The following is a 69,105-nucleotide window of genomic DNA, read 5'->3' as shown; positions in this document are numbered from 1 at the left end:
CACTGTCTGTCTCTCTTAAATAAAAAAGAAACTTAAAAAGAAAAACAAAGAAAAAGTAAGGTTGTTTAAAAAAGACAACAAACGGGTAACCTTGTAGGTCAAGCACAAAATGAAACAAAAAGGTACGTGGTACATCGTCTCTTTGCCCGTTTACCTGAGTGCCTACGTCCCATACGCCTGGCGTGTGTGGCACCAGCCCATTTAATCTTCGCGACCTGTGAAGTTTATACCGTTCAAATCCCCGTTTTACCAGACTGGCAACTGAGACTGTCCGAGGCAGGTTGAGAGACGTGTCCCCCCAATCGCGCCGCCGTGGCGGGCTCAGGGGAGCGGCACGCGGGAGTCAGCCTGTCACGGTAATGCCCTCTACAGGTGGCCAAGCAAGAGGAGTTCTTCAACCTGTCCCACTGCCAGCTGGTGACTCTCATCAGCCGAGACGATCTGAACGTGCGCTGCGAGTCCGAGGTCTTCCACGCCTGCATCAACTGGGTCAAGTACGACTGCGAGCAGCGGCGGTTCTACGTGCAGGCGCTGCTCAGGGCCGTGCGATGCCACTCGCTGACACCCCGCTTCCTGCAGATGCAGCTGCAGAAGTGCGAGATCTTGCAGGCGGACTCCCGCTGCAAGGACTACCTGGTCAAGATCTTCCAGGAGCTGACCTTGCACAAGCCCACGCAGGTGATGCCCTGCCGGGCGCCCAAAGTGGGCCGGCTCATCTACACCGCCGGCGGCTACTTCCGCCAGTCGCTCAGCTACCTGGAGGCCTACAACCCCAGCGATGGCACTTGGCTCCGACTGGCGGACCTGCAGGTGCCTCGCAGTGGCCTGGCGGGCTGCGTCGTGGGCGGGCTGCTGTATGCCGTGGGTGGCCGGAACAACTCGCCCGACGGCAACACCGACTCCAGCGCCCTGGACTGCTATAACCCCATGACCAACCAGTGGTCACCCTGTGCCCCCATGAGCGTGCCACGCAATCGGATTGGGGTTGGGGTCATCGACGGGCACATCTATGCCGTGGGTGGCTCCCATGGCTGCATCCACCACAACAGTGTGGAGAGGTGAGTGGCAGGGCCCGGACGGGGTGGACGCTGAGGGTCCCATTGCTACCAGGTCCCAACCCGTTGGGATGTGGAGACTTCCCCTGTTGTCGAGTGCCTGTCTCTCTGTGCCCTACCTTCAGGGAGTGGACGCCTCCAGGTGAAGCTAAATTCCTGGGAGATGTAGGGTCAGGGACCTTGGATGATGTGTCTGGGCCCGGGAATTGCCTACAGGGCTGTCACAAACCCATACAACTCTTCTTCTGCAGGTCTGGAAAGAGTTCTATGATTTTGAAGTTACTGTAAAATGCTAATTTTATTAAACCATGACACCTCGCTGCCATCTGCCTCAAAATTGCCATAATAAACAGATGTACGAGGTGTTCTGTGTGGAAGGTGCCCCTGGGATATGGTACCCTTGTACAGTGCACAACCTGCACAACTGCATGGTGACCCTGCGTTTAGAAGCTGAGTATTTTGGTCTTTCTGCTTTTGCACAGCCAGTCCTCTGCCCTCTCCTCTTGCAGAAGTGTGATCCAGGATACAGTTCTCCCCTGGAGCACTTGTTAAAACAAACTCCCTAGCCCACTGCTGGAGACCTGGCATCGGAGGTGGGCTCGGAGTGAGGCTGGGCAATGGGAATTTTAAGTAAGCCCCACACTTGGGCAAAAACCATCCTGCGTGGTAGCCTAGTTGCTAGAGTTAGGATTCTGGTGTCTTAGAAGGCTGCGTCAAACCCCAGCGCCACGTCCTTGGCGACCCTGGACATGCCGTATCATCCCTCTGTGCTTCCATCTTGTCACCCGGAGGTGACGGGAGATGGCAACGGGGACCACCTGCCCAACAGGCTGGGTGCGGTTTGGGTGGGATGACACATAACAGCACGGGGCCTGGCCGCGGGGCAGGGCGTGGCCACCGGCATGCAACGCACGTACGCGTAACCTTGAACAGATGAGGGCTGTGAGCCTCAGTTTCCCTCAGAATAGCTAGAAGGATGAGAGAGCTCGAGTGCCTACAGAACTGGCAGAATATCGGGTCACAGTACGTGTTCCCCCGAGGTCAGCTGCGACTGCCATTGTCGCTGTCCTTCCTTTGCAGGTATGAGCCAGAGCGGGACGAGTGGCACCTGGTGGCCCCAATGCTGACTCGAAGGATCGGGGTGGGAGTGGCTGTCCTCAACCGTTTGCTCTATGCCGTTGGGGGCTTTGATGGCACAAACCGCCTCAACTCAGCCGAGTGTTACTACCCAGAGAGAAACGAGTGGCGGATGATCGCACCCATGAACACCATCCGAAGTGGGGCAGGTGGGTGGGGGCTGCGGGAGGGGACGGTGGAGGGACACCCTCCCACTCCTGAGAATGAAACTCGGCCAGGCCTGGGGAAGGCTTCCTGTTTTGATCTTAAACCCTGTGGCACACACAGAAGAGCTCGATTCTGACCGAGTCCAAGCTCTTCTCTCGCGGCTTTGTTTCTAAAGGGTCTCCCGGGAGAGGGGAGAGGGGAGGGCGCCCCCAAGAAGGTGGTGGCTAGGCCCCCAGTGCCAGGCCCCGGAGTCACCCTCTCTGCATGGTACGGTTTAGGAGTCTGTGTCTTGCACAACTGTATCTATGCTGCGGGGGGCTACGATGGTCAGGACCAGCTGAACAGCGTGGAGCGCTATGATGTGGAGACAGAAACGTGGACTTTTGTAGCTCCCATGAAGCATCGGCGAAGCGCCCTGGGGATTACTGTGCACCAGGGAAGAATCTACGTTCTGGGTGAGGCCCTGGGGGCGGAAACCTGGGTGGAGAGAACTGATTAGCCCCGTCTTTTGGGGGTGGGCTCACATCCCAGCAGGAAGGCTTCTTGTGGGTCCTCCCCCCTCTTTCTTTCCCCTGCCCTCAGAGGGGGTGATTGTGTCCTCTGCTGTCCCTGCAGGAGGCTACGACGGTCACACGTTCCTGGACAGTGTAGAGTGTTATGACCCAGACACCGACACCTGGAGCGAGGTGACCCACATGACATCCGGCCGGAGCGGGGTGGGTGTCGCCGTCACCATGGAACCCTGCCGAAAGCAGATCGACCAGCAGAACTGTACCTGTTGAGCCACTTTTGTTTCTTGGGCAAAAAAACGGTCCGATTGAGAGTATTGTTGTTTTTGTACAAAAACAGGGACAAAAGAAAAGGCGCCAGAGCAAATGCTTATCCTCCAAGATGGGAGGCTGAGATGCCTCGGTGTTAAAATGACAAGTAGAGAGAAAAGAAGGCCAGAGTGGGACCCACGAGCCTGTCAGAGTAGTCCCAGGAATGTCCAAGAGAGCCTTTCTGGGCAGGGGAGGCATGAGGGCAGGCTCCCAGGAGAGAGGCCCCTGCACCCACTCCCTGAGAATAGGCCCGCGGCCCATACCAGCAGCTGCCACCTCCCCTTGGGGTGAAAGCAGGTGCCGAGGTCGGGCCGTTTTTGTTCCTTGTGTCTTTGTGATTGGTTCCTGGAGGCCTGGGAAGGAGCTGACTGAGGCCTCGAGGGGTGAGGCCTCTGCAGAGGTGTGGACCCCAGGGATGGTCCTGTACATAGAAACCACTGGATATCTCTGCCCTGGACAGTCAATTTTGTTGATAAGTAACCATATAACTTTCCAATGAAAATAAAGAACAAACTAACTAGTGTCTTCCACCCGGGCTCTCAGCTGGAGGTCTCGAACCTGGGGACAGAAAGAAGTCTTCTGAGATGTATCCAAAGTCTTTGATTTCGACTTTGAATCTGAAAGCAGCCCGTTATCTCTGCCCATCAACTTGACATGTAGGGCATCTTTCTCCCAGTAGACAGGCCACACAGGGCTCACTTTGTCACTTTTGGCTGCTTTGAAGACAATGACCCAGCTCCTTGACACCTCTCTTAGGGCTCCCTGGAGCTCTATTGTAAGGCAAACCATCCCAACATGCCTTCCAGGTCACTGAAAATCTATCCAGTCATTCTTATGTGCTTCAGTCACACAGACTGAGCCTTTTGTTTTGGCGCCTGGGTATTAAAAAGACAAAGGGGTTCTTGGGAATGTTCTTAGGCTCCATATAGCCTGGTCTCTTCTAAACAATTCCTGTGAAGGCATTATATGGCCAGGATCTCTCTCTCTCTCTCTCTCTCTCTCTCTCTCTCTCTCTCAATCTCTTTTATTTATTTATTTTTCAATTTAGAGCATGCAAGCAGGGAAGAGGGAGACAGAATCTTAAGCGGGCTCCACGCTTGGTGCAGAGCCCAACGAAGGGCTTGATCCCACGACTCTGGGGTCACGACCTGAGCCGAAATCAAGAGTTGGACGTTCAACCAACTGAGCCACCCAGGCGTCCCTGGCCTGGATCTCTTAAGCCGATTAACTCTCTTTGTGCTGGGAGAGTGGAGCAAAGAGGGAAGAAGTATGACCTCAACTATGAGGAATTTCATAGGCTCTCCCAAGTAGCTGAGCCAGGAAACATTTGATTCCTTCCCTTCCAGGGAAAGCCTAACTGCCCATCTGTTCAGCTTCATTCACTCAGTTCACCTGAAGGCTGTCTTGGCTGGGCCGCTTCCTGGAAGCAGAAAACAAGTCTACGTTGGCTGCACTGAGTGGATGGGGGAGAACTAGAAGTTGCAAATGTAACATCTGGATAGCCTCTTAGCATTGGCAGAGTGTTTCTACACATGATTTGATGCTCGAGAGTGCTGGGTTCTAGGAAGGGCAAGCCTGAATTCTTTACAGATCGAGGTTCCGAGAAGCGACTTGCCCGAGGTCACGTGGCCACTCAGTGGTAGAGTGGTTCGGGCAGCTCTGCCACTGTGATCGTGAGAAGGGATAGAAGGGGGTCCCGTGGGGGTCAGTGTGTAGATCGGTGGTTCTGGAAACAGTGATCGAATCTAGAGTCCAGGGGAATTTGCATGTAGTTCAGTGGCCAGAAGCCACACGGCCTGTCCCAGAGTGGCGTCTCCTCCCCCCTCTGGAGGTCAGGTTTAGCTGATTCAGTAAAGCAATTCGGGAATCAGCAGTCAGGTGCAGTTTCTTACCCGCAAAAATGGTACTTGGGACACCTACTGGGCAACAGGCCCTGTGTAAGCTTGCTGGCCCAACAAAGGTAAGTATTTACGTTCCCTTTCAAACTCCGCAAAAACAGCCATTTAAAAAAGACCTTGCTGTGCTGGGCACTGGGGCAACGGTAGTGAACAGGCCCCAAACGATTCCCGCCCTCATGGAGATTATAGCCTAGCAGTGGAGCAGGGCCTCCAACTCGTTCCGGTTTGCCCAGGACATTCCCGGTCTGAACACTGAAAGCCTGGCGTCCCAGGACGCCCAGTCCCCAGGAAACCGGGCCAACTCTCCAGGTAAGCCAGAGGCTGCAGAAGCAATGTTAAAACCGTGCTAAGTGGCAGGCAGCTGAGGGTCACGGTGAGGTTTGCATTTGAACGTCGATGGCTCTGGAAGCCGCGTGGACGTGGCTGGGACCTGGAGCGCACCGGGGAAGGCCAAGCAGCTATTGCATTAGCCTGGTGAGAGAGGATGGCAGTTTGGATTAGGTTGTGGGAGTGGAGAGAAGTCGACTCTACTGGTGGAGAGACTGATTAGATAAGAAGGGCAGAGAATTAGGAATGCTCCTGGGTGGCTTCAACCTTAAGCAGCCAGAGGTAGAGAACCTTTGAGGAGGCCGCAGTTCCAGAAGGGAAGTGACAGTGTTTTGGGGTGTGTCAGCTTTGAGGCCTCAAGATAACAACTGTTTTAGGAAAGTACACAGTCCTATTTTTCTAGCCTTTAGGCTTTAATGCTTCCAACCAGTTCTCGAATGGCTACTCTACCAGATGTGAAGTGAGGTGTTCAGACACAGTAAGAAACAAACATGACACTGCCTCTTTCTCCTAGAGTTAGAGTTCATAATCACAAAATACGTATGTAATTAAGCTCAAAGGTAAGCTTTCTGAAAGCCAGGAGCTCGACCTAGGTCAGAGGCCCTGAGAAAGCATTGTTGAGCAGTTGGCTTTCCCACAGAAATCCAAAGGAACTGATAGCATCAACTAGGTGGAGAAAGGAGGGGCAAGATTCTGGACAGAGGAAACATGTGCAAAGGTCCTGAGGCACTGGGAAGCAAGTCTGGATGAAGCTCTGAGAGGGAGTAGGAACATGGTGTCAGATGGGGCCCTGTGGGCCATGTTCATTTCTCTTTGTTAAATACCTAAGTATTAACTTTAAAAAATTAGCATTATAGATTGAGCTGAAATATTACTATCTCTCCATTCTAGCCCCCTCTAAGTTAAACACACACACACACACAATGCAGTAAGTAATGTTCTGTGTTTCCTTACAAAAGTGGCACAATGTTGCCTGTATTATTCTGCAACTTGCTTTTCCTCCTCAGACTTCTAGATCTTTCCATGTGCGATGTCACACATTCCTTTTACCAGCTACCCATGTTGTGTTTTATCTCTTCCACTACTGACAGATGTTTAGGTCTTTTCATTTCTCAGAATTACAGATAAGGACGAAATGCCCACTCTTAACCATGTCTCCTTGGGCACAAATGTGTATATTTCTCCAGGGGGCTAAGAGGTGGAACTTCCTAGATTGTAGGCTAAGCACAGCTTTCCTTAGATGCTGCCAGATCGTCCTCCAAAATGGTGGTAACAAACCCTATCCTTACTGTTTCTAGAAGCTCTTTATAAATTTCACACAATCAAATGTATCACTCTCAGTGTTTCTCCCATTTTGTGTCATATTTAAGAAGGACTTTTGGTTCTCACCATTTTCTGCAGCTTCCTACCCATAAATTGTTTCTGCCTTAGTTAACCAGACTTTGTTTTTGTTGGTTCTGCTAAAATCAAGAATCCTGAATAATAGAGAAATTAAGAAATTTTGGTAATATTTTTCCCTCCGATATTATTGTTTTGTTTTTTACTATTTTTAAATCCAACAGGAATTGTTGGTATGAATGGTATCAAGTAGGAATTTAGTGGGATTTTTTTTTTTTTTGTATGGATAGCTACTGCTGTTCAACCATTTATTTTTCAAACAATTTCTTGACTCATTACTTCTTTAGGCATAGTTTTGAAATGCTATCCCAATCATATAGAACATTCTCATAAGTGCATGGGGACCTCTCTTCTGTTTTATTGACTCTTTGCTGTTTTCCCTAAATATCCATTTTTGCATCAACTTCATTTTAATTACTACAGTTTTATAACGTGTCTTAATATATAGAATAACTCCTTTCTCCCTTTTTCTATTAAAAAAAAAACTGAGCTATTCTGTTATTGCATTATTTATTCCTGTGATGAATGAAATTCAACGAAAAATCAGAATTTTAATTGGGTTGCATTCAAATTATTGAGTTGGGGAGAAAGAACATTTTTACAACATTAGGTCTCTCAATTCATGAACTTGATTTATCTATTTAGGGAATTTTTCTTTCCTGTCCACAGGAAAGTTTTATACTTACTCCACAAAGGGTTTTTTCTTGGGAGTTTTATAGGTCTGGTTGCTGTTGTCAGTGAGATCTTTACTCTTTGATCCTTTAAAATTGGTATTTCTGGCATATGGGAAAGTTGTTGGTATATTGATCTTCTACCTCCCTCTTTCTAGTTTTTTTTTTTTTTTTTAAGCCGGTAACTAAATCACCTGCAAACAATAACAGTGTAATGTCACCTTTCCAATAGTTATACCACTCATTTCTTTTTCTTGCCTTATACCAGTAGCTAAGACCATCTGTGAAATGTTGGTTAGTTGTGGTAATAGTGGGGATAATTGTCTTATTCCTTTTTTAAAAAAAGTTTTATTTAATCTCTACACCCAATGTGGGGCTCAAACTCATGACCCAGAGATCAAGAGTAACACACTCCTCTGTCTGAACCAGCCATGCACCCTGTCTTCTTCCTAATAATAAGAGGGCCGCTTCTAATCCGCCACTAGTAAATCTGATGTTTGCCAAAAGATGTTCTGTAATCTGTACCTTAACTTTTGCTGGAACTTTTATCAAGTTCAGGAAACTCTCTTCTATATCCAGTTTGCTACATTGTTGTTGTTGTTTTTAAATCATAAATGGGTGTTGGATTTTCCAGAAGTCTCTCATTCAATTGCATCCCAAGAAATTGCATTTCTGACAAATGCCCAGTTGATGCTGATGCTGTTGTCCAGGGACCACACTGCAACACATACTGGTGTAGAACAATGGGGGCACCTGAGCAGTTCAATCAGTTAAGCGTCCGACTTCGGCTCAGGTCATGATCTCGTGGCCCATGAGTCTGAGCCCCGCGTCGTGCTCTGTGCTGACAGGTCAGAGCGTGGAGCCTGCTTCGGATTCTGTGTGTCTCTCTCTGTCCCTCCCCCACTCATGCTCTGTCTCTGTCTCTGTCTCTCTCAAAAAAAAAAAAAAAAAAAACCATTATAACAAGAACAACAGGTTAAAGGCACATTCCAAGAAACATTAAAGAGTTAATGGAAGAGAAGCTCCAAGAAACATAACAGCAGCAGGAAGTCATGAGGAAAACCAACAAAAATGCAACATCACATAAGCTAAGTGGAGAAAAAATTGAGCACAAAAAGATTTAAGGAACAACGCTGTGAAATGCAAAGGTGGGGGTGGACCTGCGTGGCTCAGAGCGTCTTACTCTTGATTTCAGCTCAGGTCACGATCCCAGGGTCATGGGATCGAGCGAGGCATCAGGCTCCACGCTGGGTGTGGAGCCTGCTTAAGATTCTCTCTCTCTGTCCCTTCCCTGCTCATGTGCACAAGAGTGCTCTCTGAAAGGAGGAAAAAAAGAAAGAAAGAAAGAAAAGGAAGGAAGGAAAGAAAGAAAAGAAAGGAAAGAAAGAAAAAGGAAGAAAGAGAAAAAGAAAGAAGGAAAGAAAGAAAAAAGGAAGGAAAAAAAAAAGGAAGGAAGGAAAGAAAAGAAAAAGAGGAAGAAAGAAAGAGAAAGAAAAAGAAAAAAGGAAAGAAAGGCAAAGAAGTCGAGAAAGAACCCTTCAAATGCCCCCTGGGTTTGTGGACTGGAAAGTAATCTTGCTGAGAACCACTTTGGTCGATTTGTGAAGGTAAAGCAATAGATTCCTTCAGTAAGTGTTTATGGGACGCCTCCTTGGAACTGGTCCTGTTGCTGAGAAGGCAGCACTGAACTGGCGAAGGAAGCTGGGGAAGAGAACATCTCTTTCGAGACACCTGGGTGAGAAGAGGCAGAAAAAAGACTGGATGAAAGCTAGAGAGAACCAAAGCATTCAGGGACGGTGTGGAGTTTTGTTTTTGAGATTCAGAAGACAGCATGTTTACAAGCTGAGGGGAATTCTCGGTCTAGAAGGCCATATCAAAGATGAAGGCGAAAGAGGAAGGATCCATAGGGACAGTAAGCGGATAACTTCCCACTCGCGGTCAAGTGGACGACGTTAGTTCTGTGAAGGGCACTGTTGTTCTGGATGTTAGAGTCCCTTGTTTGTGCAATACAACGTGCCTTCAACGCAGTGAATATCTTCTCCCTTGGGCGTGCGTTCTGGTTTTAAAATATTAGTGGACATAAATATTGCAGAAGATAGAATGTAAGGGGGGGGGGGAGAGAATACCCTAGAATCCACAGACTAGGCTCGAGACCCATATCCGGCACTTAGTGCAAATCCTTTCTGTGCCTGGCTTCCCTCATCTGTAAAGTGGGGGTACCAACAGTGCGTAGCACCTGGCACCCAGTAAGAGCACAATAAATGTAGTTATCACTGATAGGAATGAGGGAAGCACTGGAAACCTGATTAATTACTCAGCTTAACACCACTCAGAATTATCAAGGTGGTCAAAGTCGGCACGATAATGGTAACGTTTCAGGACCTCGGAGCACTTTACCTGCATACCTTAAAGTTCCTCACTGGCTCTTGTTACCTGTGAAAAATCGGGGCTTCCACCAACCCATCTGCCTTATTTTGTGATGCTTTTGCAGCTCCCCACAACCCTCAGGCCGGATCCGGCTCCTGATCAACCGTATCTGGGCTGATGCGGGAGGTGTGGGCTAAAAGGAATGCAGCGCCCTCTTGTGGGCTTCAGACAAAAAAGGAACTATTTCCAGACTAGGAGAGCTAGAAAAGATTCGTGAAGCTCAGGGTGTAGAATTACCTGATTGAGGCTTGTTCCTGCTTTTTATCTTTATTTTTATTACTCTTATTTTTTAATATTTATTTATATTTGAGGGAGAGAGTGGAGGGGCCGGAGGGGGGACGGCAGAGAGACGGAGACAGAATCCGAAGCAGGCTCCAGGCTCTGAGCTGTCAGCACAGAGCCAGACCCGGGGCTCAAACCCACCGTGAGATCATGACCTGAGCCAGAGTCGGACGCTTAACCGACTGAGCCACCCAGGTGCCCCCTATTTTTTTTTTTTAAATTTTTTTTTCTTTTTTTTCAACGTTTTTTATTTATTTTTGGGACAGAGAGAGACAGAGCATGAACGGGGGAGGGGCAGAGAGAGAGGGAGACACAGAATCGGAAACAGGCTCCAGGCTCCGAGCCATCAGCCCAGAGCCTGACGCGGGGCTCGAACTCACAGACCGCGAGATCGTGACCTGGCTGAAGTCGGACGCTTAACCGACTGCGCCACCCAGGCGCCCCCCCCCCTATTTTTTTTTTTAATTAGCATTCTTCAAAACTCCTGGGCAAATTATATTTATAATAAACGGAACACAATTTGCAAAGGCATCCACAGCTCCCCCTATATAAAGAACTCTCCCTCCTGTGAGCCCCAGCACCCCATCCAGACCTTAAGGTCATGACTTTGCTTTTATCAGGTCACATTTTAAACAGGGCACTCAGGAACATTTTTCAGACTACATATTCCAGGATCCTCCCAGAGATTCAATCAGCTGATTCAGACAACTTTGGTGGGAAATTTTAAATTTTTTACTGTTTCTTTATTTTTGAGAGAGAGAGAGAGAGTATGAGCAGGGGAGGGGCAGAGAGAGGGGGAGACACAGAACCCGAAACAGGCTCCAGGCCATGCGGGGCTCAAACTCCTGAGCCGAAATCCGATGCTTCACCGACTGAGCCACCCAGGCGCCCCGTTTAGTGGGAAATTTTAAACCGAACCGCCCCAGGCTGACTTCTGCGGCCTCTTTGTCTTCACTTGCTGGTAGCTTCACGGTCAGGAAAGACGAAGAAGGTTAGCGGAGGAGCTGGTGTTTGAGTCTCAGCCATGGGGGAGGGGGGAAGGGGGGGGTTTGAGTCTCAGCCCCGCACCTGGCTCTGTGCTGACACCATCTGCACTGCGTGCCTTCCCCTTATCACATTTCACCCTCCCTGGTCATCTCTCAGTCCCTCTAAGGATTCACCAAGTGAGGGGTTAGGGCAGGGACAGCAAGCACTTCCGTGCCCACCATGTTCCAGGCACTGTGTAGAGACAACTAGGAGCAGTTTCTGCCCTCCTGCAGCGTATAGTCACCGAGGCAGCGGGACACAGACAGACTGTTCCTTAATGATCCCTGAGGCAAGAGTCGCTTGCGGAAGTCCCCAAGGCCTCTGTTCAGAATCCTTCCATTCTTCCTCCACCGATGCACTGGCACGTATAGGCGGCGCACACACATTGGAATATCGACTAGACAATTCTTGATCGCCGGTGGACGGACAAGGAATCTTCGCGGGGCTGAATGGGACTGAAAGGCCAGGCCTTCCAGCCTGCGGATTTGGCCAGCTCGGTGCGCTCCGCCTGTTGGGATTTCAGCTCCACCCAGGGAAGCCCTTTTGACCTCCCCCTCTAACCTTACCATCAGATCTCTTGGGACTTCATGGACCCTAAGTAGTCCCTCTTCCAGGTGACAGTCCCACGCATATCCAATGACTCCGTAAGGTCCTGCTGACCACGGCAGCAATACTGATGTTGAAATATTGATAAATATTTCAGGGCACTTTTCGATCCTTCCTGCGGCTCCCATTGTAGGAGAAACAGCCCCAGTTCCTTACACAATTTCTCAGGTGACAGGGTAAGTTCCTGTGTCAGCTGGTGTCCCCCCACCCCCCAACAGGCACACACTTTGAGGAGGCGCTGGGTCTTGCCTTCCCCCTGTCTCCGGCTGGGGGCGGGGCTTCGCGGTCCGCACCATGCGGGACACCCCAGCCTTGGGTCTGCGCAAATTGCAAAGGGGTGGCGATGCTCCTTCCGGCTGCGGGGGGCGGGGGTGGGTGACAGGAAGCCCTCAGCCAAGGGGGCGCAGCGCCAGGCCCCTTCTCGGCAAGGAACACTGGGGACACTTGGGGAGGAGGGAATGACATGAGAGGGGACCCCCTCAGGAAGAAGGGATGAGCCTAGATCCCTCGGGAAAGACGATGCCGGGGCCCCGCCGAAGGGAAGGGGACTGACACCCTTCCCCTAAGGAAGGGCTGACGAAGCGGGGTCCACCTAAGGAAGTGGGAATGGCTCTGGCGCCCCCCTCAGGAAGGAGGAGGGAGGACCCCGGCGTCTTCCTCCGGTAGAGGGCACGTCTTAGGGATCGCGCTCAGGAAAAAGGGTCGGGGCACCTGGGTGGCTCAGTCAGTTAAGCGTCTGACTTAGGCTCAGGTCATGATCTGACGGTTCAGGTCATGATCTCACGATTCGTGGGTTCGAGCCCCGCACCTGGCTCTGTGCTGACAGCTCGGAGCCTGGAGCCTGCTTCGGATTCTGTGTCTCCCTTTCTCTCTGCCCCTCCCCCGCGCATGCTCTGGCTCTGTCTCTCAAAAATAAAGGTTACCAAAAAATTAAAGAAAAAAAAGGAAAAAGGGTCGAAGTCTAGGAGCCCCCTAGGGAAGGGGGAAATGACGCCAGGGTACTCTTAGGAAAGGAGGATGACACTGGGGTCCCCTTAAGTGGAAACGACGCTGGGGTCACTTTCAGGGAGTGACGCCAGGTCCCCTCCTCGGGGTTCGTCGCACCTGCAGCCGCCCGAGAGCCTCCGCTCGCTCAGCCCTCCGGTTCCCCAGGCGAAGCGGCCGCGCCCCTCATTGGCGGCCTTCTCGGCTAATGACAACCACGACAGCCAATAGCACAGGGGGGAATCCCCCGCGTGTCCTCGCCCCGCCTTCCACTCGGTCTGCGCGTGCGTGCCTTTCTGATCCCGCTGTCTCTCCCCAGCTCCACTCCAGGAGGCGCTTGGGGGCGGGGAGCTCCCGGTCCCGCCTCCTTCCCCGCCTGTGACCCATTTATAATAGGGCTGTTGTGAGAATTCAGTGCGACAATTTACGTAAAACAAGCAATGCCTGGCACATAGTAATCCGAGCAGTTATTAACTGCATTTTACAGCGAGGGGGAAACGGAGGCACAGAGCGAGGAAGTTACCTGCTTTCTTGACTAACCAGGTCATTAACTGGAGATGTGGGAACTAGAATCCAGGCAGGCTGAATTCAGAGTCTGCGTGCTTATCTACCGTGCTTTTGTGCCTGCCAGATAACAAATACCGGTATTTCCTTACCCTGATTATAAAATAGGCTTCCCCTTGATTATAAAATTAATACCTGCTCACTGCTAAAAGTCAGAAAATATCGAAGACTACAGAACAGAAAATACAGATCTCTCTTATTTTTTTTTTTTAATTTATTTTTTTTTATTTTTTTTTTATTTTTGGGACAGAGAGAGACAGAGCATGAATGGGGGAGGGGCAGAGAGAGAGGGAGACACAGAATCCGAAACAGGCTCCAGGCTCCGAGCCATCAGCCCAGAGCCTGACGCGGGGCTCGAACTCACGGACCGAGAGATCGTGACCTGGCTGAAGTCGGACGCTTAACCGACTGCGCCACCCAGGCGCCCCCAGATCTCTCTTAATCCTACCACCGGAGACATCATTAATATTTTGATGGATGAACTGCCTTTTCTAGTAGATCCTCTTTTAGTAGGATCATACAATGCAGAACATTTTGAAATCGGCTCTTCTCACTATAAACATGTTGTCATTTCAATAAATTTAAACGCTCCTCATTGGTTTTCCCCACCTCATTGTTTTTAAATTTTTTTTAATGTTTTATTTTTGAGAGAGAGCGCAAGGGGGAGAGGTGCAGAGAGAGAGAGAGAGAGAGAGAGAGAGAATTCAAAGCAGGCTCCAGGCTCTGAGCTGTCAGCACAGAGCCTGACGCCAGGCTCAAACTCAAGGACCGTGAGATCTTGGCCTGAGCCCAAGTCCGATGCTTAACCGACTGAGCCACCCAGGCGCCCCTCCCACCTCGTTGTTTTTAATGGCTGCATATTCTTCTACTGTACAGATGAAGCATAATTTAATGATGCTCTAATGTTGGATTTTTTTTTTTAATTTTTTTTTCAACATTTTTTATTTATTTTTGGGACAGAGAGAGACAGAGCATGAACGGGGGAGGGGCAGAGAGAGAGGGAGACACAGAATCGGAAACAGGCTCCAGGCTCCGAGCCGTCAGCCCAGAGCCTGACGTGGGGCTCGAACCCACGGACCGCGAGATCGTGACCTGGCTGAAGTCGGACGCTTAACCGACTGCGCCACCCAGGCGCCCCTAATGTTGGATATTTTTAATAATAGTTCTTCACTATTCTGACCAATACTAGAATGGGCATTTTATGCCTTCATCTGTAGGTTTTTGTCCAAATGTCTCTTTAGGATAAGTACTTTAAAAATTGCAATGGCTGAGTCAAAATGCATGCAGTTATGTTTTTAATAAATATTGTCAGACCACTCTTGGAAAGCTGTATGTGCCAACTCCCACCAACACTAATGAGCTATAAAAGTGCTTTGTCCACACCAGGGTGGTCCATCTTTTCATTATTTGCCAAGTAGATTAAAAAAACAAATATTTTAGGGGCACCTACCTGTCTCAGTCGGTGGAGCATGTGACTCTTGATCTCCGGGTCATGAGTTTGAGCCCCACATTGGGTGCGGTGCTTACTTAAATAGGTTTAGAGGTGCCTGAGTGGCTCAGTCAGTTGAGCCTCTGACTTCTGATTTGTGCTCAGTTTGTGAGTTTGAGCCCTGCATCAGGTTCCGCGCTGATGGTGCGGAGCCTGCTTGGGATTCTCTCTGTTTCTCTCTGCCCTTCTCCTGCTCTTGCCCGCACGAGCTCTTGCTGTCTCTCAAAATAAACAAACATTTAAAATGTTTAAATAAGTAAATAAATAAGTAAACAGATAAATGAATAAAGTGAATAAATAAATAAGTTTAGGGGCACCTGGGTGACTCAGTCAGTTGAGGGCCTGGTCACGATCTCACGGTTTGTCAGTTTGAGTCTCACATCAGGCTCAGTGCTGTCAGCGCAGAGTCTGCTTTAGATCCACTGTCTCCCTCTATCTCTCTGCCCCTCTCCGCTTACACTCTCTCTCTCACAAAAATGAACATTTAAAAAAAAATACATTTTAAAAATAAAAATAAGCGTTTTAACTTGAGCTTCCTGTTATTCTGTGAAAGAGGGAGAACTATCATCCAGCTCAGGATTTTGTGCAGGTGAACTAAAGTAGCAATAATAGGGGCACCTGGCTGGCTCGGTCTGTAGAGCATACGACTCCTGATCTCCAGGTCATGAGTTCAAGCCCCACACTGGGGATAAAGCTGACTTAAAAAAAAAAAAAAAAAAAAAAGTAGCAATAATAATGAAAGTATCAGGCCGTTATCAGGCAGCTGTCATTGTACAACAGACAACAGGTGAAGTGAGGTCTCTGCCTTATTTCCTCGACAGGGTGAGATCACTTCCAGGCCTCAGTTTCCTTATCTGTAAAAGGGAGCCTGTAATAGTATACCTCCAGGACTGCCGGAGAGCCAATAAGAGAACCCTCCTAATGAGTTTAGCACAGGGCGCAGTCCTCTAAAGGCTGGAAGAGGCAGAGCCATTGTGCCGGACCAAGCAGCTTGCAAGTGGCTGATGTCAGCTTTAACTGACGCCGCCCCTTCCCCAGGTCTCCCTTGTCCTATTCAGATTACAAGGCCTTGCTGCTGTGCCCCACTGCCCTTGGTCACCTTTGCCTGAGGAAAGATGAACTCCCCACCACGAGGATTTTCAAGAGCCCAGCTGATGGTCACATGCCCACCTCTGCCCTTTGACCCACATCCTCAGACTGTGACAGTGTCCCAACGGAGGAGGCCTTTGGGACATCATGCCTGCACTTGGGGAAACTGAGGTCCAGAGCAAAGAAGTCTCATCGGCCTCCCCCTGCCACCTGGGATTAGTGCTATCGCCTCCTGACCCGCCTCCCGACCCTCAGCCCGACACCCTTTCCCCGACTCTGCCTCCCTTTGAAACACCCTTGGGAAAATGTCTGTGTCTCCTTTGCTTCTTGCACAAGGTTCAGATTCCCTGGAAACTTCTACCTAGTTTTCCAGCTTTGCTTTTCCTCTCTGAGCCCAGGCTGCCCCCCACTCTTCTGGGCCGGGATATCTACATACTGCAAATCTTTAAACCGCAGTGAAGCAGGCAAACCTTTCTACACGCTAAATCCTATATATTCACCCTCCCACTTAAGTTCCAGAACTGCAGTGTCTCATATGATAGACACTGGCCACTTGTGGCTACTTAAGGTAAAGGAAAATGAAAACCCCACCTCGTCAGTTGCACTAGCCACATTTCAAGGGCTGGATAGCCACACGTGGCTAGTGGCTACTGTGTTGGACAGCAGACAGAACATTCCCATCATCGTAGAAAGCTTCACAGCCCTGCTCTAGACTGACGGGGATTTTTGTGATCATTTTATAGATGAGACAACGGAAGGTCAAAGAGATCATGCCCAACGTCACCCAGCCACAGCTGGGATCCAAACGACTCCGATAACTAGAGCTGAATGACAAAGTAAGCAGGTCAACCTTTCCTTAGATCCAGGGAAGCTGTGCATATATACATCTACTGATCCCCCTGTGGTTTAAGCACTTAAGCACTGAGTGTGTATGTGTATCTTAATTTATTACACCCCAGAGGCAGCCAGTATTCTAAACCAAAAGCTTGAATCACAAACACTTCTGCTCTCCATATCTTTAACCACTTGGGGAGTTTTTTGCTCATCAGCATAATGAATGTCAGAAACATTGGTGAAATCAAGGGTTTGTTAATTAGCCTGATAAAGGTTGGAAAATGGGATCCCTTGAGTGGAATTAACAGTATTCAAATATGTGGATTGGTTAAACTATCTGAGTCACTCACACCCCAACCTTGAATGAACACTTTAGCAAAGCAGCTTAAAGCCCAAGCCAGTCCTGCGTGAATTTGGGGGATTCGGCTTGCCTGATACTGACCATAAGGCTTACAGGCTCCAAGCAACACAGAGCCCTGACTTGAAGATATTCAGGTTTGGGGGCACCTGCTTGGCTTAGTCAGTAGAACCTGTGGCTCTTGATCTCAGGGTTGTGAGTTCAAGCCCCACACTGTGTGTAGAGGTTACTTTAAAATCTTTAGGGGCATTTAGGTGGTTGAGTTGGTCTTAGAGATGTGACTCTTGATCCCAGGGTGGTGAGTTCGAGCCCTACTATGGGGGTAGAGATTACATAGAAATATAAAATCTGTATATAAATAAAATCTTAAAAAAAAAAAAGATATTCAGGTTTGTTTTGGATTTTGTTTTAATGCAAGGTGAAGGTTGCAATCCCAAAATGGCCAGGATGCTGGGAATTCATAGAACTTACAGGGTAAGTAAAGTCTCTTGTGGCTGTTTATCAGGTTTAACATCTGCACGGCAGAATTTGACCAGAGACCTTTTATCATGGCCTGGCAGCCCGATGATGGACGCCCTACCAGTCAGCCCCCCCGCCCCCACCCAAGGTTTCCAGGAATGACTGTGAGATTCCAGAAGTGCCCAGAGTTGTGTCAGATATGCTGTGTACAAGAAGTGGGGTTTACCTGGGTCGCCTAGCCTCCAAAGACTGGTCTGAACCTCCACTTTACAACCTGAAGTCCTTGAGCCAGCCAGCACCTGGCCCAGGCCAGGGGGCTGCCTCCCGCCACACTTGCTGGACCCCCATCCAGGTCCTCAGCGCTTGGGGAGGGTCAGGGATGGAGCCTCTCTCTCCCCTTATCCGCGTCCCAGGCAGCCGGTGAGGAGAGGCACGCCTCCCAAAACCAGGGTGGGAAAGGAAGTCACATCAGCCAGGAAGATCAGTGAAATCCTCGGTTTAATTGGAGACAAGATCGAAGGATTGATTATCGATCAACGGACCGACTGATTGATCGTCAGAGGGGACAACACAAGAGCGGCTGAGGGGGCCCTGCGCCCCCCGCTGGGGAGAGGAGCCCTGATTGGGGGTGGGGTTCCATCTCACCAGTCACACCTGGGGACAGGGCAAGGGGCAGGCTCTGCTCAGCCCTCACCCCCCAAGATGACACGACTTCCCATCATACGGCAGCACTGAACCCACCATTGCGGGGTCTATGGTACAGTTTGTATAATACAGTGGGAATGGGGACTCTCTCTCTGGGAGACCCCCACCCCTCCTCCTTCCCCTGGCTGGGTCAGCTGGGGAAGGGCAAGTGTATTTTCCCTTTTTGCCTCTGTAGAATAATTTACAAACCAACCTTACAGTATGTACAAAAAAAAAAAAAAAAAAAAAAAAAAAGAGAGAGAGAGAGAAGAAAAAAAAAAGAAAGAAAACCCAAAGAAGTCCCACTCCAGTCACTGGCTGGGACAGAAACTACTTTCGCTACAAAAATGAACCCTGTACAGCATCACGGGGGTGGGAGCAGGTGGTACTCCCCACAGGGATGGACAGACAGATGGAAGGCTGGGGCAGCCGGGGGGGCTACAGTACCGTGTGCTCAGAGTGGGGGGTGGGGGGAGGAGAGAGAGGCCCTGCCTTGCCCAGCTGCAGAACTGGGCCAAAGGGCAGAAAGGAGCGGGGGAGAGGGGGTCTTTCCTTCCAAACAGTCCCCCATGGCTTGGAGAAAAATGGCCTTGCATCTGTCTGTCGTATTGCTGCAGGAATAGCTCAGGGGTGTGGCGGGGGGGGGGGGGGGCGTGGCCAGATGGGGACAGAGTAGAAAGGACTTTGGTGCCAGGGTGGGAGAGGGTTGCCCAGAAAGGGGATGTGGGTGTACATTGTTATTGCTTCCTCCTAGGGCAAAGGGTCGTGAAGGAGGTCAGGAGGATGCTGGGGGGGTGCCCAGGATGGGGGCCACTGCGAACCCCTCTCCTATGGCCATGGGAATCATTAAGGCAGAAACAAGAGGAGAAGCAGCTGGAAGGAGGGGTGTGGTTCGGAGCCATCCCCCCCCCACCCCAATGGAGAAAATTCAAACGGAACCCAAAGTGGAAGGGGAAGAGGGTGGCAGGTGGAGGGGCGGGTGGGGGGGGGGATCAGGCCCTCCTCAAACCTCAGACCCCAGGTTGGTGGTGTGAATGTCCCTCCAATACCCGCCTCTGCTACATCTTAAAGCACGCGGCTCCCCTCTCCAGGTCCCTATCCCTCGGGTTAGTATTGCCAGGTTTGTGCAAAATGAGGCGGGAGACTTCTGGGGGGGTGGGGGGCAGTGCGCCAGAGAGGGGCTGGAGCTGGGGCCTCCCACGGTGGCAGCCCCCCCTGAGTCCCCCGCCCGGAATGGCTATTCCTGGTTGGGTTCCGGAGACCCTCCAAAATTCAGAAGAAAAGCCCCGAAGGGAGGCGTTATGCCTGCTTGGGCCCAGGCCAAGAGCCCTAGGAGGCCGGAAGACTGAGCCTGGGGCCTGGGGCAGGGGGAGGTGGCAGGAGATGGGACACAAGGGGTAGTCGGGAACAGGAGATCTACAGTTGCTGTGTTTCATCCTGTTTTTTTTTTTTTTTCTTTTTCTAAAAATGTAACAATTAAAATTCCAAAAATAAAATCCCTTCCGGGACCTCCGCCCCTTGTTCCCCAGCCCCCACCTCCAAAAAGAGGCCCCGTGGGTGGGGGTGGGGGAAAAGAGGAAAAAAAGAAAAGAGAAAAAACCCCACTTTTCTGTTTTCTTTTTTCTCTGGAGGCCCAAGAGTCTTTGAGGCAGTGGAGGAGGCGGTCGTGGGGTAATGGTGGTGAAGGGAGCTGGGGAGAGCAGGAGGGTGTCGGGGCCGAGGTTCAGGTAGGGCCTCCAGCTGACCCCCACCCCCCAGGAGCTGGGAGTGGGGGGGGGTCCTCGCCGGACGTTCCTGTGCAGGCACTGCACGCCCTCTTGGCAGCCTGATGCTCTTTTTGGGCCCCCGCCTCGGCCGCCGTGGAGGGGAGGCCCGGGAGGCCCGGGGTGTCCTCTGGAGGGGGTGGGGTCCTCAAGGCGGGCGGAAGGGGGCTCTCGGCAGACAAGGCCAGGGGGCTGCTGCGGCCTACGGCATCCACAGATGCGTCTGGGGACGTGGCCTTGTCCTTGCCCGCAGCCACACTACCGGCCGAGTCTGCTTGCTGCGTGCAGCAAGGTTCCTGTACCTTCACCTCCGTGGGCATATCCTGGCCATCGACCTCCAAGAGTTCCTCAGCTGGGGACGCATCCTGAGCCACGGACAATCCCTGCACCGTAAATGCACCCGGGGCGGTAGACACCTCCTCCTCATCTTCCTCTTCCAGCGTCAGCTCGAACTGGAACTTATCAGGTGGGGGTGGGTGGCCTGGCCCCCTGGGCTCCTCCTCAGGCGGCGGTGATGGGCTCTGCCGAATGGCGCTGTAGTACCAGTCTCTGTTGTCCTCTAACGTGTCCAGGATCTCCTGGGCGTCCGGGTGGACCAGGTCAGCCCACGTCTCCCACAGCGGGTGCACGATATAGTCGATGAAACCCACCTGGGAGAGAAGGGACACCGGTGTCAACAGGTGGCCGGCTGTGGCGGATGGTAGGGCCATGCTGTGGGATCTAGTAAAGTCTAAAAGGCGCTGACAGCATTTAACCTAGTAATCGTGCTCCTCCAGATCCGACCCGGAAAAACTCTTGCACAGGGAAGAAAAAAAGAATCACATATGACATGGAAGCAAATACTGGAAACTTCCACACATCTGTCAGTTAGGAATTAGTTGTAAAAAGCCGTGGGGGTGCCTGGTGGCTCAGTTGCTTAAGCGACCAACTCTTGGTTTTGGCTCAGGCCATGACCGTAAGGTTTGTGAGTTCAAGCCCTGCGTCAGGCTCTGTGCTGACAGTGCAGAGCCTGCTTGGGATTCTCTTTCTCTCTTCCTCTCTCTCTGCCTGTCCCCTGCTCATGCTCTCTCTCTTTCTCTCTCCCCCTCTCTCAAAATAAATAAATAAACTTAAAACATTGAAATAAAATGTTTTAAAACATTGTGGTACACCACAGATACTACTAGTGATATTTTCTGCAACAAAGAAAAACTAGCAATAATTCCATGGCAGAGTATTGGCTAATGCTGATACTATCTTCCCTCTTTCTTATGAACAAAATCTTGAGGGCGCCTGGGTGGTTCAGTCGGTTGAGCGTCCAACTTCAGCTCAGGTCACGATCTCACACTCCGTGAATTTGAGCCCAGCATCAGGCTCTGTGCTGACAGCTCGGAGCCTGGAGCCTGCTTCGGATTCTGTGTCTCCCTCTCTCTCTGCCCCTCCCCTGCTCATGCTCTGTCTCTCTCTCTCTCAAAAATAAAAACATTAAAAAAAAAAAAAAAAAGAAGAAGAAGAAAATCTTAATTTTTCTTGGTGGAGGCAATGCTTCCCCAATATAGGTGAAAACTACATTTCCCAGCCTCCTTTGCAAAGAGAGGGTGGCAATGTGACCACATGTAGATAGAAGATCTGGGTTGGGATGGGCATAGGGGGTAGGAGTGCTGCTTCAGCTGGCAGAGACCGTTCCTCCTTACGATGTGGCCAGAATGGCTAGAGTTTCAACAGCATCCGTGACCATGAGAGGCATCTCTAGGGACAAAGGTCCCATGCTTCGGATGATAGAAGAGAAACACTGAAATCTCCTTAGGTGCCTGACTATTTCATGGAGCCAAAGGGAGCTAAATTCTTTCTCTCGACTTTTTTTTTTTAATTAAAAAATTTTCTTAAATGTTTATTTTTGAGAGGGGTGGGAGAGGGGCAGAGAGCAAGGGGGACAGAGGATGTGAAGCAGGCTCTTGGCTGGCAGCAGAGAGCCCGACGTGGGGCTCGAACCCGTGAACTATGAGGTCATGACCTGAGCCAAAGATGGACGCTTAACCGACTGAACCACCCAGGTGCCTCTGGACTTTTCTTACACGCGAGAGAATAAAAATGGGGTGTCTGGGTGGCTCAGTCATTAAGCATTTGAATTCAGCTCAGGTCATGACTTCACAGTTAGTGAGTTTGAGTCCCACGTTGGGCAAGCAGGAACCCCGCTTTGGGCAAAAACAGGAGCCCAGGTGAGCCCTGCTTCTCTCTCTCTCTCTCCTTCCTTCTCTCTCTCTCTCTGCCCCTCATGGGATTCTCTCTCTCTTCTCTGCCCCTCACTCACTTGTACCCTCTCTCTAAAAAAAAAGAGAGAGAGAACAAAAATGAAGCCTTATCTCGTTTGAGTCACTGTGAATTTGTAACTCCTCAACACCTAAATGGCCATCCACAGGAGAAAAACTATAGACCCCATCTGCTGTCTAGATCTGTGAGAATACTACAGAGTCGTCAAAAGGGATGAGCTAAATCTATACGTAGTAACACAGACACATCTCCAAGTCATTGTTTGGAAGAAAAGGCAAGCTGTATAAAAATGGGTACGTATCGATAAAATTCATATTTTTTTAACAAAGCAAAACCCCTGAACTATTGCTATGAAGTTGCCCGTAAATGTAACTACGTAATAAAACCTATGGAACTGGTTTCCCCGGGCGTTGGAGGATGGGGTGATCTGCATGCTCAAAGGGACATTTGGAAGTATCTAGAGACATTTTTGGTTGTTGTAATTGGAAGGGAAGGGGTGGAGGCCAAGGATGCTGCTCAAAATCCTACAAGGCACGGCCCCCGCAACGGAGAATGACCCGGGCCCAAATGTCAACAGCACCAAGGCTGGGTAACTCGGGTCTGGAAAGGCATGCATAGTGAGCCGGGAAGAACAGGTCTTGCCAGGGAGGAGACTGGGAGAGGGGAGGGTGAGAAACTTTCACATCCACACTTTACAAACAAGACTGGGTTTCCGTACCTCTTGTCAAGTTAAACAAGCACATGATGACGCGTCATCGCATCTCATTGCAAAATCCCACCAAAAATCAAGGACAAAATCAGCAGCCAGGTTACAGGGATACCGAGAGGCTGGAGCGACATAAGGTCTGTAACCAAGAGCTGGGCAAGTATTATTATGGATGCTAAATGAGAGAGAACTGTTCCACTCACATCTACAAGTTTTGAATCCAGAGGCCTGGTTTTGGTTATTCTGTAGAAGGGAAAATGTTGCAAATTTCCCATCAAGGCAGAAAAGGAAAGAAACACACACACACACACACACACACACACACACACACAGAAAAACTTGACTTTGTGGAGGGGCAGGTCGTGAACTTCTGGGTCTCGGAGCTCCAGGCCAGCATGGGGTGGGGAGGCCCGCTTAACACCGTACCTGAGACTTCTCCACCGAGGCTGTGTGCTTGTCGCACATGGGGCTGATCTCCATGCCCCGCTCACGTTCACGGTCCCCCTGCTGGAAGAACTCGGCCATAATGCGGTCGGTCCACTGGCGGTACAACTCGAGTGGCTTGGTGGGGTTGCTGAGGTCTGCACAGTGCACCATGTTCCGAAGGACCTGCATGAGGTGGGGGACCTTCAGAGGCCATGCCCCCGTCCCAGTCTGGGACCTCACGCTTCCTTACCTCCCCCTTTATTGGGAGAGTGAAGTAGGGGGATGTGGAGAGAGATAGGGGAAATGGGGAGAGGGGAGAGGATGGCAGGGGGAGAGCAAAGAAAGAGATCGTGGGGAGAGGAGAGGAGGTGTTGGCAAAGGCAGAGGAGACAGGACGGGGTGATGGAGGAAGGGAAGAAGTAAGGAGGGATGGTAGATGGGAATTGGGATGGAGAGATGGGAGGGGAGACAGAAAAGAGACAGGAAGAGGGGCAACATGGGAGCTGCAGGCTGAGGGAGGGGGGCAAACAGGACCCAAAGGGGAGAGAGAAAAGGAGAGAGGGTCCGGTCTCCTTGTATGGTGTGCGGGGGGGGGGGGCACCTGGATGCGGTCGGAGTAGTTGTCCAGCAGGAGGACCCCCGAGCTGGTCACCTTCTTGGTCTCCACCATGGTCTTCAGGTCTGCCAGGAGGGTCATGTGTTTGGACATGTCCGTGGCCAGCACCTGTGGGTGAGGGGCCACTGAAGCCCTGCCACGGGCCGTACTGACCCGAACTACGCCTCTAAAGTTTTCCCTCAGCACAACCTGTTCCCAGTCCCCACAAAGGACGCCTCTCGCGGGGCTTCCTGGCCTGGACTCAGACCCTGCCTCAACCCCAGTGTCAAAGGCGCCCTTTTCCGTTCTGGCCCCGCCCCCGCCCCGCCCACCATGTCGATGACCATCTTGCGCAGGCTCTGCCGCTGGCGCTTGCTGAGGTTCTGGAAGATATCGCAGTTGTCTTCCTGCAGCAGCTTGAAGCCCACGGCCAGGTGGTGGTTCTCCAGCACCGACTCATCGTTGTACATGAGCGCCAGCTCCGAATCTGCGGCCCAGGCCCAGGCAGGCGGTCAGGGGAGGGTGGGGCCGGCAGGGCCGCCTCGAGGGGTGGGGCAGCGCAGGCCCCGCCTCCAACCCGGCAGGCCCCGCCCCCGTGGGGGCCACTCACTAGTGTTGATGAGGAACTGGTTGGAGACACCAGGGTGGTCTACGTCATGAATAGCGGCCGCGAAGAGGGCGGCAAGAATCTCCAGGTCCGTGAACACAGCCTAGGGGCAGAGACGGGGGTGGGAGCGAGGCGGGTTAGAAAGATGGGGGATCTGAGAGGGTGAGAGAGTGATGCGGGTGCCAAAGAAGACGGTCAGGAAGGATCGATGAGGATCGGGAAGGCCAGCGTCAGAGAGACACGGAGGTCAGGAGATGGGCGACGGGCAGTCAGGGAGGGAGACGGGGCTGGGGAGACTCAGGGGCCAGGCAGTGCTCACATCTAGCGCGGGTGTGGCCAGCAGCACGTGGGTGGACTGCAGCACATCGGCCGCGTGCAGGCTGTTGTGGTAGGCCACGTCGGGGTGGTAGTGGTCCTCCAGGGTCAGCATATATGTCACCATGGTGTCCACTGGGATGCGGAATTTCTTCAGCAGGTCACGCTCCTGAGGGTAGGTATGGGGAACGGTGACTCCCGAGAGCTCTCTGCTCTCCGCCCGGCCCCCTTCCGCTCACCCTGCCCCACTCAGCCCGCCCTACCTGAAATATCGTGTACATGATGCAGCTGAGGGAACGGCCTCCGGCGTATTCGGATACGCAGAAGATGTTCAGGCCCCACTTGTTCAGGTTCTCCAGTTCCTGGGTGGAGTAGGAGGCCAGAGGTCAGCAGCCCACAAGACCCAGGGCCCTGCCCCTACCCACGTGGGTCAGAAGTTCCTCTTGGTTGATCGTCACCCCTCTCGACTCTTTCCTAGCAATTCAGAGCTCTGGTCTGAAAGTAGCACTGTCATTGCCCACCGGGTGGGTGCTGTGCTCAACAGCACAGAGTTGACTGTCCACGTCCGACCAGGCCAGAAAATAAAGCAACCACAGCGCCTGTGTACTGAGTGACTTTAAAAAAAAAAATTTTTTTTTAATGTTTTATTTATTTTTGAGAGCGAGAGACAGAGTGTGCGTGGGGGAGGGGCAGAGAGAGAGGGAGACACAGAATCTGAAGCTGGCTCCAGGCTCCAAGCTGTCAGCACAGAGCCCGGTGCGGGGCTCTAACCACGGACTGTAAGATCATGGCCTGAGCCGAAGTCTGACGCTTAACCGAGGAGCCACCCAGGCGCCCCCTGAGTGACTATTGTCTCCCAGGCATTATGCTAAATGCTTGATCTCATTCGGTTGGTTGGAGAACCAAAGCTCAGAAGTGATGCGACCTACCCAAGCCCTTGCATCTCGCAAGTGGCAACGCTGTGGTGTGAACTCCGTTTGGCTGACCCCAAAAGCACAGTTTGGCTTCGGAGCCAAACAGCTCACCAGCACCAGGGGGAAAGGAACTCGGGCTAATTTTCCATAGCTCCCCAGAATCCGGAACAGTGCCAGCACACCGTAGGTGCTCAGTAAACACCGGGTGACGGACTGGGCACCGGCTAGTGCTGGAGTTCAGGTTACAACAAATGTCAGCTGACTGAGCCAACAAGAGTGCACCGAGTCCGCTGTACAAACCCATGCGGGAGCCCCTTGGCATTAGGTGTCACGGAGCTGAACCCAGGTCTGGCCTGTAGTGGATGCTGTTGGCGTTCGACCCAGATCCCCTTCACTGACCAGTGCACCTGTCCTCCTGGGTGGGTGCTGGGACTGTTGCTTACAAAGACTCACAGCTGCTCTGTTCTCCAGAAAACTGCTCTTGCCCCTGTGGGAGCTACACGGAGGCGGTAATGCTGTCCACTCTGGGGACCGCCCACAGTGGGGTACAAAAGTCCCGCACTCTTGCCTCAAGGTGGGCTCAACTCTGTGGCACTGTTGACACTCCAGAGCTCCCTGTGGAGTCAGGCGGAGGCCAGATTCTGAGGCCACCTCCTTGCTTAGGTTCTTCCTCTCCTGCTTCCCTCACTCTTGCTCTCCTGAGAGTCTCATAAGCCAAGTATGCCTGGATTGTCATTTCAGACTGACCCAACGCCCGGTCCTTCTCTGGGCCCCAGGAGACTCCCGCCCCTCTCTAATCCAGTGTCTGCTGAGACCCTACTCACTTGGGCCAGGAGCTCTTCTTGGTTGGTCTTCACCCCAAAGCGGGGGATGCTGGAGTCACTCAGGCTGCTGCTATGCATCAGCTTCTTCACCCCCGTGATCTGAGACATGGGCTGGAATTGCGGCCCGGGGGGCGGGGGCTGCTGGGAAGGTCTCTGGCGGGGAGCTGGCTGTTTTTCTCGATCCTTCATCGTGGGTGATGGAATCTCCACTTCATTCTGCTTGTCTGGAGCAGATGGAGGAGAGACAAGCATGAGACTCCCACAGAGACCCCCTCATCTGGCCCTCACTTCCCCTGGGCTCCCCACTGTGCCCTGGGAAGGCTCACGCAGGAGGGCAGACCCCTTCAGGATGTCATGCTGTTGGTTCCTTATAGGCTGGAAACCAGAGGGAAGGGAGGAATTCTTCTGGGAGGTGGTGGGCTGGAGCAGGGACCCTGGGACTAGCCCGGAGCATTGGGGTGGCCCCAGTCTGATAGCCAGGTTTGACAAAGGGGTGGCACGGGAAGTCAGGAAGCAGGTTGAGGATGCTGGAGAGAGGAGCTGCCTGTCCTGTATAGGCAGGGGAACTTCTAGGGCAGGGGAGACACTTCCATGGTGACTAAGAGTGCTGATCGGGGTGGACAGCATGGGGAAGAGGGAGGGAAGGGTAGTCTCTGGCTCCATGAGCCCCACCCCCACCCCACCCCTTTAACACCAGCCTGCCTGGGGGGCCAGCCCCAGGATCCCTTTTCCTGAGCTTTCAAGGGCTTCCAGAGCTGAACCTGGGCCACCCATTGTGACCTGGGGCCCTGCCAGTCAATAACGGGGCCTAATAGGGGTTATTTGCATGCCATGCTCCCATTGGCTGGATCTCAGAACTCTGCACGGCCACACCCCCATTGGCGGGAGTATTTGAAACTCTGAACCCTTCTCTTGGGCTTGGCGCAGGGCGGTTCTCCAGAATTTGGAAACCTTTGGTGATAAATTGAGAGGGTAAAATTATGCTGAATTTGGGGGGGCATATCTTCAGCTTGGGCTCTTGGATAAAGAGATTAGGATGAGTTGGAGGTCCCCATGAGCTTGAGGGTTCTAATGAATTTGAGGTACTCTGTATAACTGTATTAGGTATCAAAAGTCTGTGTGTGTGTGGGGGGGGTCCTACTGAATCTGAGGGTCATATCAAGTTGGGTGATTCTCCCAAATTTGGGAGACCTTTCAACTTGGAGGGTTTTGAAACTTTGAGGGGGTCTTTTATGAGTTCTTAAGGACAGCCGTTCCCTTAAGTTTGAGAACCCTACTGAGTTTGAGCATAGCTCTTGAGTTTGAGGGATCTCCTGAATTTGTGGGGGGAAATCCAACTTTGGATAGTCTACTGAATTTGGGGAGGCCTTTCAGCCTGGAGGCATTTAAAGTTTAGGAATTCTATTTGAGTTTGTGGGGTTTTTGGGGTCTTGAGTTTGAGAGTTCCGTTGTGGTCCCACTGAGTTTGGGGGGGGCATTTCTGCTTGGAGAGATTTTTTTACTGTGGAAGTTCTATAAAAGTTGACATCCCTCTGGGTTTAGGGGCATCGTGAGCATGGGAACGCTTGAGCGTGGTAACCCTGATCTTTAGGGAATTAAGAGTCAGGGTCCCTCGGGCAAATGTGGGCAATGGGACCTGCGGTCTGGGGCAGCCCCCTCCAATTCAGGCGTGCAGCCTCTCCCCGCACATACAAGCGGTGCCTTTCACTCACCCAGGAATGTGGTGGAGATGTACTCAGAGACCTGGTTTCCTGACCTGCTCATCTCTGACAGGTGTGTGAGTTCACGGTTTAACATCCTCTTGAACTAAGGTGAAGGAGGCAAGAAGGAAGGAATGATAGGGAGACAGGGCAGCAGAGGGTGGAGGATGTCAGCCCCTCCCGAGAAACTTCTGAAGACCCCATGAGTCCTTCCAACTTCTCTGCTCAGCCAACAGAGCCCTCAGCAAGCTGCTAGAGGGGAGGGGTCAGCCCTTCCTCTCCTCCCAGGTCTGGAGGGGGGCCCCAGGCTTGGAAGTCAGGACTCAGCATACCCCTCCCTTCCTGAGGAAGGGGGGCACCCCTCCCCAGACTTCCTCTTCCTCCAGCCCAAAGGAGGAGCCAGAGGGGCACCTGTGGAAGGGAGGGGCTCCCGCTTAACAGTGAGCCAATAGGGTGTCAGGAGAATCCCGTCGCCATGGCGATGGGAGTCTCCTTAGCAACTCCCCTTCCAACCAGCTGCTGAGCTGGGGGAAAGTAGGGGGGGGGGGCAGGCCGCAGGCCCCTTAACCCTTGCCTTCCCAGAGCTACCCTGGCCCACGTCTTCCCAGATATGGACCCCACTCCCAGGGCGTCCAGGCCCCCAGCTCCCAGCCCAGTTTGGAAGGAGACAATACAGTCTCTCCTTTGCAGGAGAGAATGCAAGTTCTGGGAGAAGAGAAGGTTTGGCAGGGGCAGGGGAGAACAGTGAGCTGAGGAAACCTTGTTCGGTCATCCAGGGGAGGGGGGTTCCCATCAGAGCCCCCTCTCCCCCAGTCCCAGGAGGGTGGACAGATGCACAGATGAGCAGAGGATACCCCGAACCAGGCTTGGAGGTCCCTCCTGGTCCCCCCAAGCCACCTCACACAAGTGTCTGCTGTGACATTGTGCATGGAGGAGAAAGGGCATTGGTTCCCCGCCCCCAAGCTCCACTGAAGCACCCCCAGAGCAGGAGCAGACTCCGTCCAGAGAGGCAGGAGGGACACTGGATGGGAAGGGTGAGCCCACGTAGCCCACACCAGGATGGGGCACTTACTCCTCCTAGTGCTGCGAGAGACGTGTACACAAGAAGGACCCACAAAGTCACACAACCACACACAGAGTCACAGACGACCATCTTACACGGCTCTGCACAGCCACAGACACACAAACCAAGGGACACACACGATAAGGCAGTCACAGACACTTAGGGTCACATGCCCCGGAGAAAACACACAGCTCCGGGTTCACAAACACGTCCCAACATACACCACCACAACCAGAGCCATGTGATCTCAGAAAGGGCCACACTGTGACCCAGGCAAATAAGCATATGGTCAGACAGCCCCACACCGCTGTAGACACATACACACGTGAGTACCGACACACCCAGCAAGAGACCCACATCCCCAGCCCCCCGCTATCCCCACCCAGCCCTGGGCCACACACAGACACAGACAGTCACAAGGCTTCATGTCCAGGCCACACACGTGCACAGCCGCACACACCAGCCCAGACCAGGGGCTTGAGGATCCAAGGTGGGAGGGCTAGGGCCGAGTCTCCCGCCCATCCTCCACCCCGACTTCCCCTACCTGGTCCCACCAGCCCACCAGCCACGGCTTGGAGCAGGTCTCACAGAAGAAATCCACCAAGGGCATCTTGGAATCTTAGCCCCGCTCGGGGCTGCCGCACACAGAGGCTGGGCTTGGGGAGTCCCGGGGTTAACAGCCACTGTGGGTTTGGGGGGGGGGGTTCAGGGCAGGTGGGCAGTGCAAGGGGGAGCCGCGGAGGGGCCTGGGCCGGCCCAGCGGGGCTGGGGGCTCCCCTCCCCTCCGCGCTCCCGATAGCAGCCCTGGTTACATGGTCTGCCAGCCCCTGGCCCTGATGGGCCCCCCCGCGGCAGTAGCTGGAGGTGGCCTGGGACCCCTGCCCATGGGGGGGGCAGGGCGAGGGTCCCGGGAGGTGGCTTCGGAGGCTCTGGGCTCCGTGTGCGCGCCTGTGTGTGTGCGCGTGTGCGTGCTCACTGCAGCACTGGCAGGCTGCATGCGACGTCAGGTGGTGCCGGGGGTGGGGGGGGCGTTAAAGGGGCATCGGAACCCACGGGCCTGAGCCAGGACCCAGGTGGGGCTGCCGGGGAAAGGCAGGGAGGCACGCACATCCCCGACAGGACGCGTCCCTTCCAGGGACACACCCAGAGACAAAGACACACGCCCAGACAGTCCACACACTCACACACACCGAGATGCACCTTCTATACCAACACACGCACTAACACACACCACACAATCACAACTCCGAAGTCCAGCCCTTTCGCAGGTATACAGCTGAGTACACGGAGATAGGAACGCCTTCAGGCACAGCCCTCCCAAGAACACAGACTCACACCCAGACACGGAGACACACACCTGGGGACAGACACCCAGATATGCTGCACACACTCCACACACCCACGGGCACACTTTCAGACAAACACAAATACCACGTGGCCTTGGACACAAACATACCCTGAGAAACCCATAAGCAAATGCTCACATCATACCCACAACCACACACACACATCATTGCAGGAACACAACGGCAAACCTACATTTAGAGACAGTCACATTCTCAGAGGCTCGGCACACTCTCAGAGACACAATCACCCTCAGACGGGAATGTTCCCAGACAAACCTCCACCCACAGGTATGTGCACCACCCCCAACGCAGACACCTCCACCTGTATACTCATTTCCTGATAGGCATCCTCCCACGCGGGCTACCACTGTGCCGCACAACTCCAGGAAACATCATTCATGCCGCCCGTTTTCCTGGATGGTGTCCTCTGGAGTTGTGCAGTACACAGACCGCACAACTGTACATGGAAGCCTTGCACCCTCTCCTGCAGCCCTGCAAGTGCATGCATGTGTCTGTGCACACACGTGGAGTCACAGACACATGGAGATACACACTCAGATTCATACCTAGACCAACTCACACTTGTAAACATACATACCCCTCTGGCACAGCCCCACACACTTACAATCTGGAATAACTGCTTGTGTGCACCCATACATCCTCCATACAGACACATCTGCACACTACTCGTGACGTACCCTCTTGGAACATCCCCTCACACCCCGTCTTGTGCTGCAAACGTGTAGCCAACAAATTGACAGCCACACAGACCCACAGTCACACACACACACACACACACACACACACCTGTAGACTATACAAACATTGGACAACCCCCTCAAGAGAGATGGCAGCCTGCATCAGATGTACAACCAGGCACATATACCCCCACGCACTAGGCTTCCCCCACCCCTGGGGGAAGTCAGAATCTGCTAGAACACGCAGCCCTCGGGTTGGCCCTGCTTAGGAATGGGCCCCCACCCCAAAGGCCCCGTTCACACATTGGCCCCGCCCCAAACGTGTCCTCCCCCTCAGGTCCCGCCAGCAGTCAGCCCCACCCCACAGGCCCAGGAAAGGGTCCCCTCTCATTGGCCCCATCCAGATACGGGCCCCGCCCCATGGGTGGACCCGCCCGCAGATCCCACCCAGCGGTTGGCCCCCATCCTCAGGCCCCGCCCAGGGGCTAGTTCCGCCCTGCCGGCCGGGGGCCTCCTCACCTTGTGAGATGCCATCTCGCTCACGGAGCGGTAGGTCTGCATGGTCTCCAGCTGCTCCAGGCACCAGTCCAGCTCCTCCAGTGTCTCCCGGGCCAATTGTTGACATGTCTCTTCTGGAGAAGGGGCAGCATGGGTGGTGACCCAGAGGCCCCAACCCGAGATGAGGGGGGTCCACCAAATGAGTGGGGAAAGGAGGTAAGACAGCCACCACCCCCCCCCCCCGGGTGAGGGGTCCCCCACTGGAGCAGCAAGAGGGGCCCTTTCCCACCCCCTGGGCTTTGTTACCTGACAGCGTGGCCTTGCAGACGGGGGTTGGGCCGCCCAGCGGGGACCGTCTGCAAAGAAACGGGGCTCCAACATCAGCCTGTGTGCCCCCAGATTCCTGCCTCCGCTCTCTATAATGCCACCTTTCCTTTTTCTGAGCGCTCCCTGTGTCCCACGCATGCCACCATGTGCTCAGCCTGCAGCCTCTCACAGAGCCCCCAGGAGAACCCATTTTACAGATGAGAAAACGGGCTCAAGGAAGCGAACAAGCTTGCTCAAGACCACACGGCTGATCAGCGGCAGGGTCAGGTCCTATGTCTCCAAAGTTCCTGCAACTCCCAGAGGGACTAGCAGCTCTCAGCCAAGCGCCTGCCCCCAAATAATCACTTCTATTTAGTGAGCACTTACTACGTGCTGGGCAAATGTTCTCACACTTTCTATGTATTATCTTGCAGACTCCTCACAGCAGCATCTATTGGAGGCGCTATTAAATTCCCATTTTATGGAGGGGGAACAAAGGCACCACAAGACGCTATTTGCCTGGAAAGTTGGCTTTGGGGCCAGGAGTGGCCCCAAGGCTGCGGCGCCTGGCTACCCTTGGCCTCACCACCACGTGTCTGGACCCCTTGGTCTTTATTTTTAAAAGTTTCTGCCTTAGCCATTCAAATTGCAATGGTTTGCTGGCTCAGAGGGAGCTGCTGCCTGAACAGAGGCTCAGAGAGGTCAAGTTCCTGCCTGAGGGCACACAGCAGAGCTAAGAGTTGAACCCAGGTGTGCCTGGCCTCATGATCATGAATGTTGGGGCCCAGCCTTGACTTACTTGTTGCTGGGAATGGGCACATTGGTCAGGAGTGAGAAGTTGCTGCGAACACTCCGGAGACTGGCCAGCACCTGGGACGGAGGGAGAGCCAGCAGTGAGGAGAGGGAGCCACCCGGAGGGGCTGGGGCTAGGTCCCTGTCCCCAAGTGTGGGGGAAGGTTGGAGCCCCTTCCTTTCTTAGGGGAGGGGTCTTACCTGGGCGAAAGGTGTCACAATGAGGTCCTCAGCGTGCCTGCAACCAAGGACAGGGGCAGGTCAGGCGTCCTCACTGTGGGACACCCCCCCGGGCCTGGGTGAAAAGGGGCTGGGGTGCCAGAGAAGCAACTCTCTATGGGGGTTGGGCTGAGGGTGGGCTGGGACGGGGGGGGGGGGCTCCAACAGGTGAGGGGAGAGGGCGCTTACGCCTCCCAAGGGTACACACCCTACAGGGGCTGGTCTTGGAGGGAACGGTGGCCGGACAGAGGAGCTCAGGTGGGTGGGCAGGGAGGGGGTGTGCAGAGACAAAGGGGGCTGCCATAAATCCACTGCAGGGGGGGGGGGCTGGTGAGAGCAGTGGGTAGGAGGGGATGGGGAGCAAGAGGAGTTAGGGGAGCTGAGGTGGGTACCTGGATGGGTAGGGCCAGGGCTGGAGGATCCAGTGAGAGGGGAGGGGCTGAGCAGGTCTGGGGGTGCTCACGCCTTAACAGGTGGTCGTGATAAGGGGGGCTGGTTTAGGGAAGCCTGGAGCGGGGGGGGAAGGCAGAGGGGGCTCAGCCGAGGTGGATGCTCTGTGGGAAGAAGTGGCAGCGGGGACAGGCTGAGGGGGGCCAGGCCCCAGCTGCCGATGGGTAGGAGTGGGCTTGGGCAGGTTGCGTGGGCAGGGACCGCAAGGATGTGGGTGCGGGCTGGGCTGGAGGGAGAGGCTCACCGTAGCTGAGTGGGGGGCAGAGATGGGGCGCACCCTCAGACCTCGCTGGGTGGGCATGCTGTAAAGGGACCGAGCCCTCGATGTGGGCAAGGGGGCTGTTTACTTTTCACTGGGAAGGAGAGGTGGCAGGGGGCTTAGGCGGTGTCCCCATTCCCTGCTGGCAAGGGCAGCTTGTGTTGGGAGCAGGCCTGGAGGGTGAGAGTGGGGTGCTCACGCCTCGCTGGTGACCGACGAGTTCCGGGACATGGTTTTGGGTGACATGTCATAGTCACTGTCCGAGCGGTACAGGAAGGACTCCCGGCGCTGGCTGATAGCCCCCCCGGCGTGCAGCACGAGGCCCGGGCTCGCCTGCGAGTCCAGGGGGCTGCGGCCAGGAGATGGCGTGGGCCCATTCTCCGCCTCGAAGCTGCAAGGGGGTGGGCGAGAAGAGCGGCGAGGGGGGCTCCTGTAGCGCTGGGGGGGGGGGGTGGCAGAGGAATAAGGGTACCGAGGACACTCCTGGTAGAGACGGGGGACAGGAGGTTGCAGAGATCACAGAGCCATCGAGTGCCTTTGTGAGCCAGGCTCTGTTGAGGTGCTGGGACACAGCAGTGACTGAGACGGACGAGCATCTGTCCCTTACGGGAAATGGCATGGGAGGGCCAGACTGTAAACAGGTTAGCCTAGTGGCCGTGCACACCGCCAAAAGTGTGGGGATCTTTTTGGCTCTACTCTTTCCTCACTGCCCACGTCTATTCAGAATGCGTCCACTTCTCACCCCCTCCTCGGCTGGCCCCGCTCATTGGTGGCCTGGACCAGCACCTTTGTCTCTGCCCTGCTCCCTGGTTCCTGTCCTTGCCCCTCAGTCTGTTCCCCTCCACAGCCACCAGAGAGCCACATCCCTCTTCTGCTCAGCCCCTTCTATGGCTCCCAGCTCACCCAGAGCAAAAGCCAAAGTCCTCACTGAGGCCCAGGTGGCCCCGCCCCAAGCCCTCCGGGTCTCCCCCTCACTCACTCTACTCCAGCCTCCACGGCCTCCTGGCTGCTTCCTAAACATTCCAGATGTATTCCTGCCTCAGGGCCTCTGCACAGGCTGTTTCCCCTGCCCAGACCTCCAATGGCTCCTCCGGCTGGCCGCCTTCAGGCCTCCGCTCAAATGCTGTGTCCCCGGGAGGCCTCACCTGACCAACACATCTAAGATCTGAATCTCTGCCTTACTATTTCGTATTTACCTTTCCTTTCAAAAAATAACCGCTACTTACCTGACATATTCTATATCTTACTTCTTTGCTGTTTGCCTTCCTTCCTAGAACTAAGCTTTGCAGAGCAAGGATTTTGGTCTTCTTTGTTCTAGCCCGTGGGCCAAGAACACGGCCTGGCACACAGTGCACACCCAATAAAATGTTTACTGGATGAATCATAAAACGTGTGAATGAGTGAATATGCGAACGGGGTTGTGCCACGCGGAGACTGGAAAGGGGAGGCAGGCCTCTCTGAGGAGGTGACCTGCAAGCAGGGCCTGAAAGATGACAAAGAGCAGGCCATTGGTCAGGAGGGAGGAGAAGACACTCCAGGGGGTGGGAAGAGCAAGTGCAAAGGCCCTGTGGCAGGATTCGGGTTTTGTTTGAGGACCAGCAAGGAAGCTGGTGTGTCAGGAGCGGAGAGAGACAGACTGTGACAGAGACCCGGCGACACCGAGGGCAAGAGAGCGAGGCCCCAGCCTGGGGTCACCGGCAAGACGCTCGGGATGAGTCAGGGAGATGCTGGCTCGCCTAATTCCCAGAGGCGTGACTGGGGTGAAATGACTGAAATCCAGTTCCCTAATCCACAAAATGGGGACAACTGCCACCTTCCTCAGGTCATCCAGGCGACCAGTATTGACACAGGTAAAACGCTCAGGAAGCATCAGCCCCACACGCGCCACACGGGCAGGGGACTCAGCAGTCGATATGCAGAATTGGTGGGGAACTGCGTGCCTGCAACATACTGTGTGGCCTCGGGAAGGCCACTGCCCTCTCTGGTCTGTTACCCCGTCGTCAAAGTGAGGGGGTTAGAAGGGTCAGCAGACTTCAGGCTATGCTCTGGTGGGTGCAAGGGAGTAGGGGAAGGAAATGGAGCCCTCCCCTTTCCAGTCCTACCTAATGAGAGTCAGCGTAAGATTTTATTTGAATGGTCCCTCTGCTAAGAAATAAGTCTGAGGGGCACCTGGGTGACTCAGTCGGTTGAGCGTCCGACTTCGGCTCAGGTCATGATCTCGCAGTTCGTGAGTTTGAGCCCCATGTTGGGCTCTGTGGTGTCAGCGCAGAGCCTGCTTCACATCTTCTGTCCCCCTCTCTCTCTGCCCCTCCCCCACTGCGTTCGCTCAAAAATCAATTAAGAAAGAAAGAAAGAAAGAAACAAAGAAACAAAGAAAGAAAGAGAAAGAAAGGGAGAAAAAGAAGGTCTGAAATCCCCTAGAGCAGCATCTATGGATCTATTAACCCTTTTCTCTGGGCCCGTCCTGGGGTAGGAGTACGGGGAGGGACTTCGTTGACTCCATTTTACAGATGAAGAAACTAAGGTCAGAGAGGAGAATGATTAGCTCTGGGTCACGCAGCAAGAGCGTGGTGGGGCCAGAATTCAGTCCCAAGTCTCGTGACTCCTCAGACGGAAACGTGAGCTGCCGCCCTCTGCCCACTCAGCCCCCATTCGAGCACATTCCTACCATCACAGCAAATGTTCGCAGGGGCCAGGCAGCTGACACCCAGAGCAGAGTGGTGCTGGGGGACCCCCAACAACCAGGTATTCCGATTTTAGGAGAGAAATCAGACATTTTCAACAGTCACAAATTCAAACTTCTTTTAAAAACAAACTTCGGGGCACCTGCGCAGCCTAGTCGGTTGGGCATCCAGCCTCAGCTCAGGTCATGGTCTCATGGTTCGTGGGTTAGAGTCCCACGTCGGGATTCTCGCTCTCTCTCCCTCCTTCTCTCTCTCCCCCTCCTCCCCTATTCGTACGCTCTCTCTCTCTCTCTGTCAAAATAAATAAAACTTAAAAAGAGTAAAATCGTGAAAAAACAAAGGTAAAGTAACCAGTGTTGGTGAGGATGTGGGGGAACGTGAAATGGTGCGGTTACTATAGAAAACGGTCCTTAAAAACTTAAGTATAGAATTACCGTGTGATCCAGCAATACTACTTCTGGGTACACACGCAGAATTGAAATACTAAACACTAAGAATCGAAAGCAGGACTCAAGCAGATATTTGTACACCAACGTTCAGAGCAGCGTGATTCAAAAGAGCCAAGAGCTGGAAACAACTCAAGCGTCCTTTCCTTACCTTACTAGGTATAGAGCGGCGGTTTGGGAAGGTGGTGACGTTCTGGAGATGGATGGTGGTGACAGTTGCACGACAATGTCAGTATACTTAACGACACTGAAATGTACACTCAAGAAACGGTCAAGTGGACAAGTATGTTATGTAGATTTTACTACAATAAAGACACTCATACAATGTAGACAAAAGGAGTGAATTTGGGGCGCCCGGGTGGCTCGGTCGGTTGAGCAACCGACTTCGGCCCAGGTCACGATCTCATGGTTCATGGGTCCGGGCCCGGCATCGGGCTCTGCACTGACAGCTTAGAGCCTGGAGCCTGCTTCAGATTCTCTCTCTCTCTCTCTCTCTCTCTCTCTCTCTCTCTGCCCCTCCCCCACTTGTGCTCTCTCCCTCTCTCAAAAATATTTTTTTAAAAAGGTGAATTTTACTATATGTTCATTTTTAAAAAGTAAATTAAAAAAAAAAAAACCCTTAAGATGGAAAATTCTTAGACCATGAACTGGGGCCTTTGATGATAACGCTCACTTACTGAGCACCTGCTGTGTACCAGGTAACAGGTTAGATCCTTTTAGGTATATAGCAATATTAACAAGATGCTTCCTGCATATTGGCCGTGTGCCTGGCATTGTCAGAGTGCTTTATACACCCGAACCCAGTTGTGTCCCCCACCAGCTCTGTGAGTTGTGTTCACATCCCAGCGCAACAGGGGAGAGTGGGGCACAGAGGGATGGTAAGGGGTTGGTGGCCTCGCTGCCTGAGAACCACGTCCTGTCTCCCCGGGCACAGCCTGGATTTTTTGGCTCTACTGAGTCCCACGGGGGAGGAGACAGGAACATACTTACGTACTGAGGACCCTACCCTGGCCCCAGACACTGAAGACAGTTTAGGGAAGGTGAGACCCAAGTCCCAGAGTGGGCCCGACCGGCATCAGATACTGTAGCCCCAGGGGCTCCGCTCACGTAAGCAGGAGCCCAGAGGCCACGATGGGAAGAGGCTCCCTGGGGCCCTGCTGTTTGTGCTTCCAGGAGCTGATGTCCCCCGGGCTTCGGAAGGGCAGAGGGGAGGGCATCGGGCCTGTTGAACTGCAGGCTGAGTGTGGGTGTATGTGGGCGTGGGGTCTCACCTACCCTCCAGGATGGCACGCCGGTGCTATGTGGAGTCACCCTTCCCTTGTCTGCCACTGCTCAGGGTGGCCCAAAGTCAGGCTGGAGGCTGCTCCAATCATGTCCCGGCAGGACCCTAGGCCATTAAGCGGAGTCGAGGGTAGCCAACAGGCCTTGACATCACAGCCACATGCCCAGACACTCCATCATAAGGGAAATAACCTGCCTTTTAGACAGGTGACCACTTGGTGGCCTTCTCCGGTTGAATTTGCCACTTGCCTCCACCCCTCCGGGGCCCCTAGGCCTGCATCACATTGGGCCTCCGGAGGACTGTGCAGCCCAGGGGCAGACCAAGGCTTCAGAGACTTTCCGCTGCGGGGGCCAATGGGCAACAACAAGCTGGGAGGGGGACGGCAGGGAACGGAGACCGGTCCCAGTTGGTAAAAATCATAACAACAACGAAAGCAGCCAACTGCCATTAAGTGCCATGTGCTAGGCGCTGTGCTCTGCCTGGACGTGTACCAATGCTCCATTTCCAAGAGAAGTAAACTGAGGTGCAGACGGGAAAGAACCACTTGACTAGTACTAGAAGGACTTAAACCTGAGCCGCCAGGCTACAAACCTGGACGCTCAATCAGCCCGTGTCCGTCGATCTCCCCGGGCAGGCCTGGCGCCTCCCCGGGCTCCCTGCCCCACTGCACCTGACTCCCTCGTAGGAGGTGCCAGGCAGCCTTTATGGAAAGGCCCGGCATTTGCTTTGTGAAGGTCATACAGAGGTTGAAGGCGGGCGTGTGGTGCCAGGTGACATGGCCGTTTGTAGGGCCGGGTGTGCACAGAGGGTCTGTGCATGTGTGAGTCAGGGTGTATGTGTGCTCAGGGCACCTGTGTGTGTATAGATCTCTGCGTGGATTTGTACGTCCGGGTGTGTCCGTGGGGTCCGAGTATCCACGGTGCCTGCACAGATCTGTGTGTGTGTCTAGGAGTTTGTGTGACCTTGTAAGAGTGTACCTGTGTGCCACACATGTGCCGTGACTGTCCCTGCCTCCTGAGTGTGTGCTCCCATGTGTGGCTCTGTGCAGGTGGGAACCAGGCCTGCGTGTGGGCTGCGGGGAGAGTGCGTTCCTGTAACGTGAGACTGACTGTGCGAAGCCAGGGTTTCTGTGGCCCCCATGGGTCAACTGTGAGATTCTCTTTGTGTCCCCACCGCCTCAGAGACCCACGCCTTGCACAGTAAACACAGACCCCCGATTACCCTGTGTGTGGGTGGGTGCGTCTGTGTTTGTGTCTGTGTGTGTCTGGCTTGGCTGAAGGGATTAGTAGAGGGGAGCGAGAACGAGGCGGCCGTACCCTGAGAATTTTCTCTGCTCCAGCACTGTCCAGTTGATTCTAAATAACCCCCAGGAGTTCCAGCAGGAGCTGCCCCCCTCCCCCCCCCAGCTTGGTTTTCAGCCTGGCAGCCCCAGCAAGGAGGGGGTGGGTAAGACTGGAGGCACTGAGCAGAGCAGGGCCAGAGGGACCTGGCTCCAGGCCGGTGGCCTGGGAGTGGAGCCCAGGTGACGCTGGACACCCATATTTGGTACCAACATGAGTGCCAGAGACCCAGGTTTAGGGGCACAAAGAGGGTGAAGGGATCCCATCTCAAATAGGAAGGGGGCAGGACCTAGCACTCCTTTTGAGGGCTATCACCTGCAGGAAGCCAACAGCAGCACTAAGAATTTGGGGGCTGGAGAAGGGGATGGGGCTGCAGGCAGACCCTGGAAGCCACTTTGGGGACTCCCCAAGGCCCACTGGGCACCCTCTACCCCCCCCCACACACACCCCCCACACACACCCCAGCCAGAGCCCTCAGTGGCAAAGGAGGGAATTGGCCCCAGGCCACCCACCTGACAGGTCTGCCTGGAGGGTGCCAACAGGTGTCCTCGTCGCTGAAGGAGAAGTGGACCAGGGACTCAGGGCCCGCGGGGGGCAGTGTCAGGTCAGGGGGCCGGGGCCTTGCCCGAGGCGCTGAACCCGAGCGCATGGGTGCCAAAGGCTGTCGGGGCGAGCATGAGGACAGCGGCACGGTGGTGTGGCGTTCACTGTTCACAGGCCCGAGGTGTCTGTGGCCACCAGCGGCACCGCCTCCACACCCGCCCTCCCGGTGACCCCCCCAGGGACGGGCCCCGGGCGATTGGGTGTCTCCGGGTCCCCAGCGCCTGAGAGGGCTCCGCTCCTGCCTTCTCCTGTGGAACTCTGTGCACACTTCCCACTTGCCCCCCTCCCCCCGGGCCTGCGGTGGAGGGGGGGCAGGCTCCCGATTCCTGGGCTCGGGCCCCGGCCCCCCCCCCCAACCCCCGCCACGCCTTGTCCCTGGCCCCGCCTCCCTCCCGAATGACGTCGAGCTGGGCCCGCTGGAGCCCTCTGAACGCAGCACGCCCCAGGGGGAAAGAGACTCGCCCGCGCCGGCGGCGGAGTGCGGGGTCCGGTGACAAAAACCCAGGGGAGGGACGACGGATGCGGGGAAGGGGGAGAAACAGGAAAGACAGAAGTGGAGACAGAGACACAGAGAGAAACCCGGGGAGAGGCACTGATTTCTCCCCCCAACACACACACCCTCCCCGGCTCCACGCTGCGCTCCCGACCCCTCCTCCTCTCCTCTCCCCTCGCCAATCTCTTCCCTGGGTCCAGACGCTGAGCCTGTCCGGGCGGTGTCCTCTCCCACTATGTCTCGGACCTCAGGTTCCAAACAAGTGCATGCGGAGAGTAGGGAGGCAAGGGGGTAACCAGAGGACCCTCTCCTGGCTCTGGAAAAGCCCCCAGAGCCAGCCCGTGCCCACCTCTGGGCTGTCAACCTCGGTTTCCGAGTTAAACGGACACTGGGAAGCCAGACCGGATGTGTCTCCGGGCTCCTCGCCCGCAAGCTTCTAGCCCCCCGCATCCCACCCCGAGTCTGGCCAGGAAGAGAAAGTGCATTTGCCCTCTGTGCCCGGTGCACCCGGTAACATCACTGAGCCTCCTGGCAAGGCAACCCCCAGACAGCAGCGCTGGCCCCATTTCACAGGCCTTTACACTGAGGCTTAGCAGAATCGAACACGTGTCCCCAGATCGCGGTTGGATGGCAGGTTGGCCTCACTCGTCCAAAGCCTGACTGCAGACTGAGGTCTGCCAAGGTAGCGGGAGGAACTTCACGTTTATTGAGTGCCTACTGCATGCCCTATCAGATGTCTCCACGGCAACCCTGGAGGGCAGGGATGATTTTTATCGCTGTCCTGGGACGGACGAGGGGGAAGTTAGGCTGCGGAGGGCCCGCTAGGAACCCCAGACCTGGCCTGCCGGGTGGCCAAGGGAGATTCGAACCCACCGCCGCTGGCGCGCACTTACCCAGCCCACGCCTGGCGGCCAAAGTCCTGATGGCTGCGGAGAAGCCGAAGACGCCGGCGGAAAGTTGGGGACGGGATGGCAAAGAAGACGGGCGAGGAGGGCGGCGAACGCGGGCGGCGGGGTGCGCGCGGGGCCGGGGGCTCAGGCAGGAACGCCTCGTCCTCGGCCGCCGCCACCGCCGGGAAGGCCGCCAGCTGCAGCTCGGGGATGCGGCCCAGGCCTTGCGGCCGCGCCATAACCACAGGGGGCGCGGGGCAGCCCCGCCTCAGCGGGCGCTGGGGAGCAGCGCCGCCCGCCTGCCCCGGGCAGCCCACGCAGGCCGGCCGCCCAGCCCTGGGGCCCACGGGCCCCACCCCGCCGGGCCGCCTCGGCCCTTCCGGCTTCGCTCTGGGGCCGCCCCTGGGGCGGGGCGGGCCTGGGGCGCCCACGCGGCTGCCGAGGGACACCCCTCAGACCGCAGGGCCCTCCCCGCAGTCCCCTTAAGGTGCTTACAGTCGCCGGAAGCGCCTCTACAAACATCGGGGGTGCCCCCCCCACAAATCCCTGGAGTGTTCTCACAAACCGCTGTGGCCCTCACTAACCTCAGGGGCATCCCCAAGGTCTTTCAGATGTCCCCAAAATTCCAGAGAATGTCCCAACCATCCCTGAGTTGTCCTCACACAATCCAGAGGTACCCCCAAATCCCTGAGTTCCCCCCAAAAGCCAGAGATGCGCTGAGAGGCCCCATACACCCTGGGACAATCCCATAGCTTCCCAAATGTCCCTTACTGATGTCCTCATTGTTACTGATATATCCCCACAAACTCCAGGGGCACCCTAAGAATCTCAGAACACACCCACAAATGAAACGCCTTCAGATCCCAGGACCATCACCAGGTTTCCTCAGAAGTCTCCAAAATCTCTTAGAGCACCCCCACCATCCCGGAGTCATGCAGAGGCCCCCAGAGTACCCCTAGAATTTCCCACAGCCACCGAGCATTCCCACAGTCTGCATGAGGCCCCCCCCAAATTCTGGGATCCCTCACAGACCCTAAGATGGCTTCCACAATCTCTCGGATGTCCCCCTCAATCCCTGAGTGGCTCGGCAGCATCCCGGAGATGCCCCCACAAGTTCAGAGATACAAAATAACCTCAGGGGTGTCTTCAGACTCAAAGAGTGCTCCCATGTAACCATGTAGCTGCCATCAAAATCCATAGACCCCAGGGCCACAACTAGATTCCTCCATAGTTCCTAAGACAGTCCTATATCCCTAGGCTACCTCCCCAAACCAAGATAAACCCACAATCCTTGGGGACACCTCCAGAATGCCCCCCACAGCTTCTGAGACACAGAAGCTGAGTGAGTTCACAAGCCCCTAGAGGCTCCTAAGACCTGCCCCCGCCCCGTCCTCCCACCCCTTAGGATCTCTGAGGCCTCTTAGAACTGGGGCCCTCCACAGCTCACGAGGTGCCCCAAGAAGCCGACCTCCCCTCGGCAGAGCAGTACAAACAGATAGGAACTTTCTGGAGTCCCTTCAGTGGCTCTGCCTACTCTGTTGGGCACATGTTCACCCCTTTCACAAATGAGGAAATGGAGACTGAAGTGAAGATTCTTGAACAAAGTTAGCCAGCTGGTTATAATTCCAGAGACTACCCCAACCTGTCTGCGGCCCTTTGGGGTTAGGGAAGTGGGAAAGAAAAACAGAACGAATCCCTATTTTAGGGCCATGCCCCTATGAATACCTTTCTCTCTCTACCTTTTGGCTCTGTTGTCATGGGCCCCAGAACTGGCTGACCTAGGCTTGAGTCTGGCCTCTGGCACTTAGTCATTTGACTTTGGGCCAGCCACTTCATTTCACTGAGCCTCAGTTTTCCCAACTGTAAAATGGGCATAATAATACTATGCATCTCACGGATGGACAATTAAAAAAAAAACAAAGCCTCAGAAAAGTGTTTGGACATAGTAAACACTCACTGAATGTCAGCTATGATTATCTGACAAAACATTTACAGAGAGCTTATAATGCACAAGCCACCGTACTAGCAAGATGATACAAGGGTGCCTGGGTGGCTCAGTTGGTTGGGCGTCCGACTTTGGGTCAGGTCACGATCTCTTGATTTGTGGGTTCGAGCCCCGTGTTGGGCTCTGTGCTGACAGCTCAGAGCCTGGAGCCTGCTTCAGATTCTGTGTCTCCCTCTCTCTCCGCCCCTCCCCTGTTCACGCTCTGTCTCTCACATTCGCAAAATAATAAGCCTTTAAAAAAAATAAATTCTTATTTTAAAAAAGAGGATACAGGGGCGCCTGGGTGGCTCAGTCGGTTGAGCATCCGGCTTTGCCTCAGGTCATGATCTCTCAGTTCGTGAGTTCGAGCCCCGCCTCGGGTTGTGCTGACAGCTCGGAGCCTGGATCCAGCTTCCGAGTCTGTGTCTCCTTCTCTCTCTGCCCCTCCCCTGCTCACATTCTGTCTCTCTCCAAAATAAATAAACATTAAAAATTAAAAAAAAAAAGAGGATACAGATGATGATGATGATGATGATGATAGCAGCTAATCTTCAGAATGCCTCCTGGGCATTAGTACCTCTAGCTATGATCTTATTTAATCCTCATTAAATACCTGCAAAGTGATATATTGTCCCTAACTGAGTCTTGGCGAGAAACAACCTGCTCGAGGTCACACAACCAATGAGCGTCTGAGCCAGGCTCGAGACCAGTGTTTGCCACCTTTATTTCATTATTGCCCCCTCCCCCCAAGGAATAGCCTGCTTAGACAGTCCCAACTCCCAAACTGCCTTCTCTATGAAATATTAAAGCCACCGATACACAGGCATAACTCAGAGATATTGTGGGTTCGGTTCCAGACCATTGCAATAAAGCGAACGTCACAATAAAGCAAGCCAAATGAATTTTGTGGTTTCCCAGTGCGTGTAAAAGTTATGTTTATACTACACTGTAGTCTACTAAGTGTGTGTTACGTCTAAAAAAAAAATGTACGTACCTTAATTTAAAAATACTTTGTTGCTAAAAAAACGCTAACCATTATCCAAGCTTTCAGCGAGTCCATCCTTTGGCTGGTGCAGGGTCTTGCCTTGATGTTGATGGCTGCTGACAGGTCAGGATGGTTGTGGTAATTTCTTAAAATAAGGAAACAATGAAGCTTGCCACATTGATCGACTCTTCTTTTTAGGAGTCAGTTCTCCGGATCATGTGATGCTGTTCAGTACCACTTTACCCACCGTAGAATGACTGTCTTTTTTTTTAAGTTTATTTATTTATTTTGAGAGAGAGAGAGAGAGAGAGAGAGAGAGAATCCCAAACAGGCTCTGCAGTGTCAGCATGGAGCCCGATGCAGGGCTCAAACTCACGAAACGTAAGATCATGACCTGAGCCAAAATCAAGACCTGGTCACTTAACTGACTGAGCCACCCAGGAGCCCCTAGAACTTTTTTCAAAATGGAAGTCAATCCTCTCAAACCCTGCTGCTGTTTTATCAACAAACTTTACGTAATATTCTAAAACCTGGTCATTGCAACAATCTTCACAGCATCTTCCCTAGGAGTAGATGCCATCTCAAGAAACCACATTCTTTGCTCATCCAATAAGAAGCGACTCCTCTTCCGTTCAAGTTTGATCATGAGATTGCAGTGAGGCAATCCTATCCTCAGGCTCCATTTCTGATTCCCACCACACCTGCAGTGACTTCCTCCACTGAAGTCTTTTCTTCTTAAAAGACATTTTTTTTTAATGTTTATTTATTCTTGAGAGACAGAGACAAAGCACGAGCAGGGGAAGGGCAGAGAAAGACACAGAATCTGAAGCAGGCTCCAGGCTCCGAGCCATCAGCACAGAGCCTGACGCGGGGCTCGAACCCACGGACCGCGAGATCATGACCTGAGCCGAAGGCGGACGCTTAACCGACTGACCACCCAGGTGCTCCCCCCACTGAAGTCTGGAACCCCCACAGTCATCCACAAGGGTTGGAATCAGCTTCTTTCAGGCTCCTGCACCTGTTGGTATTCTGACCTCTTCCCATGAACCAGAATGTTCATAATGGCATTTAGAATGGCAAAGCCTTTCCAGAAGGCTTTCAATTTATTTTGCCCAGATCTATCAGAGGAGTCACTTTCTGTGGCATCCAGAGCTCTACAAAATGGATTTCTTAAATAGGAAGACTTGAAAGTCAAAATTACTCCTCAATCCGTGGGCTGCAGAATGGATGTTGCCTGAGCCGGCATGAAAACAACATTGATCTCATTGTACGTCTCCATCAGAGCTCATGGCTGGCCAGGTGCATGGTCAATGAGCAGTAATATTTTGAAAGGAAACTTTTTTTTTTTTTTTTTTTTTGAGCAGTAGGTCTCAACAGTGGGTTTAAATTATTCAGTAAAACCACGTTGTAAATAGATGTGCTGTCATCTGGGCTCTGTTGTTCCATTTACAGAGCACAGACAGAGAATCATTGGAATCATTCTTAAGGGCCCTAGGATTTTCAGAATGGTAAATGAGCACCGGTTTTCACTTAAAGTCACCAGCTCCATTTGCCTTTAACAAGAGAGCCCTTTGAAACTTTGAAGCCAGGCACTGACTTCTCCTCTCTAGCTATGAAAGTCCTACATGGTATCTTCCGATAGAAGGCTGCTTTGTCTACACTGAAAATGTGTTGTGGGGGCACCTGGGTGGCTCAGTCGGTTAAGCATTTGACTTCGGCTCAGGTCATGATCTTCCCGATCAGAGTTCGAGCCCCGCGTCAGGCTCTGTGCTGACAGCTCAGAGCCTGGAGCCTGTCTTTCTCTCTCTCTCTCTCTTTCTCTGCCCCTCCCTGGTGTGCGCTGTCTGTCTCTCTCTCAAAAACCAATAAATATTTTTAAAAATATATTGAAAAAAAAAGAGAAAATGTGTTCTTTGGCGTAGCCACCATTGATCAGCTTAGCTAGATCTTTCTGGATGCCTTTCTGCAGCTTCTACATCGGTACTTGCGGCCTCACCTCCGTCTTTGATGTTATGGAGACAGCTTATGTCCTTAAACTTCATGAACCAACCTCTGCTAGCTTCAAACGCGCCTTCTGCTGCTTTCTCACCTCTTTCAGCCTCCACAGAACGGAAGAGAGTGAGGGCCTTGCTCTGGATGAGGCTTTGGCTTAAGGGGAATGTTGTGGCTAGTTTGATCTTCTGTCTTGACCCCTAAAACTTGCTCCCAAGTCAGCAATAATGTTGTTTTTCTTTCTTATCATTCCTGTGCTCGCTGGAGTGGCACCTTTAACTTCCTCCAAGAACTTGTCGTTTGCATTCACAATGAGGCTCGCTGTCTGGTACAAGGGGCCTAGCTTTCAGCCTACGTCAGCTTGCAACACTCCTTCCTCATGAAGCTTCATCAGTTCTGGCTTTTGATTTGAAGTGAGAGATACGTGTGACTGTTTCACTTGAACACTGAAAGGCCATCAGGGTGACTAATTTTGGCCTAATTTCAAAATTGCTATGTCTTAGGGAATAGGGAGGCCCAAGGAAAGGGAGACACTGGGCAACAGCTGGTCAGGGGAGTGGTCAGATCCCACACTGACTTTCATCGAGGAAGTCTGCGGTCTCTTATAGGTGCGGTTCGTGGCGCCCCCAAGTGGTTACTCTAGTAACAGCAGATGGATCACCGAGGACCAGAATAAATTTAATAATGATGAAAAAGTTTGGAAACATTGCAAGAACTACCGAAATGGGACACACAGAAACGAGATACTGCATGTAAAAAATGCAGTACCTCTGGGGAGCTTGGGTGGCTCAGTCGGTTACGTGTTTGACTCTTGATTTCAGCTCAGGTCATGATCTCACAGTTCCTGAGTTCGAGTCCCACATCAGGCTCTGCACTGTCAGTGCAGAGCCTGCTTGGGATTCTCTCTCCCTCTCTCTCTGCCCCCTCCTCCAACCTCTCTCTCTCTCTCTCTCTCTCTCTCTCTCAAAATGAATAACCTGGGGTACCTGGGTGGATCAGTCAGGTAAGCATCTGACTTTGGCTCAAGTCAGTTCATGAGTTCGAGTTCGAGTTCATGAGTTCAGGTCAGTTCATGAGCTCGAGCCCTGCATGGGATTGTCACTCTCACTCCCTCTCTCTCTCCACCCCTCTCCCACTTGCATGCATGTTCTCTCTCTCTCTCTCAAAATAAATAAACTTTAATAAATAAACTTTAAAAAGTGCAGTAATAGGGGAGACTAAGTGGCTCAGTCGGTTAAGCATCCGACTTCGGCTCGGGTCATGATCTCACAGTCCGTGGGTTCGAGCCCCGCATCGGGCTCTGTGCTGACAGCTCAGAGCCTGGAGCCTACTTTGGATTCTGTGTCTCCCTCTCTCTGCCCCTTCCCTGCTCATGCTCTGTCTCTCTCTGTCTCAAAGTAAATAAAAAACATTTAAAAAATAACAAAAAGTGTGGTAACAAAGCAAGGTATGCCTGTACTGTGTATCTGTTTATGTCCTATGTGTATATTTGGGCTTTATACATAAATGTAAGATTTTTTTCCCACATACCCACCCAAGAACCAACTTTCACCCCCTTGGAGGTAATATCACCTCATTAGGAATGCAGGGTGTCCCAGTCTTGGCACTATTGACATTGGGCACCAGATAATGCCCTGTAGCACCTCTCTCCAGTCATTAAACTAAAATGTCTCCAGCCATTTTCCACATGTCCGCTGGAGGCCAGAATTGCCCTCAGGTGAAAACTCCTGCTCTAAACCCACTAAGACCCTTGTTCTGGCCACTGGGACCTCTTGGTCCAGGCACAAACAGAAAGGAAGAGCATTCTTAGGCACCTGCCCTCAGGTTTCCCTGCACTGTTTTGCTGATTCCTCAGGCCAGACTTTGGAAATAGCGTTCTGAACAGGCCCATTTCAGAGATGGGGAGCCTGAAGCACGGGAAGGGGAAGTGACTCGGCCAGGGTCACCTGTTGTCTGACTCCAGAGACTGGGATTTTAGTCACTAGGCTACACAGGCCCTTCACGGTTCAGTCTGTTTCCAGCTCAGTGAGCTTTGTCCCTTCCTAGCAAGTCAGAGATAAACTGAACCCTAAAGCCAACCTTGACCATAGCCTGCGAAGCCCTATGTGAGCTGCCCTGGCACCTCCTTGCCTCATTTCCTTCCACTCACCCTTTGCTCACTCTGCCCAGCCACACCTGCCTCTCTACTTTTCCTAGAACATAACAGACATGCTCCTACCCCAGGACCTTTGAACTGCCTGTTCCCTCTGCTTGTCACCTTCTTCCCTCAGGCTCACCGAGCCTCCTCTGCCACTCCATTTAGGTCTCTGCTCAAATGTGACCTCTTCAGCCAGGCCTTCCCTGACCCCAGGATCCCTCTTCTCTTCATGTCCCACGTGGCATCATCTGGAACTATTATAGGCCTTTATTTGTTATTTCTTCCTCACCCACTAGCCTGAGAACTCCAGGACAGCAGGGACAGGGTCTATTTCATTCTCTGCTACTGCCTGAAGATGTGCAGTCAGTGTCTGTGGAATGGATGGCCACATGAGGAAAATGAGGCTCAGACAGGTGAAATCCTGTCCTCGGGTCACACAGCAAGTCAAGGGCAAAGACTGGATTTGAGCTCTTACTCAGGAGTGAAGACAGTGGGCTCAGTGCCCCCCAAAACTCTGTCCTCACCTGGTCAGTTCGCAGTTCCCCCAGGCCCAAAGCCCTACCTGCTACTCAGAGCCCGCAGTCATTCTGTGGCTGGTGAAAGAGGGGGTGCCCTTGCAGCCAGGGCCCAGGATTGTAGTTAGAGGATGCCCCCCTTTTTCCCTGCAGATGTTGGGAGCCGGTTCTCAAAAGCCCCAGCTCCTGGCTGCCCAGCCCCAACGGCGGCCATCTCGGCCTTACCACAGCCCTGGGGACCAGCAGATCTTATCCACAAAGGCTTAGTAAGGAAAAAACTGAGGCGCAGGGAGGCATGATCATGGGCCCCCGTCCCACAGCGAGTCCGTGGGCAGGGCTACAATCTGATTCTTACCCACCAAGCTGGAGTCCAGGAGTCCTGGGTCTTTTAACCCCAAGTCTGCCCTTCCTCACTGTGTGACCTTGGCCAAGTCACTTCTCTCAGTTTCCTCGGCAGGAATAGAGCGCCAAAGACACCGGGAGTTAACACGCAGGTTGGAGGCCCCGGCCTGGGCCAGCCCGTTGGTGAGCCCGGAGGAGGAGACTCCGCAGCCTCAACTTCTCCGCCAAATTCCTCTGCATCCGCCAGGCGGCCGTCTCCACCGCGCTCGGCGGGATGGGGATTGCCGCCTGGTCCCGCCCGGGGAGGGCGAGGACCTCACCCGAAGCCTGCGGTCGGTCGACCGGCCTGGCGCCCACTCTCTGGGGCGCTCGATAAGCATGATATAATAACCTGGGGCACCCGGTAGTGGCGGCGGCGGCGACTTTGTTCTGCGCGGGGACTGGAGTCCCACAGGCAGGTCCGGACTCGGAACGCACACTCAGCCTGTGCCTTTCTCATCATCCAGCAGAGGGCGCGCGGAGGGAGGGGCGCGAGGAGGGACCCGCTCCCAGGCCACCGCCAGGGATAAGGGAGAGCCAGAGATGAGGGCAGGCGAGGACCCAAGTGGAGACAGAGGCCACGGGCTAGAGGGTGACCCCAGTCCAGCTGCTTCAACCTCTCCCAGGGGCGCTGCAGCGCCCTCCCTCGGCGGGGAGAGTTTGGGGGTACAGAAGGGCACGGGGTTGGGGCTAGGGGGTCGGTTTGTTGGCCCCGCCCCCAATTCAGGCAAGTTCCCCCCCCCCTCCGCCCCCACCATCAACAGAGTCTTTCTCTTCCTCCAGCTCCATCTGCCTCTTGACAGATCGTGGTGGTGCCGTGACTCAGCCCCGCAGGGCGCCAGGAGCACAGGCTCATGCATCCCCAGGTCTGGAGGGGGGTTGTGGATGCCATCTCCGATGGGGGGCAGTGCCCTCTCTCTGAGGGTTCCTGTGACTCAAGTCCGGAGGGCTGTCTGGATCCCGTTTTTGGTGGCTGCATGAACTGCAACGTGGGTAGCACTGGAACGCCCTGTGTGCACTCAGGGAACCCCCTTTCTGGAGACACAGGCCGGCAGAAAGCCAATTCTAAGGAGCCAGGTTCCCACTGGCGGCCTCTTAGTTTCCCCTTCCTCCTTCCGCCCAGGGGTGGGGGGAGGACACTGGCACCAAGGCCACAACCACTGCAGGCTACACAGGCCCACAGAGAAACAGAAACCTGTACTCGAGGTTCCTGTTTTTCCTTCCCACCCTGAAGGGGCAAGGTCTACCCAAGCCCCACCTCCTCCCCTGAGTGCAGGTCCCTGAGCGACTATCTACGGAGCACTCACTGTGTGCAGTCCTTTACACACATCCCCATTCGCACAGAACTCTCAAACACCCCCCTCCCACAGAGCAGTGCCAAAGCCCTACTTAACAGACAGGGAAACTGAGGCTCAGAGAGGGCAAGACACTTGTGCCAGGACCCCAGGCATCAGACAGATGGGTGTTGGGATCTCGGCTTTGCCATTTCCTGGTTGTGTGAGCCTGGGCAAGAAGGAGAAGGGACTTTGCCCCTCCGGGCCTCCGTGTGTCCAGCAGGAATACCTGATGAGGCACTGGAGAAGAAGAGACGTGTAGGAAAGTCCCCAGCATGGAGCCCAAGAGTGAGCCATTACAAGATAGATGCCACTAAGATAATGATGATTATTACCACTCAGCTACTGTCCCCAGAGAGTCAGCAGCCCAGAGACTAGGGTAGGGGGAGTCTCTGGGGTCTTAAAAAGGAGTAGGGCCCCCTGCACTCTGCTCCTTCATTCGTCTCTCAGGACAGTGACCTGAGCCAGTTTGGCACACAGCCCTTGGTCTTGGCATTTCCTGTTGATTCCAGTTTTGTTTTCTTTCAGCTTCTCTCTGGTTCCCTTTGGGAAATAGCAGGCTGTGTGTGCTGGGCCCATGACACTCGCTTCCTGCTGGGGGCGGGGGTGCTGGGTCTGGGTATGTCTCCAATGGGGATGGGGGGTGGTTTGGGGGGGCTGTAGGGCCTGCTGGAAGTCCCCGGAGAGAGCGAGAATTGCAGGGTCACAGCCCAGAGGGGCCTCCCTCGGGAACTCCGGCAATAAGAGGCCGGGATTTGGCCGTCTTAATGACGTCCCAAGCAGAGGGGCACCCATGGGGGTCAGACAAAGCATACAGTCGAAGCCTTCGGTCATACATGTCACCAAAGCACACAGTCAGACCCCGAGCACCACTAGAGCAGGCACAGTAACTGAGAACACCAGGTGGTAGAGGGAGCACACTCCGGAAGTCAGAGGACTCCTGGACACAGGGGACAGAGGCAGCTGAGAGCATGTCACTGTCTCAGTCAATGTCTCTGGGAGCACAGACAGTCCTGTTGACACAGTCACAATGTCCCGGAATGTACACATCACAGTGCCACCATCGCTGCATCCCCAGAGCGCATACACAATCACTGCCTCAAGAGCACACACGGTCATTGTCACAATCGCTGTCCCAGAAGCACACAGTCACACGATCCTGGTCCTGGGAGCTCACGCAGTCATACTGTCACAGTTACCGTGACTCTTAAGTACACAAGTCACACTGTCACAATTACTGTCCTGGAAGCACACCGTCACTGTGTCACCATCACTGTCTCAGAAGCACACACAGTTCCACTGCCATAATCACTGTCCCCAGAGCCCACATAATCCTATGTCACAGTCACAGGGCCCCAGAAGCCCGGGCAGAGCATGGAGCGAAGGCAGACCCAGCTAGTCATACCCCACCAGCTGGAGCCACCCCAGGTCAGTGAGGATACCACTGGAGTCAGCCCAACACCTCCCTCACTAACACTGTCCCCTCTGGGAGGCAGAGACTCCCTTACCCTGTGCCGGGATTGTGCACCCCCGGGCAGCTACTGAACCTAACACTCCTGTCCTGAGAGGAAGCTCCAACCCGGCACACAGGCCCCCAACACAGTGCTCCCCCCAAAACCCCCTCTGGATTTCTGACCCCAGCTGCTTCAGGGCGAGTCCCCCGAATGTCCCCCGCACAGTCCTCCACTCCCCAGGATGGCCAGCGCCCCTCAGCCTGGAGGAAACACTGGGATCCTAGGAAGCGGCCCCTTACGGTACCCTCGAGATCATCCACAAGCGTAGTGAATCTAGCTGCCAGTTCAGTGCCCCCAGGAAAGTCCCTTCAAGTACCCAGCTTAGCCATGTTCTGCACCGTCACCAACTAAGGGTGCAGACTCCAAAGCTGCAGCCCTGAACCGAGGCGTCGTTACTACCACATGCAGCATGGCGCCCCCCAAGTCGACCCCAGGATCAGCTTCAGTAGGAAGGGTATTCGGGTACAGGACACCACCAGGGTCGGGTCCCGGACGCCCCCACAGTGGAACTCCCCCCCACACACACACACCCCCGCTAGTCACTCAGACTCCACCCGCAGCACAGCGCCCCCTGCGGTCGGCGGGGCGAGTGGCGTCTTCTCTGCGCGCCTATCCGCTCCACGCGCGTCCGCCGCCCGGAGTCTTACCGCTTGCAGCTGCCTCCGCTCGCGCCGCCGCTGCCGGTGCCGGTACCGTGGAAGGACGAGGGCCAGGACATGCGAGAAGTGCGCAGGCCGGGCCGGTCGCCGGTGTCCACGGCGTCGGCGCGCTCTATGGGCCGGTGTGGCGGCCGCTCGGGCTCTGCGCGCTCCGCGCTGTCAGAGTAGCCGCGCTGCTGGATACGGATAGGGGTCCGCGGCTGCCGCCACAGGTGCTGTGGGGGCGGCTTCAGGGTGGCCTGGCCCTCCCGGGGCCCGGGCAGAGACAGAGACAGGCTCCTCTCCGAAGGGGCGGCCGGGGGCTCCATGGCGCCGGCCCCTTCCTGTGCCCCGGGGGGCCCCGGCCTCTCCGAGCTTTACCCTGCTCAGCGGCGCGCTAGCCGACGCGCCCGGGGCCCCGCGGGTGCGCCCGGCCTCGCTGGGGCCATGGCGCCCCGGGGACAGACCCGGGGGCGCTACGGGCCGATCGCCCCCGGGCCGGGCGCCGCGGCTTTCGGTCGGCGGCCGGCGCTCTGCTCCGCGCCCGGCAGCGCTCTCCGCGCTCGGTACCCCGCTCCGCGCCAGCCCCGGCTCCCCCGCCCCGTCCCGCCCCTCCCCGCCCCCAGCCCGCCGCTCTGTCAGCGCCGCCCCCCTCCTCCTCCACCGTCCGGGCCTGTGGGGGGCAGCCACCCGAGGAGGGGGGCCCTCCCCGCCCACGCAGAGCCCCGCTCCCGGAGGGGAGGGGGCGCCGGAACTCGGCTCTCTCCTAAACGCCCGGCCTAGCCGCGGCGTGCACGGGAAAGAAGGAGTTAAACGGTTAATCCGATCAGGAAGGAGACACCCGACTGGTTGCCGGTGTGTCAGTCAGTCCGTCCATCATGGCGGGGGCGGAGCCCTATGCTGGCGTGTCCTCGCCGCTACCCCTGGTCCGGGGGGAGCGTGTGGGGAGTGGTCCCGGTGCCACCGACGCGGTCCCTGCGGCTGGCAACGGCGACGTTCCGGGATTCTCCTGTTGGTGGGTCGGAAGATGGTAATGGTGTGTGCCCGGTGCGGGATGTGCGTGCACGTGGCCCCTTCCGAGGGTTGTCTGTGTTTTCGGTGTCGGCTGGAAGTGTGTGCGCGCACGTGGTTGGCTGCTGCGGTCTGCCTGTTTCTCTGGATTTCGCTGTGTGTGTATCTGTGTGTCTGTGGGTGCAGGAGGTGTGCGCACGTGTGCCGCTTGTTTGGCGGGTGTGCGCCTCTATGGGGTCTGTTCTGGTGGCCTGGGGCTGTGCATGTGTACCCACGCGTTTGGGTGTGTATTGTTGGTCTGTGCTTGCGGAGTTGTGCAGGCAATTCAGCCTCCGTGGTTTGACTGTGGTATGAAGTAGTCTATACGTGTTGGTGTGTGTGTGTGTGTGTGTGTGTGTGTGTGTGTGTGTGGTCGGCCTGAGGGCAGCTTTGGGGTGTTTCTGGGGTGTGTCCCTTTGGTTCCCGTGTGGCTCCAGGAGGACACCGCAGCTGCCCGCCCACCGCTCTGTGTATCGCCGCCTCTTGTAAAGCGCTTCTGCAGGAGGTAAACTGAGGCAGGTCTCCGGCAGCCGCGGGATGCATCCCCATGCCCTTTTCAGGCGAGTAAACAGCCGCGCCTCCTCTGCGCGGCCCCCGCCGGCAGAGCCCCCCTTCCGGCACCTAAATCGGGAGTCGCCGTGACTCACGCTCCCGCCTCCCCCAGCGCCGCGCCGAGCGAGCAAGCAGAGAGCGAGCGGGATCTGAGCGCCACCCTCCCCCCATCTCTGCCGCCCTGGCCGCGACGGATCCCTGGTGGTGGCCGGGCTTTGGGAGCGCATTCGCCCGCGTGCCCCCACCTCCTGTGGCCGACACTCTCTCGGATGCTAAACGGTTCTGGTGCGCGTCCCCGGAACCAGGTCCCCACCCCCGCGATCCCCCCCCCCTGGACTCCCCCGGGCAGGCCGTGCCGTCTGCCACCCCCCTCCTCCCCCCCCCCCCCCCCCCCCACTGTTTTTAAAGGAAAAAAAAAAAAAAAGAGCCCGTCTCCAACCCCCACAGCCGCTTTTCTCCCCTCCCGAGGGGGCTCCAGGCGTGGGCGAACGCAGAACAAGAACCCGCCCCGCATTAGCAGCCGCGGGGTATCCCAGAAGCTAGAACTGTGTCTCCCACTTCTCTCAGGGACCCTCCCCCCGCAGTATACACTCAGAATGGCTTCTAGGTGATTGGCAAGGGCTGTCAGTCCTCCCCAGATCATTTAAGGGTCCTGGGCTGGGCCAAATGCTTTGAGCAGGGGAGTGGAGACTGTAGCGTTGGCCCAGGCTCTGGGTGGGTATCAGGGATGGGGGTTGGGGGAGGGCTTGGGCCCCAGTCCGGGGTTGGGAGGGCGGTTTGCAGAAAAGGAGCACGAGGCAGTGGGCCAAGGCTGGTGTTTGGAGCTCTGGTCTGAGTCTGGGATGGATCAGATTGGACCTGAACCTGGTAGAGAGTAGAAGGTTTATTTGGGGGGAGGGGGAGGAGGATATATTAGACGGAAGGAGGGGGGAATGACAGTCATTTCCCTCCCCCAACTGGAAATGAAGCATTTTTACCATGACCCAACCAGAGTAGACCTCCAATTGAGTAGATAAGGGGACAGGAAGAGGCTGGAGAGAATGGTGGCCTGAGGAGGGCAGTAGGGGCAGGGGCCTGGCCACTTTCAAACTCATCCTCAGCCAAGATGTGGGCTACAGTGCCCTCGGAGGACCCCAGATGAAAAAGAGCAAGAAACTATGTGAAGCTGGGGCTCACATATACCTCTCACATCCACCCAAGAGAAAGAAAAATGCCAGTCCAGCCCTCCTCCAGGGTCTCACCAGCCACTTTAAGACCTGGAAGAAAGTGCATCCTCCCAGGATAGGAAATAGGGGTGCACAGCTGACTGGTGGGAGACCCACCCCCTAGCCTCTCCCAGCTCTCTCATTGCGGGGGCATCTTTGGGGACTCGAGGGCTGAAACCCTTTCCACAGTCCTGCCTCTATGCTGACTCAGCCAGCTGCAAAACAGAAGAGATTCCTAGAGGCCGCAAGGGGAGCCTTTGGGGAAGGGATGTCACAGCCTGATGTACTGGGATCCAGGAGAAGATCCAGCTGGTTTTGTGAAAAGCCAGGGGCCTGAAGCATGGAAAGGGCTGGCGGCTGGACCTAGCCCAGCTTGCCCTAAATCTCCACCCCTCCTCCCAGCCTGGTCCCCTCCTGCCTACCTGTCGGCTTTGGTGATGGAAATCCTTGGAGGGACCAGCAATGGCAGCGTGGTGGGCCTTGGTGGCAGAGGGATCCCAACATCCAAGGGCTCAGTCTCAGCCCAGCCCAGGCCAGGACCTGTGGAAAGGCGACGGCGAGGGCGTCGAAGGTCGGCCCCCAGCATGTTGGCACAGGTGGGCTCGGGAGTCTCCCACAGCCTCTGAGGAAGGACAAGGGCAGAATAAGGGCGCAGCCAGGCTGCTCTGAGCCCCTCCCTCCAGTAACACCCTTCTCTAGACACCTGAGAGAGTGGCTGATGGGGATATAGGCTCCTCGTGTCCCCCTCACGACTTAGCCACTCGCTGATCCCTCCCTTATATCTAAGGGGTGCCCCTTCTCAGCCATAATTCTTGTAGAGCTCCCTTTCGATGTTCCGGTCCTGGGTCTCTGGGTCCTTATGCCTGTACACGCTGTGCTTCACTGTGAAAACTCTCTAGCACATCCCCACACTCCACGTCTACGAAAGCCCCTCCTGGCCTCACAATCTGTGGCCCCTCCTCCCTTCGCATCACAGACATTTAAGACCTTACCCCCAGCACCCCTCCTCCACCGTACAGCCCTCTCCCCACTTGAGAAGCCCCTTGGAAGCTCCTGCTTTCTGTCCCTGGGCTGAGAGCCTCTTGATCCAGGCAGCAGGAAAATAACGGGATCAAGGGTGTAAACTGAGGCACAAGGCGATGACGCTCCTCAGACTTGAGGGTATGGAAAAACACTTAGTGAACAACCCATTGGTCACAAGAGGGCGCCCGTCCCCCGCCGCGGCCCAAGTCCCGCCCCTCAGCCCGGGCCCCGCCCCTCGCACCTCGTCCCGGGTCCCAGCCACGGACAGGACACTGCGACTCCTCTTCATCCCGCCAACCTAGCGCGCCGTTGGGGCTGCGGGGGTCATGTTGGGGCGGGCCAGCACCTCCTGAAGGACCAAGCCGAAGACATCCGCCATTAGTGCCCTGGGGCTCCCCCTGCCGACCGAGCCTGAATCCTACCCCCCTTGCTAGTTTTCTCTCCCGAGGCGTGACGTCATCGGGTAGCTGACGCACTGGCCGTCGGTGACGTCGCTCGCCCGTTGCCAGAGCGACAGCTGACGCACGGCTGGGGTGTGGACGGCGTCAATGCCCGGGTTGGCCACTGGGGGGCCGGGAGCCTCGAGACCGGGTCGCCCCAGCCCCCACCCGTCCTCCCGCGGGGGCTTTCCCCGGCCTGGGGATCCCGCAGAGAAGACCGGGAGCTCCCAGAGGCGGCCGCGTGTGGCGCGTGGTCCGAGCCGGGGGCCGGCGGAAGCGTCTCCTCCGAGCTGTTGGGATTTTATGCCTAAACCCGAAATAGCTCCGATGTGCGGGGGCCGGGCACAGCGAGACGGCGGCTTGGGCACAGATGGGGGACGCGCAAGCAGAGGCGCGCAGAGACAGACAGGGACGCGTGGAAATAGAAACAGACAGACAGGGACACAGACGCCGCTCCCGATGATGAATGCGCTCTCCTGCCGGCGATCCTGGTCTAAAAGCCTGGATGGAGGGGGAGGCTGGTTCACTCCACCTTCGCACCCAGGTGCCGTGAATTCCTGCTCTGTGGCCATGGGTCAATGACTTAAACTCCCTGAGCCTCAGTTTCTCCTCTGTGAAATGGAATGATAAGCCCTACAAGGTCCGTGTGAGAATGAAATGAAATCAGACCGTGTTGAATTCCCACAGGACAGTGTCTGGCGCTCAGTAAGTACTTAGTACTGCCAACATCTGAGCCTGCGAGAGCCTGTTAGAACCCATGTCAGATCATGTCCCTCCTCTGGTCGGAGCCCTCCGTGGCTTTCACCTCACTCAGAGGAAAAGTCCTCAAGAGGAAGCCCACACAGTTCTGCAGGATGTGCCCAAGCACCTCCCTGTCCTCGCCTCTTACCATTCCCTCTCAGCTCCTGCTCTAGCCACGCTGGTTTCTTGGCTGTTTCTGGACCCACCAGGCACGCTCCAGTCTCAGGGCCTTTGCACCTGCTGCTCCTTCTGCTTCCTCTCTTCCCTTAAATATCCACTGGACCCTCACATTCTTCAAGTCTTTGTTCATATCTCACCTTTTCAGGTGTTTCTCCCGGAGTTTCTCTCCATCCCACCACGTTTAAAGTTGCTAGCTCCTCAGGACTCCTAATCTCCCTTATCCTGCTCTATTTTTCCCCGGGACTTATCACCTCATAACACACCATGTAATTTATCTATTACACTCATGGTCTCTTCCCACACTAGAATATCAGCTGCAGGAGGGCAAGAATATTTTATGTTTTATTCATTACCATATCCCCAGTGCCTAGAACCGAATCTGGAACATAGTAAGTCCTTATAACTATTTGTTCAATGTCCGGTTATTATTTTGAGGGCATAACAGCAGAATTATAAAGTTCCTAGCTGGGCCCACTATGGACTCGCTACTCTGCCCCCTACTTTGGCTGTTATCTCTTTTTCTTGCCTTATTGCACTAAGCAGCACCTCAGTTCAGTGTCAACCAGTAGCAATGAACGTACATATTATCTCCTCAACCTAGGCGAGCCTGTGACAGACAGTCGTTGAACAAATGGATGAATGTGTAAAGATAGCTTGAAGGTCACCTCCACTTCTCAGCCAAACTGAGCCAGTCGGTGTTCTGAGGCCCTACCGCTGCTTATCCTGCCCCCGAGAAAGCATTCATCATTCTGAGTTGTCATTATCTGTACGAATGGTGCCCATTCAACACGGCCCCCCACACGTAGTCTCAATGAATGCGGAATGAACACGACGGACACAGGGAGAAAGAACAACTCCCTCTCTGTGAATGTAGTCAGATACGTAGAAAGAGAAAGGGCCATGTAGCAAGGGCCAGGTTCAGGCTCCGAAATTACACTCACAGACCTGCATTCAGATCCTTGCTCTGCCCCTTCTTAACTGTGTACCCTTGGCCAAGTCACTCAGAACCCTACCTGTGCTGCATAGTCGGTGCTCACAAAATTAGCCATTATCCTAGTAATAATAGCAATTAGCATCATGGTGGTTGACTGCATAAAGCTATAGACAGACATGGAAGACAGCAACACATTCACAGAAACCTCCCATCCTCCCCTTAGACCCACTGGCTGACTCACTGTTCCTCAAACCCTTCACACATATTCAGACCTCAGGGCCTTTGTACTTGTAGTCCTCCTGACCCAGAAAACCAGACTCAGATATCCTGTGTTCCTCCCACCACCCGATCTCCTTGACCGCTTTCCTCTTGTCTCTTTTAGACTTATAACATGCTAACAAGATACAGACTCTATTATTTTTATCAGTTATTGCCTGTCCTTTGATTAGGACATGAGGTGGAGACCTTGGTCTATTTTGTCTCCAGCTGGATCTCCAGTCCTAGGACCATGCTGGCACACAGTAGGTGCTCAACAAATATCTGCTGAATGAATGAATAAATCCACTTGTCTCCCTTACCTCCTCAGGCCTCTGCTCAAAAGCACCTCATTCCAGAGGGTTTCCCTGACACAGATGTCTCCTTCCATTCCATTGCCCTCACTCGGCTTTACTTTTCTTCTCAGTTCTCCTCACCCCTGACATATCATATATTTACATTTCTGCTTTCAGCAGCCTGAGTTCCATGAGGGCAGGGGATTTTTCAGTCCTGTTTTAGCTATATCGAGACCCAACTTCACAGACATGTGACCTGTGCCATCGCTTGCAGTCCCATGCTTAGAAGGTTTAATGCACTGCCCTTGTCTTGAAATGCTTCATTCCTTTGCCCAGGACCCCTGCCTTTTCCTCTTGCCCTGGGCTCTTCAAATTCTGTGGCCAGATCCCCAATGACTGAAACAGCCCATGGGTTTGCAGAATAAAGGAAGGAATGGAGAAGCGGATGGCCAGCAAAAGCCCTGCAGTCCAGGGGAGAGGGACAGAGGCACACAGCGCCGCTGTCCAGACCCCTCTGTACATCTGCGGAAATCGGCCTTGGCAGAAACCCAGGCATGGAAGGCAGGGCCTCACGAACTGGCCTGAGTGCCCGCGGTAGAGGGGTGCCTCTAAGCCTGCTTTCCCTCCCCTGGGCAGCAGGCGGCTGGGAGGGGGGTCCAGATGGCAGAGCAGACTGCTCTGGGCAGCTGGCACCAGGCTCGGGCTGAGTGAGGCTGCTTCCCTCACCCAGCTTGTCAGCGTGATCAGCCAGTGGCCCAGTCCGGGGGGCCCTTGGCCCAGCCTGACAATAAAGCGCTGGCTTCAGCCAAGCCCACCGCCCTCAGAAGGAGGGATGGCTGACAAGAGGGAAGGAAGTGAGGATAAATGCCCTTATCCACACCTCGGCCCTCAGCATTCAGGCCTGAGAAGTAAGTTACTAACTAGCTCTATGCCTGGGGCTAAAGCAGGGCTGGGAAGGACTTTCAGGGACCCCAGGCATATGTGTGTGTGTGTGTGTGTGTGTGTGTGCGCGCATGCATGTGTGTGCATGAGACCATACACAACTGTCAATGTGCAACTGAGCAAATGGAACTTTCGGTGAGTCTGTGACGTTGCACAGCTGAAAGCAGACCATGCCTGCTGGAGTGTATGTACCTGACAGGCTGAAGCCATACCAGCCTATGTAGGCGTGAGACTGGATGTACCTCTGTGTGATTATGGTATGAGTGTGTATGTGGGGAGAGGGGACAGTACGTGCCTGTCGATGCAGTGGGAAGCAGCATTTCACAGCAGTTAGAAATGCAGGTCTGGGTTCAAATTTTTGCTCAGTCACTCCCTGGCTATGTGGCCTCGGGCACATTCTCTGGCTATGTGGGCTCTGGCCTGTATATGATGTTTGTTAGTAAGATTATGTCTGTCTGGATTTAAGTGTGCGTGTGTTCGAAGAGTAATTCAACTCCTCCAGGAGGTTTTTCTGGATACCCAACCTGAATTGGACCCTTCTATTTTTCTCTCTTGCCAGTCTCCTAATCATCACTGGTTTTTTATAGATTTGTGTTGTTTATTTTTCTGTCTTCTCCATTAAATGTCACCTCTGTGGGGGGCAGGGAGTTGCATTCTGTTCACCCCAGCACCTGGCATATAGTAGGGGCTGAATAAATACTTGTTGAACAGATATGCATCACAGTAGGGCTGTGTCTGTGTTGGTATAGAGAGAGAGGTGGGAGCTGGCTGGGTATCATGGGTTCCTGGAGGGTCCTGTGCTCAAAGCTGGTGTCTGTTTTCTTCCTTTCCTATTCCCTCAGCCATGCTCACTTTATGAAAATGATGCTAATGCCTCAATTCCCTGTATTGCCTTTGACAACATCTTCCCCCTTTTCTGGGTCTTAGGGACTCACTCCCCTCCTCTGTAAAACAGGATGGATCGGTTCATGATAAGCCTCCTTCCTGATCTAAAGTACTATGAAAATAGTCTTCATCTAATACCCTCTTTAATTCAGTCAACACTTATTGAGCACCTATTGTGTGCCAGGCACTGTTCTGGACCCGGCCCTGCCCTCATGGAGCTCCAGGGAATAAGGGAGGCAGATACCCACCAGAAATCTCATTCCCCCCACCCCCCAACCAGATGTGTCATTTAATCCCAAGCACCCTTACCCCGGTCATTCTCTCTGCCCTATAAGATTTTATGGGTCTGGATTCGCCAGTGGGTATTCCTCTCTTCACACACTGACCTTGCTCCCTCGCCAGGCTCAAGTATGGGCACGGCAAGCATCAGGCTGTTCTTGTTGGTTGCTGTAGCCCCACCACCTGGCTACAGTGCTGTGGAGCATAGTAGGCACTTGGGAAATATTCTGTGAAACGAGCTAAGAAATCAATGACGGAGCAAAGGCAGGCTCCCATGCATGACCTCATGAAATCCTTGGTGTCGTTACCCACTTTGCAGATGAGGAAAGCGAGGCTCAGGGAGGCAGAGCCGATGCTAAGTGGTGTGGGGCTGTGGGATGCAGCAGAGAAAGCCTAGGTAGCTCAGAGGACCACCAGCCGCCCACCCCCACCTCACAGGTACGAGAGACACAGCAGAGGATGCGCTGATGGGGGGGGGGGTGGTGGTGTGGGAAACCCAGGGACGGTGCACATCAACTCGGAGGGCTCCGTGTCAGTGCCCAGCTGGAGATGCTTTGCTGGCAGATTAGGAAAGTCTTGGCGCTGATGGGGAAGCTTCCGGCGCCCTGTCCCCAATTCTGGGACCTGGGGCTCCCAGGACCCCGTTTCACTGGGGCCGGTCGGCTCCAGTCTCCAGAGCCAGGGAGAGACCTCCACGGCTACCCGGGAATCGCTGGCATCTGGGGTCCTCCCCACACACCCACAGCCCGGAGGCCAGCCTGAAGCCCTCAAAGGGCGCACGGGTGGGCCCCGGCTTACTTGGGGAGCGGGGAAAGCCCACAGCGTCCTGGTCCCCTCCCTCCGGGGTGCCGGGTCCCCTTCCCCACCGCAGCTCGCAGCCCGAAGCTTACCTTGCAGTGGGGCTGGGGAGGGGATGCCCGGCCCTCTCCGGCCTGAGGGCCGGGAGGGGACAGGGGTGTCCAGACCCTTTGTTTGCTGTTGTGTGTGTATGTGTGTGCGCGACTGTGAGACCCGCTGGGGTGTAGGTCCGTGCGCGCGCGTGCCCGGGCCTTGACGGCCGCGGAGGTGCTGGACTGCCCGGGCTGGCGGGGGGGGGGGGGGGGGGGGGGGGGGGGGGGGAGGAGAGGGGGACTCCCCCGCCCCCGCCCGCCCACTCGCGGGTTTGAAAGATGCTCGAGGGGGAGGGGTTGGCAGCGGGCGGGCGCTTTTGTCTGGATGGCCCCTCCCCTTCCCTGGGTAGGGGAATCCCCCCCCTCGGGAGACCTTCAATCCATTTCCTCTAGTCCCTTCCCTCCAAACACCCTTGGGGTAGTCTGGGAAAAAGCGCCCCTTACCCAAGGGGCTGGAGCTCCTCCCATCTCACCCGCCCCCACGGAACGCCCTTTAATCTGAGATAATCTTGGCTTTAGGCTGCAACACGGCCTTTTATCCCGGTATCAAAACGAGGGTTGGGATGTACGCTAGGGTGCAGCTGGGGTCGCCCAAGCTCACAGTAATGGAGTCTTTAGAGCCCCGGCCGAGGAAGGGGGCCCCAGACCAAAGGGGAGGGGCTACGAACGATTCTAGAGTACCACCACAAGGAAAGCCTCCTTCCGCACCTCCACGATCCCCTTCCCGTCCCCAGTCTGCGCGGGGCCTGGAGCACACAGACCGTTGGCTTGACATTAGCGACACCCAGCGGTCGCACGGGGAGACGCCGCAGACAAGGCTCCGGAGACCGTTAGGGTGATCCGGGTGATTTTTAGAGGGGGCGTGTGTGTGCGAATCCCAGCTCAGGAATGGCAGAGGGCTGGGACGCCAGCGGGAGGCTGTGGTCCGAGTCAGGGAAACAAAGACCCCTAAGGCAGGGCCACGTCGCCCCCACATCCCCAAAGGCAGGACCGTATTCCTCCTCCGCTTAGACCTTTCCAGGGCAGGGCCCTGTACCCCTCGGTCTGGGAAAGTGCTCTGATCAAGACACCTCTCCCCAGCCTTGTGTGTGGTCCTCGTCTCAAGGGGCAGGGGGAGAGGTCTTCCCGCCGAAGCCCGCCCCTGCAGAGGGCTCGGGCTGACGTCACTGCGGCGTGGCTAAGGGGACTCGCTCTCTGCCCCGCCCCTCGCGGCCGCAGCAAACGCCCAGCGGGGGGCAGCAGGAGAGCGGAAGGGGGGGATCGGGGTCGGAACGCCAGTCCGTATGCCCCCAGGAGGTGCCCAGTGGAGGCCCGCGCCCAGTGAGGCGGGGTCTTTGCGGGGACTCCCGGGGGCCGGAACACGTGCGCAGGTCCCTTTAAGGTAAACCGGGTCGCCAGTGCCGCCACCGCGGTTACTAGGGATATAACGTCATGCGCGGGCGGGGACGTGCGCGCCCGGGCGGAAGCGGAAGGGGCGGGGCTCCGCAGGCCGAGTCTCCAGCGCTGCCGCCGCCAGAGTCAGAGCCGGAGCCCGTGCGGGCTGAGCCGCTGAGGCAAGATGGTGGACTATAGCGTGTGGGACCACATCGAGGTGTCTGACGATGAGGACGAGACGCACCCCAACATCGACACGGCCAGTCTCTTCCGCTGGCGGCACCAGGTAAGGCGCGCGCGCCCATCCCCTTCCTTTCCCCCTCCCCCCCTCCCCCGGCCCGGGTCTCCGCTCCAGAGTTCTGACCCCTAGTACTGCCAGGGACCCCGCCATTGCCACCTGGGGTTCCCAACGCACAGTCTGGACTTTTAATATCGCTTAGGGGTTCCTCGATTCAACTCTAGACCCCAGAACTGCAGGGCGCTGAGTCCCTACCTGAGATCCCAGGCCTCCCCTCCGATTTCTGTATGGAACTCCCTGTTGACCCCTAGGGCACCTTCCTCCGAGTACAAACTGATAAGACAAGCTTTGGGGGTGTCCCCCAATCCCGTCTGGGACCTCCCACTGACTCGCAAACCTCTGCCTCAGAGTCCGGACCCTGGTAATATTTGGGGACGCACTTCTGATCTTGGATAGACCATCGGTCCCTCTCCAATCACTAGAGTCCTCAATAGTTTGAATTTATTCTGCGATCTTCCTCCCTAGTTCTTGGCAGAGATTCCCATTCAGGTCCAGAGATCCCGCTCCTTCTCCAAACAGAACAAGGCTCTCTGTCCTCCCCTGAGATTCCTGTTCCTGGCTTGAGATTCCAACCCAGGACCCCTTCCCTAGAATGTAGACTGGTGCTCCACCAGGGCCTTCGGTCCCATCCAGGCTGGAGTTTTGGAACCCGTTTTCCCTCCGGACTGAACCACCAGCTCCACTCTGATGGAGCCTCCAATTCTAGCCACTCTAGCCTCACCTACTGTGGACCCCATTTCCCACTAGTCCAGGAAGCCCTACCCCGCAGGACTTCCGGCACAGCCAGAGCCCCTGCCCCTCCTTGCTTTTGCAAGCCCAGGCACCAGCCACCCCCAACGGCTTCCTGTAGGTAGCCTAGGAATGCCTTATACCAACTCAAGTCCAACATCCAAACCCACCTGGCCTCCCTCCTGTCCCCAGCTTGGTCTGCTGCTGTCAGGCACCCCACTTGCCCCTGCTCTCATGAGGGACCCTCCCAATCTGATTCCAAATTTACTGCCCTTTCTTTTATCTATTTGCCCCCCAGTCCAGATCCTGGAGTCCTACCTGGGTGTCCTCCCGCCTCTCCCTGCCCAGCAGTGCTCACAGACCAACAGAACAGGTCTCATAAGACCTAATATTCTAACCTCTTGCTCCCCCAAATCGGGGCTCCTACACCCACATACTTGTGCATGTTACACTCACACTGAGGGCGTATATTCCTCAGAACCTTCCACTTGGGAATTCCCCACCCCACCCTCGCATATAGCAACTCCCAGTCATTTATCCAGAACCTCCTAGAAGGGCCCTTCCCCATCCTGCAGTGTCTTTAGTCCCTACATCTGGTCCCCAAGCCCATGTCCAGCCCTTACCTTAAAGCAGCAATCTCTTGGGCCTTAACCTGCCAGGCAAGCCACTGGGTGTAAGAAGAAAGTTCTAGCACTTTCCTTTACTTGCCGTGTGTAACATTTTATTATGAAATGCTTAAGACCTCCGCAGAGCTCTAAAGACTATTCTTGGGAACACCTATTTCTGTCACATAAAGAGGTTAATCTATACAGCTGTGTGTGAAGAACAGTTTGGTCCTGCCGGGTGGGAAGGCTCCCACCTGGTGCCCCCTCTCCTGCAGAATCCTGCCCGCCATGATGCCTTCCTCCCTCTGGGCACAGGACCTTCCCCCCCCCCCTCCCGTCCTGCTGAGGGCCCTGTAGCTATAGCGGAGAGTGTTGGGGCGGGGGAGGGGAGGTAACCACCTTTAGCGCCCCATTCAGTGGCAGGCAAGCTTGGGTTCTAATCCCAGCCCTCCCACTTACTCCTTTACTTTCCCTGCCCCTAGAGACCATCCTAAGACTGAAACGAGATTAGGCCCAGCTGGTACTTGGCTCTGGGCTGGGAGAGAGAGTCCCCACATGGGAGGGGGAGGGGGGATTAGTGTAAAGGTAGCCTGGTGTGCTTCCGAGCGTGGGCCGGCACACCTAAGTTCCAATCCTCGCTTCTCAATCACTGACTTATTGTACGACCTCTAGTGAGTCGTCTTCTCTCTTTGTGCCTAAATTTTTCCGGCTGGGAATACTAAGCGTGTCCACCCAATAGGGTCATTATGAGGAGTTACCTTATTTTTTTAATGTTTGTATTTATTTATTTATTTATTATTTTTTTTTTTTAGAGAAAGAGCAAGCAAGCACGCACAGGGGTAGGGGGAGGAGCAGAGAGAAAGGGACAGAGAATCCCAGGCAGGCTGACACTGGGCTCCATCCCATGCACCACGAGATGACAACCTGAGCTGAAATCAGGAGTCGGACGCCTAACTGTGCCACCCAGTCGTCCCTGGGGTTCCCTTCCTTACTTAATGTGTGTAATGTCCTTGAGACAACATCTGACATGTGATGAGCTGTCTGTAAACTTGAACCGCTCTCTGTCATCATTGTTATTTAGGTAATTCGCGTTCGTGGTAAAGAAAAATTCCAGAGGTTCCAGAAGGGGACAAGGGAGTCTCCCAGCCCCAGTTCCCTGGCTTCCTTGTCCAAATTACTGTTACTGGTTCCTCGTGGCTCCTTCCATTGAACTGTATGGCACTGAGATTCTGTGAGCCTCCGTCTTTCTGTCCGTACGGCAGGAGGGTGGTGAGCCCTGCCGGCCCCTTCTCTCTGCGGTGGCTTCTGCCCTGCCCAGCCCGCTGCCCCTGCCAGCTCCGGGATGGCTTTATTTAGCTTCAGCCTCCCTGGCGGCCACTCAGAGGACACCGAGAAGAGCTTGGTGGCCGCCCAGCATAAGCCAGCAGGGTGATAGTTTCCCGCCACCACCTGAGGCCAGCTGTAATGCCAACTCCAGAGAGCTGCTCACAAGGCAGCAGGAAGCCTCCAGGGCCCCGCAGGCCCATCGTGGAGGTGGGGGAAGTGATGGAGCCCACGGCTTCTTTCTCTTTCCCCTCCACGAAGCAAGGGCCTCCTCAACCTTTGACCACATGGGGGGAAAGTGAGGCTTGGGATTGATTGTATGGGTCCTGTGGGGCATTAGAGGAGGGCCCCGTTTCCTGACCCTCACCCACCAGGTGCCTGGCTCTGTGCTAGAACCTGGAGATACAGCCTCGAATAAGGCACAGAAGTGACTTAGCAGACCTTTCTGGTGGCGGCGGCCATGACAGTGGTGATACCGTGGGGTGTGTTCATTACTGAGTATGAACAGTATGCAAGCTGTTTCCTTGGAATAGCTCTTGAGGGCCCACTTCGCAACGAGGAATACGAAGGCTGTGAGAGTGGAAGTGACTCAGCCAAGGTCATGTTGCCCGTAAGTGGTGGAGCTGGGTGATGTGACTGTGGCAACAACCACTCCCAGTTATCGGGCATTTGCTCTGGCAAATCCGTCTAAATGCTTGAAGTGCATTTTTTCTTGTTTGAGCCCCAGAACAGTCCCCAAAGAGAAAGGCAGAGAGAGGGAGTGTCCCCTCGGATAGTAAGGACTGTAGCCACCATGGCTGAGTGTCCAGCATGGCTCTGGACCATCTGTCCTAACTTGTAATCTTGGCTTCTCCCAGTGCAACCCCGTGAGGGTGCTGTTGTCTGCATTTGACAGATGAGGAAACTGAGGTCCCTAGAAGTTAGGGGATTGACCCAAGGACATCCAGCCTTTACTTGGTGGCCATGGGGTATGACCCCACATTTGGGGTCCTGTGGCTGTCCTCCAGCATCTTATCCTATGTTCTGATGATCGCGAAGGGGCCTTTGGGGCTCACTGATGCAGAGTGGGGGCACTTGCGGAAGGCTCTGTGTAGGTGGAGTGAGGGGAAAAGAGTTCCAGATGGAAGGAACAGCATGTGCAGAGGCTGAGAGTCAAAAGAGGGCTGTTGCATTTGGGGAACCTTAAGGGCCAGCATCTGCCTGGGACCCAGAGTTGGGAGAGGAGAGTGGGACCCAGGCCCCTGTGGGGCCTTGGTGCCATCTGGGCAGCTTGGGGCAAGGGTCAAGGTTCCCATCTGAACCCAGACAGTTCAGGTTGGGGTATCCGGGAGGACTGAAGACAGATGTGCGTATTTCAAAGACTCCTCTGGCAGCCTCTGAGTCTAGATTGGGGGACCAGCGATGGAAGGCACTGGCACTTCTCAGGGCCCCGTCAGTGGCTCTGGATTGAGCAGGCATTGAGATGATGGAGCTGAGCAGGGATGGAGAGCAGACAGGGCCATGCGATGCTACAGGGGGTCCAGCGGGGAACTGAGCGAGAGCAGGAATGAGGAGGGGTGCTATCTGAGCTTGGGGTGCAGCAGAAGAGAAGGTCTGGGGAGCAATTGCGGTGGGGGGGGATGGGAGACTTGGGGGTACCGAGCTAACGCTCAGGGTGGGGTACTGGCCCGGAGACAGCTGAAGGGGTTTGGGCAGCGGTCCAGGAGCCGTACTTGGGGTGAAGCAAATTGGAGGGGCGTCTGGAAGTGAGAGCCATCAGGACTGGGTAGCATAGAAGGAGGGAAGGACAGGGCCAGTGAGCAGGCCTCAGCCACGGGCAGAGATGGCTGGAGGAGGTTGCTGAGCAGGGGAGGGCACCCGAGTGTCACTGAGGGCGGCTCCAAGGAAGAGGGGGGGCCT

General features: G+C 54.8%; 3 protein-coding genes and 1 long non-coding RNA gene across 8 annotated transcripts in view; 3 read left to right on the top strand and 1 right to left on the bottom strand.

Moving 5' to 3' along the window:
• KEAP1 (kelch like ECH associated protein 1) overlaps positions 1-3,690 on the top strand; it is an 8,960-nt gene extending 5,270 nt beyond the window's left edge. For both annotated transcript variants that reach the window (XM_049642409.1, XM_049642407.1), the window contains exons 3-6: positions 373-1,058; positions 2,136-2,341; positions 2,618-2,794; positions 2,955-3,690. In XM_049642409.1, the coding sequence (XP_049498366.1) occupies positions 373-1,058; positions 2,136-2,341; positions 2,618-2,794; positions 2,955-3,121 (1,236 nt within the window). In that variant the 3' untranslated portion in view covers positions 3,122-3,690. The remainder of the gene's footprint in view (positions 1-372; positions 1,059-2,135; positions 2,342-2,617; positions 2,795-2,954) is intronic.
• Positions 3,691-18,052: 14,362 nt separating this feature from the next.
• Positions 18,053-53,638, bottom strand: PDE4A (phosphodiesterase 4A). 4 transcript variants are annotated; one of them, XM_049642384.1, is made up of 15 exons: positions 53,215-53,638; positions 34,187-34,378; positions 33,261-33,297; positions 33,067-33,137; positions 32,268-32,317; positions 31,983-32,095; positions 28,369-28,462; positions 26,657-26,880; positions 25,182-25,280; positions 24,923-25,087; positions 24,607-24,706; positions 24,329-24,483; positions 24,003-24,125; positions 23,402-23,584; positions 18,053-20,669 (listed from the first exon to the last, which is right to left on the bottom strand). In XM_049642384.1, exons 1-15 carry the CDS (start codon positions 53,532-53,534, stop codon positions 19,980-19,982), a joined length of 2,616 nt encoding a protein of 871 aa, XP_049498341.1. In that variant the 5' UTR covers positions 53,535-53,638; the 3' UTR covers positions 18,053-19,979. The 4 variants fall into 4 exon arrangements, with proteins under 4 accessions (XP_049498341.1, XP_049498342.1, XP_049498343.1 ...); XM_049642385.1 differs by lacking the exon at positions 53,215-53,638 and adding an exon at positions 41,729-42,053; XM_049642386.1 differs by lacking the exon at positions 53,215-53,638 and adding an exon at positions 40,252-40,425.
• LOC125930611 (uncharacterized) lies at positions 25,005-26,346 on the top strand. Its single transcript, XR_007460183.1, has 3 exons — positions 25,005-25,093; positions 25,207-25,303; positions 25,397-26,346. It is a non-coding gene; the product is annotated as an uncharacterized LOC125930611 (long non-coding RNA).
• A 10,531-nt stretch (positions 53,639-64,169) lies between the features above and the next one.
• The window catches only part of CDC37 (cell division cycle 37, HSP90 cochaperone), an 11,041-nt gene continuing 6,105 nt past the window's right edge, over positions 64,170-69,105 (top strand). The window contains exon 1 of the mRNA XM_049642438.1: positions 64,170-64,537. Coding sequence (XP_049498395.1) covers positions 64,436-64,537 — 102 coding nt within the window. The 5' untranslated portion in view covers positions 64,170-64,435. The remainder of the gene's footprint in view (positions 64,538-69,105) is intronic.

This window comes from Panthera uncia, chromosome A2 (genome assembly GCF_023721935.1).
Source record: "Panthera uncia isolate 11264 chromosome A2, Puncia_PCG_1.0, whole genome shotgun sequence".
Classification (NCBI taxonomy): Eukaryota; Metazoa; Chordata; class Mammalia; order Carnivora; family Felidae; genus Panthera; species Panthera uncia.
Note: the sequence above shows the minus strand (reverse complement) of the source record. Positions and strands in the feature narration are given on the sequence as shown.

Coding starts and splice junctions, on each gene's coding strand:
- PDE4A (XM_049642384.1), bottom strand. CDS start 53,534: ATGGAGCCCCCGGCCGCCCCTTCGGAGAGGAGCCTGTCTCTGTCTCTG. Junction 32,096..32,267: donor CTGCAAGGCCACGCTGTCAG/GTAACAAAGCCC, acceptor CCCCTTCTCCAG/AAGAGACATGTCAACAATTG. Junction 24,707..24,922: donor TGGCCACACCCGCGCTAGAT/GTGAGCACTGCC, acceptor CTCTGCCCCTAG/GCTGTGTTCACGGACCTGGA.